This window comes from Carcharhinus amblyrhynchos, chromosome 13 (assembly GCF_965287045.1).
Source record: "Carcharhinus amblyrhynchos chromosome 13, sCarAmb.v2.hapA, whole genome shotgun sequence".
NCBI classification, from domain to species: Eukaryota; Metazoa; Chordata; class Chondrichthyes; order Carcharhiniformes; family Carcharhinidae; genus Carcharhinus; species Carcharhinus amblyrhynchos.
The window spans coordinates 16,474,571-16,546,659 of NC_137336.1; positions in this window are offsets into that span (position 1 = coordinate 16,474,571).

A 72,089-nucleotide genomic window follows, 5' to 3' on the forward strand; every position below is an offset into this window, starting at 1 on the left:
GTGTGTGTATGTGTGTACGCACATGTGTGTGTGTGTGTATGTGTGTGTACGCACGTCTGTGTATGTGTCTGTGTGTGTATGTGTGTATGCATGTGTGTGTGTGTGTATATGTGTGTACGCACATGTATGTGTGTGTGTGTCTGTGTGTGTATGTGTGTATGCATGTGTGTGTGTGTGTGTGTGTGTGTGTGTGTACGCACGTGTGTGTGTGTGTGTGTTTGTGTGTTTGTGTGTGCGCGCGTGCATCCAGGTCATCAACCTGTCTTAATGTTTTGCTTTTGCAGAAATAGTGTTTAACATTTTTAAGCCAATAGTAAATGTTAGACCACAGAGCTGCAACACATTTCATAATCAGTACCTGGACCTTTACCAGGGTATTAAATGTTAGTCTTGACTGAGTGGCCATTCACCTGAGGCAGAAAGTTGTGAATCTGTAGTGAAAACAAAGTACTGTGGATGCTGGAAATCTGAACTAAAAACAGAAAATGCTGGAAAGACTCAACAGCTCTGGAAGAAAGAAACAGAGTGAAATGGCCCTATTTTTACCATTTTGATTCTAAGTGCTGGGCAAACTTGAAACTGAGAGTGTTTCAGATCTGATTTTGAGACCCGTTCTCAGGTGTCCCCATGCGCACCCTGCCTGAAAATTTGCAGCTATTCCGAATCGCGCTGCACAAGCCTGTGGGCAGGGCTTAACCCGCCCAAAATCCTGCAGCTCTGATCGGCACCCCCAACTGCACATGTGCAAATAAGATGATAGAATGCAGCTCCCCGCCACATCTAACCTGGGCAGGATAATGCCTCCCCCTGGCCCCCACAGACATTGCCCCATCCTCACAACATTACTGACCCCCTTATCCTCCCACAGACCCACCACTCAGACCGATTGCGGGCCCCTCCACTCTTCCCCATTCACTGATCCCAGGCAGAGTGGCAGGGAACCCCTCCTTCCCCCCCACTGATCACAGGATGAGTGATAGTGGATCCCCCTTCCCCCCCTCTGACCTCAGGCAGACTGGCCACAGACCACCCCTTTCCCCCCCCCACTGCTCTCAGGCAGAATGGCAGTGCCCCCTCCCCCCCCATTCCCTCCCGCTGCTCTCAGGCAGAGCGGCAGTGGACCCCCCCCCCACCCCCCCCCCACTTCCCCCATGCTGATCAGAGGAAGTGTGGCAGTGGATCCCCCTTCCCCCACACTGATCACAGGTAGAGTGGCAGCGGATCCCCCTTCCCCCCACTGATCTCAGGCAGAGTGGCAGCAGACCCCCCTCCTCCCTCTCCCCCCCAGCGCCGCCCCCCACTAATCTCAAGCAGAGAGCCATCAGATGCTAGGCACTTACATCCTCACCAGCCAGAGCGCCCGAATTGGACTTTTGTGGAGCATGTCTGCTTCGTGCTGGTTCCGAATGGACGAATGTGGTGGTAAAGGGGGAAGTGCTGGTGAAGTTGGGCGTGTAGGCCATTGAGTCAATTTAAATGCATGCAAATACATTTAAATTGCCATTGTGACTGTTCAGGGCATGGTCCCAATCATGGCCATTTTCAGGCCTTGGTAAAGGTGCGGAGGCGGGTACAGATTATGTCACTCATTTCACACCTGACCTTACTAAGTTTTCGTGCCCAAAAATGGGCGCGTTGCGATGGTAAAATCGGGCCCAATGCTATGAGTTCATACGATTCTTCTTCAGAGAGAATGAGGGATAGAAATGTGATGGATTATTTGTCTCAGAGAGGAGAGAGCAGGTGGAGCAAAATAGAAGGTCAGGGATTGGTGAGAGCTCAAGGAAGACTTGACAAAGAAGTCATGGATACAAGGCAAAGGGAGTGTTAAAGACTAACAAAAGTTCTAATAGTGGTACAAAGGTAAGGCAGCAGAGTGTGTTAATAGCAAAATAAGAATCAAGTGCCCTCAGATTGGAAGCTCTAATTAATGCTCTTAAGTGGTCAATTGTTGGCCACTTAAAGGCCATTTCCCATCCAACTTCAATTATCAGGTTGGGGAGGAGGTCAAAAATGAAGATTTACCTCGAGATTGGGCTGTCACATCTATCAGAAGCTCCCTTAAGGTCCAGTGGCTTCTGGATGTCCATTCTCCACCCTCCCCCACCTCTCCCAACCTTCACAAGCCTTCCTAGGCCTTCACTACCCTCTTCGCTCTGGCACCCCTTGAAATTACCTGTGTCTCCGGTGCCCTAACAAGGTTAGCATTCAAGTTATCTCTGTATTCTGTGGCCTGAGAAATACACAAGAATCTTAGTCCCTCAGCACTTTAAATGGGGAGTTATCCCATCCCGCCTGCTACAGGAATTATAGCAGGCAGGGAGACCATGAAACAGTCTGTTGCCCTCAGAAGGGATTTTCTGGTTTCGGGGTGAGCACAGCCAGGAAACCTTGCCTTTAGAGTCTATATTAATAATCAAGTGTTAATGGTTGCTTATAATTATAAAAGTTATAAATACTTATGCTCCAAATCACATTTCCAACCCAATGTATCTATTACTTATTCTTTACTTGTCTCAGAATTAAGGCTGTCTACTGAATTAATCTGATTGGTTTCCAATATTATTGGTTTAGCTTTTATTCAAATGGCTTCCATCAATTTAAGCAGAAAATGCTTAAGGATGGATTAATTCAAACTACAAAATGATAGTCACACTAAAACTAGTGAGCTTGAAACTACCAACAGTTACTACAGGGATTATAGAGCTGCAATGTCTTCAGATTGGCCAGCAGTTCTCTGCATTAGGACATCATTTCACAGAAGGCTGTGGAGGCCAGGTCATTGAGCGTCTTTAAGACAGAGATAGATAGATTCTTGATTAATAAAGGGATCAGGGGTTATGGGGAAATGGAAGGATGAGAAAAATATCCGCCATGATTGAATGGTGGAGCAGACTTTATGGGCCAAGTGGCAGATTTCTGCTCCTATGTCTTATGGTTTTATCATCCTATGTGAGGGGCAGAATTCTTATGTGCAGCCTATCAATATGCTTTCAAACATGAAAAGATTGTGTGACACTCAGAATTGCCGAGAAATACCCTTCGGATGGCAGGAAGCAAGATCCCACCATCTGAAAAATTCAGGATAGTGATTTGTACCACGAAGAAATGATTCTTAGTTTGAGGAGAAGAAAAGATTGACCAAATTGACTTGAGTTGAAAGAACAAGGTGAGGAACCACCTATTGAAGCTAAAATAATATTTTATGCCAACATTGATAGGCAAATACCTCATCTCATACTAACTGAATCCGTAAGAAAGATCTTCTGGTAACAAAATTATACATCTATTGAGGAGAAACTCATTCATTTTATTCATTCATGGGATGTGGCTTTGATGACAAAATGAACAATTACCTTTAGTTGCCCTTGGTAAGGTGATGATAGTTCACCTCCTTCAATGCTGCAGTAGATACAGTGAAGGGACTGCACTGGGAGATGTTAAGTAGGGAATTCCAGGATTTTGACCCAGTGACAATGATTTTATTATGAAGAGCTCAGAGCAAATCTTCCCATGCGTGCCTCTAGTGCCCCAGGAAAGATCAATTAACTCAAAATAGACTGATGATTAAATCTGCAACCATCAAAGTTTATCACAACTCCATATAGATTTCCATTGCTGCTCAGAATCACAAGTAGGGTTTTCACTGAGTTGGGATGAGTCCGGAACCCTATAACAATGGCAAGCCTGATTTTGGGATTCCTGACTCTGTATCCAGGTTGTCTGATTTTTGGGTGTGTCTTTAAAGGATATGGGCTGGTTTCTGTCAAAAGCCCGCACCCTGGCTGGCTTCATTGTGGATGCAGGCCTGTCTTGCTCCTCTGCATCTTTCATGGGCACAGACCAGCCTTTTAAAGACATGTGACCCCACAGAGAAGTCATAAACCGAAGTCTGCAAGAAGAAACCTTTCAAAAGATCATTCCCATGGACCACATCTGCTGTTATACCCAGCCACTATGTCTTCTCATGCATCCAAACTGTACTTTTACACCCATTACTCATGGTTCCTTATTTCTTCCATGCCAAGTTCTGCCCTTTCATTCACCCTCAATAGTCCCTCAAGCCTCTCCATGCCTTGCTATGGCATTTCAATCCATTTTGAACAACTGTACATTCTCTTGAACCAACGTATAATATAAAGTATGTATCCTATGTACTCCACTGCTATATAACTTTTAGGAATGCTGCCAACCATGGGAAATAGGATAGTTATGGTCAAATGGCCTCAGAAATTTGATTAAGCATTTTGAAGGGGTAACCAAGAAGTTTGTTAACGGCAGCGCAGTCAATATTGTCTACATAGACTTTAGCAAAGTCTTTGACAAGGTACAGCATGGTAAGTTATTGCGTAAGGTTAAATCTTATGGGGTCCAGGGTGAGGTAGCCAATTGGATACAAAATTAGCTTGATGATAGAAGACAGAGCGTGGTTGCAGAGGGTTGTTTTTCAAACTGGAGGCCTGTGACCAGCTGTGTACCTCAGGGATCGATGCTGGGTCCAATGTTATTTGTCATTTACATTAATGATTTGAATGATAATTTAGGAGGCATGGTTAGTAAGTTTGCAGATAACACCAAGATTAGTGGCATGGTGGAAAGTGAAGAAGTTTATTTTGGATTGCAACAAGATCTTGGTCAATTGTGCTAATGGGCTGATGAATGTAACTTAGATAAATGCAAGGTGATGCATTTTGGCAGATTGAACCAAGGCGGGACTTACTCAGTTAATGGTAGGGCAACTGGGGAGAGTTACAGAACAAATAGATCTCGGGGTATAGGTTCATAGCTACTTGAAAGTGGAGCCACAGGTGGATAGGGTGGTGAAGAAGACATTTGGCATGCTTGGTTTCATTGGTTAGAACATTGCATCGAGGAGTTGAGATGGCTTGTTGAAATTGTACAAGACATTGGTAAGGCTACACGAGGAATATTGTGTACAGTTCTGGTCAGCCTATTATGGAGAGGATATTATTAAACTAGAAAGAGTGCAGAAAAGATTTACTAAGATGCTACCGGGACTTGAAGGTTTGAGTTATAAGGAGAGGCTGGATAGACTGACACTTCTTCTCTGGAGTGTCGTAGACTGAGGGATGATCTTATAGAGGTTTAGAAAATAATGAGGGGAATAGATAAGGTAGATAGTCAACATCTTTTCCCAAAAGTAGGGAAGTTTAAAACTAGAGGGAATAGGTTTAAGCTGAGAGGGAAGAGATACAAAAGGATCTAGGGAGCATTTCTTGGTGGTGAGTGTCTGGAATGAGCTGCCAGAGGTAGTTGTAGCAGTAGGGACAATGTTGTCTTTTAAAAAGCATTTAGACAGTTACATGGGTAAGATGGGTATAGAGGGATATGGGCCAAATGTGGCAATTGTGAATAGCTTAGTTGTAAAAACTGCGCAGCCTATTTAAGTTGTGCTGAAGGGCCTGTTTCCATGCTGTGAGCCTCTATAACTCTATGTTTCTAGTAAGAAAAGCATATGTTAGGATATTGCTGCAATGTTGTGTTGTCAGCGTTGTAACTGATTCAATATTTCCTGATATCTGATGCAAAGGACACTGAATCTGTCAAAATACTCTTACCAATATGATTGACTTCTCTTTCTGTTGCTTCTTTTCACAGCAATCCGATGTAGAAAAATTGGCTTTGACAAGGAAAGCATGATGTCAGCATATAATTTTATATACTTACTCGATGAATCAGTCCTGGATTTCTTATTTAACCTGTTTGACTTTACTGTAAAAGGGATAAAGCAAAAAATATTTGAAACTGAAGTGATCACTCTCCTGTATTTGGCCATTACTGACAACATTGTAGTGGGGCAACATCCTATTGGTTGGTGGTGTCATATACTGTGGTATCAGGGAGAGGATGGCCTAGTGGTATTATCACTATTAATCAAGAAACTCAGCTAATGTTCTGGGAAACTTGGTTCAAATCCTGTCACTGCAGATGGTAGAATTTGAATTCAATAAAAAATATCTGGATTGAGAATTTGCTGATGACCATGAAACCATTGTCAATTGTCGGAAAAACCCATCTTGTTCACTAATGTCATTTATGGAAGGAAATCTGCCATCCTTACCTGAACTAGCCTACATGTGACTCCAGAGCCACGACAATGTTATTAACTCTCAACTGTCCTCCGGCAACTAGGGATGGGCAATAAATGCTGGCCAGTAAAAAATCCACTGAGTTGGCCTGTTTCCCAAAGTGAAAGATTCATTGAACTGTAGATTGTATGATTGCAAATTTGGTCTAGATTACGCTGGAATAATTTGCCTCACAAAAAGTTGCTGCAGAAGGTTAGGGTGCACGGAGTTGGGGGTAAGGTGTTAGCGTGGATTGAGGATTGGTTATCTAACAGGAAGCAGAGAGTTGGAATCAATGGGTGCTTTTCTGGTTGACAGTTGGTGACTAGTGGGGTGCCGCAGAAATCGGTGTTGGGGCCTCAACTGTTTACCATTTACATAGATAATCTGGAGGACGGAGCTGAGTGTAGGGTAACAAAATTTGCTGATGACACGAAGATGAGTGGAAAAGCAAATTGCATGGAAGGTGCGGAAAGTCTGCAGAGATAGGCTGAGTGGGCAAGGACCTGGCAGATGGAGTGTAACGTTAGCAAATGTGAGGTTATCCACTTTGATAGAAATAATAGTAGGAGGTGTTATTATTTAAAGGGTAAAAAGCTGCAGCATTCTACGGTGCAGAGGGACCTGGGGGTCCTTGTGCACAAATCGCAAAAAGCCAGTCTGCAGGTGCAGCAGGTGATCAAGAAGGCGAATGGAATGTTGGCCTTTATAGCGAGGGGGATAGAATATAAAAGCAGGGAGGTCTTGCTACAACTGTACAGAGCACTGGTGAGACTGCAACTGGAGTACTGTGTGCAGTTTTGGTCCCCGCATTTGCGAAAGGATATATTGGCTTGGGAGGGAGTGCAGAGAAGGTTCACCAGGCTGATACTGGAGATGAGGGGATTAGCTTATGAAGAGAGATTGAATAGACTGGGTCTGTACTCGTTAGAGTTTAGAAGGCTGAGGGGGCATCATATAGAGACTTACAAGATAATGAAGGGGCTGGATAGGGTAGAAGTAGAGAGATTCTTCCCGCTTAGAAAGGATAGCAGAACTCGAGGGCACAGCTTCAAAATAAAGGGTGGTCAGTTTAGAACGGAGTTGAGGAGGAACTTCTTCACTCAAAGGGTGGTGAATCCCTGGAATTCACTGCCCATTGAAGTGGTGGAGGCTACCTTGTTGAATATATTTAAGTCACAGGCGGATAGATTTCTGATAGACAGGGGAATTAAGGGTTATGGGGGGAAAGCGGGAAAGTGGAACTGATCCACTTCAGATCAGCCATGATCTTATTGAATGGCGGGGCAGGCTCGAAGGGCTAGATGGCCTACTCCTGCTCCTATTTCTTATGTTCTTATGTAGTGGGTTAGAATAAAGCCACTGTTGCTCCCAAAGTTTGGATGATGGGCAGCCACTGTGTTCAAATTTTTGTTTGATTAAATTTAATTTTAGATCGTTTTTGAGGGTTAAAGGTGAATTTCAAGATGAAATCATTACATGATGACTTAAAATGTAACACTGATGGAACATGCCTTTATTAAAAGTACTTTACACTCAATTGTGTAAATCCCTGGAAATAGATTAAGCTTGAACTGTTCTACACTCTAGTATGCTACATTGTGTTTATGTGATAAATGAACAGTAATTAAACAATAGAATATCAGTTCAATAGGCCAAGCCTTGAGCTAAAGTAGGCAGAATTCAGGAAATTATGAGCGAGGAACTGGGTTTCTGGTACATGACTCTCAAAATAAATAAGTTGCCACTGGTAGATAGCTTCTCTCCCTCTACTTCAGCCCTGGATGAGACTTACAAGTTAAACAATACTTGCAGTTAAATATCACAAATACAGACTATATTAGATTTTTAGAAAGATATTTAATATTTCCCTTATCTCAGCAAATGTCCACACTCTGTTCCAAGCCATATGACATCAAAATATCCCAAATTGTTTCACAGCCAACTCAGTATTTTTGAGGTGTGGTGTCTCTTGGCACAGGAAGGATCAATGGCAACCAAGTTGCACACAGCAAATAAAAACAGGAAGTGCTGGGAAAACACGGCAGGTCCAGCAGCATCTGTAGAGTGGGAAAATCTGAGTTAATATTTTGAGTCCAATATGACTCTTTTTGGGTACTGAGGAGAGGTAGGGCGGTGATGTGCTTTATATTGTTGAAAAAGGAGAGGTCCAGGATAATTTAGAGGGCAGGAAAACTTTAAGACATAGATGCCATGGAGCACAAGGCAAAGGGAGTGGTGCCAACAGTATTAAAGACAAAAAATATTGGTCCAGAGCAGGTGTTAATAGTAGAATAAAGGTGTGCAAAAGCAAAAACATGACCAGGTACAAACTGGCTCTTCATTTCAAAATGGAGGGCAGAGTTCTTGGTATGTATGGTTGCTTACAACAACATCACACAAACAGCATTATGATAATAATAAGATAATTTCTTGTTAGTAATATTGGTTGAAGGATCAGGATAGAATCCTACATCAAAATAGTATGATGAGATGTTCATCTAAAAGGTGGCATCTCCAAAACAGCACTGCACCCTCTGTACTGCCGTGTAAAGGTGATCTGGTCTATTTGCTCAATTCTCCCAAGTGGGATATGAACGTACAACCTTCTGACTGTGATCAAAGTGTTACCCATCCAACCATGGTTGACACCACGACTGTTCCTTCACCGATGCGGGGTCAAATGCCTGAAGTTTTCTTCCTAACAGTATCATGAGTGTACCTACTGCAATGATTCAAGAAGCCAGCCCACCATCACCATTTCAAAGGCGATTAGGGATGGGCAAACAACCCTGGTCTAGCTAGAAATGCCCACACTCTGTGAAAAAATAAAAGATAATCTCTTTTTACGGGTACTAAATGAACCTATCATCATCTCAAGGGCAGGAACATAGATGACTAAATGCATTTGATGAATGGAAATGTATCAATGCGACAGGAGGAGGAATCTGAGTGCTTTCTCGATTATTTTGAGTTGTCGAAAGTCCAAAGGTAGATTTCAAAATGTTTGTATGAACCATAAGGCAGAACTGAGAAAATAGAGATCTAGTAAAGTAATAGCCCATGGATAGGGATTTCTAACTAGCTAATAAGATTTATAGATAGAATGCAGTCTTTCAGAGGACAAGAAAGCAGTAAGGAGTAAAATAATTATTGGGCAAGCTAACACAAACAGTTTAAACATATATGAATGCAGTAAGTGGATTAAAACAAGTAATTCTGATTTTAAAACATATATGCTGATATTTTAAATGCATTTCAAGGTAATGTATGCTTTAGTCAAGCAAAGGCATGGTGGTAAAAGTCAATAGTTTAAAGCCAAAGGTCTGGGAACAGGTTAGTCAATAAGCCTTATCAGGTGAAATTTGAATGAGGGGAATTATTATGCAACATTAATGAATAGATGCATTCACTGCCCAGACACGGCCAAGAATCGATATGCCCTTGGATGCAGAAACACATGTCAAATCAACTGGGCAGTGAATCAGTGGGAACATCTATTTTGACCTTGTGGCAGCATCTGCCATTACCAGGCATGTAGTTAGGGCCAAAAAGGGAGAGAATGTCACCATGCTATTAAGTATCTTATGGTTGGCTGAGGTATTTGACAGATGCCTCTATTGATGTACAACTGTTAAATGAAATTGATTTTAAGTTAATGAAAGGCGGAATTATTGATTATGAAAAAGTATAATTGATCTGTACTTGACTCTGTACTGCAGATCTTTCGGAGAGGTTCTGTTATTCTCTTTGGACTCTTTGGAAGTCTCCAGTTGGCTGTACAGTTGTATTGCTTTGTTTTATGTTTTATGTTAAATAAATTTTGTACATCTTTAAACAGAGATATTTGCCTTGTGAGTTTTGAATTGTCTTAGTTCAAGGCACAATTGGCCACCTTTTCAAATCTCCCCACAACATAGCTACATTGATAACCCCAACATTTAAAAATACTCTCTCTCCAACATTAAAGACCTTTATATCAAATTAATTATTCATATCATACATACATACTTTAGACATATAAATCACAACAATCACTCTGAAAATGAAAAAATAATAAGTTAACAAATCCAAAATGCAGAAAGAACTAATGAAATTAAGCATCAGTGAAATACAAAATTCTCCCAAACTAATGGACTAATACACAAAAGCAATCTCCTTCAATGAAAACAAGGTGTACCACAAAATGTATAAAACCAGCAGCAGTGTAAAGCTGTAAAAAAAACACCAACCAAAGTGTTATCGCACTTATTGCTTTTCACCAAGAAGCTGAACATTGATAACCAGATGTGCTCAAGGAAACTTGCATTTTATTCACATATTCTTCGGAAGAATTGGAAGTTTATCACCATTACAGCAGTGACTGCAATTCAAAAGCACTTTGGAGCATCTTGAAGTCGTGAAAGGTGTGACAACTTAGCTTCACCCAGGAATGATAACGAACAACTAATCTAGAGGCTTGGACTAATGATCTGAATGGGCTGAAGAAAGAAATCTGAATGCTCTTGGGAAAAATAATGAGTAAATAAACAAATTATCACAAAATACGTTCATTTACCTTGAGTACAGCTGACAATATGGATTGAGCTACACAGTTATGATGTCTCCACTGTGTGTCAGAGAGCAGCACTTTATACGGGTATAATATTCAATCCCTAGCAACTCCAGATAAGCTGCCTACTTCTGTTAACATCATATTGGTATCTGAAAGAATAAATTCCAATGATACAATCTTCATGAAGTCTTCAACATTGATTGCATCTTTTATAGTCCAATCAATGAAAATTCAGCAGTAGATCTTAATAATAGTTAGGATTAAAAGCAGCCACCTGTAAAAATCAATTGTAGATTTAAAAAGGTTCACTGATAAAATGCATTAAAAATTCCCTAAGGGTGAATAAATAGCATTGACATGAGTTGATACACAATTGACACTGCTCAGAAAGCATGGACTATCAGTAATAGTTTTTTTAACACAATGAAAATTGGAGGAATACCTTTTGAAATAGAATGTTACAAGTTAGCAAGACCTTACGTTTAGAAATTAGATCATGATCGTTTTTGGTTGCTCATGGAGGCGCAGTATGGTTCAATGCGGAAGGGAGATAGAAGCCAGGGGTCAGGGCCTTACAGGACTGGCAGCGATGGAGGTAGGAGAATTGAGAGCGTTGAATAGGTCCATTCATGTGGGGTCTAGAGGTATACTCATTCTCCACGTTCAGATAAATTACCTTCTTTGTTGCGGGGGTTAGCTTGAGCTGACTAAGGGCAAACCAATCTTAGAGTGGAGACTGATAGGCCAATCATTTGTACATGGAAAAGACCTAATGTTCCCTTCAGTCATGGGGAAAGGACATCTCTTGCTCTTCCTTACTCAATATGGCAAGTGGCATACATCTAGCCAGGAACGTGTGCTCCTTCCTGTCCACCATGTTGAGGCCTCAGTAACAGAGTGGGCCAACCTCTTGACCATTGTTGAAGAAATGTATAGAAAATACCATACCTGGCATTTCATGCAGATTCCGATTTAGAGTTTTCGGCAATTTGACATGTTATGATTAATATATAAATTGATTCATGTGAACAAGATATTCAGCAAATGTCGCAAGTTTTATCATGTTTTACAATGCTCCCATATTGGAAGCTGGAACTTATAAAAAAAATTATTAGTTGACAGGATATATGCATCACTGGCTCAGCCAGTGTTTATTGTGCATCCTTAAAATTACTCTTGAGAAGGTGATAGTGAGCTGTGCCCTTGAACTATTGTTATCTGGATATATAGATACACCCACAATGCTGTTATATAGAGAATTTCGGAATTTCCCAGTGACAGTGAAGGAATGGTGATATATTTCCAAGTCAGGATAATGAATGGCTTGGAGAACAATGTGAACGTGGTGTTGCCATGTGTCTGTTGCCTTTTTCCTTTTCGCAGATTTGGTGAGTTTCTGAAATGCATCTTGTAGATGGTGCATACTGCTGCAACTCTTTTTGTAATCAATGGTGAAGGGAGTGAATGTTTAATGTGGTGGGTGAGATGCCAATGAAGTAGGCATCTTTGTCCTGAACGGTTTTGAGCTTTTTGAGTGTTGTTGGAGCTGCACTGATCCAGTCAAGAGGATCACATTCCTGAATTGTGCCTTGTAAATGGTGGGTAGTCTTTGGCTATTTAAGAGGTGAGCTACTCACCAATGAACTCCCAGCCTCTGACCTGTTCCTGTTGCTCATCTCAGCTTTTGAGTTCAGCTATTTTGTCCAGGTTTTGACAAAGGCAGAAATGAGATTGGGAGCTGAGAGATCCTGGACGAATCCAAACTGAACATCAGTGAGCAGGTTATCGCTATGCAAGTGCCACTTGATGGATCTAACCCCTTACAACGGTGGCACAGTAGCACAGTAGCACAGTGAGGCGGCACCATAGCACAGTGGAGCGACATGGTAGCACGGTGGTTATCACTGCTGCTTTACAGCTCCAGGGACCTCGATTCCTGGCTTGAGTCACTGTCTGTGTGGAGTTTGCACATTCTCCTCGTGTCTGCATGGGTTTCCTCCGGGTGCTTTGATTTCCTCCCACAGTCCAAAGATGTGTGGGTTAGGTTGATTGGCCATGCTAAAATTGTCCTTAGTGTCCTGCGATGCGTAGGCTAGAGTGATTCGTGGATAAATATGTAGAAATATGAAAGGAGGGTCTGGGTGGGATTGTGGTCGGTTCAGACTCGATGGGCCGAATGACCTCTTTCTGTGCTGTAGGGTTTCTATGATTCTATGAACTGTAAGATGGAAAAACACATTGTGCTTTGCCAGGTATTGGTGTGGTAGAGCTTGGATTCCATCCAGGAGCAAGTTCCTGATGAATTGAGCTGAGCAGAGGCCAGGCACTTGCAATACTGGAGTAAAACACTGAGGTGGATGGGCGGAGTGGGTGCTGGAGAAGGAAGTTGAGAAACAAGTCAATCTCTCATGAATTTTACAGAGCAATATTGAGTGTAATGAGTGCACGGCTAGACACAAGAAGAGAAAATTACTTTCCTAGCTTCTCTCCCTCAGGGAATCATACATAGACCAAGATAAAGGAGTGGTGAAAATTGAACTTTTCTACTTAAAATAGCAAAACGGGATGCAGGCGAAAGACAAAGGATCTGGGAAAGAACGCCCCAGTACGTATAAGGTTTTTTTTTGCAAGAGTGAGTGGAATTACTCTGCCAGGGATAGATTCACAAGTGGCTATGTTGTTCAAGGTCATGATTAGAATGAACATACCTGTCTCGCGCAATAATTATTTTGACCATTTCATCGGAATTTATGAATATTTATGTCAAAGGTACATTTAAAGTTAACTTTTCCATTGACTTCTGAAGATGCATCTGGTCAGCAGAAGATTGCAACCATCTTCTTTTTACAAAAGCTTTTTAATGAAAGTAAACCCTCTTCCCAAAGCCTGCGCTTGTATTCGATTGAGCTAATTTTCATCAGCCCTTTTCCCAAGTGGAATAAAAAAAGCAGCCAAAGTGTTGAAAAGGGCGCAAATACTGTTCTTCATTCTGCTTCTGTAAAGCACTCCACTCGAACAATCTCCGTGGCTCTTTGCAATGTGTGCACCTGACCTGATCTGAGAGAGAGCAGAATTATAAATAATGTGCGATTAAATGGCAGAGGGCTTTTCGTTCATAGAATCATATATTCATAGAGTCCCTATAGTGTAAAAAGAGGCCATTCAGCCCATCAAGTCTGCACCAACCACAATCCGTCCCAGCCCCTATGCTCGTAACGCCATGTATTTACCTTGCTAGTCCCCCTGATACTAACTAGCAATTTAGCATGGCCAATCAACCTAACCAGCACATCTTTGGACTGTGGGAGGAAACTGGAGCACCCAAAGGAAACCCACACAGACTGGAGAGAGCATGCAAACTCCACACAGACAGTGACCCAACCTAGGAATCAAACCCAGGTCCCTGGTCTAAGCACGGTGTTTCATCTAAATCCGAAGGAAGTGCTGAAATAGATAGTCACTGAACATTAGAGTAGAACTCTTCCCATCTACATGATGTTGGGTAAGGTGTTTTTATATTTAATATACAGCCTTCAATGTTAAGCATGTTGTATTCTCTCACTGCCGGCTGCTTTTGGGAATACAAACTTGCTGATTCCCGTTTTTCCATGAGTAATTGAACTCTCCTTCTGCCTGGCTCGGATGTAGCACAATATTAGATTTCAGTGTGCCAGTGTCAACTTCTATACACATACAGAACACTCATAAAAGGGAATGATTCACATGATACATTAACTCTATGTGGATTCATAGAAACATAGGAACATAGAAACACAGAAGGTAGGATCAGGAGGAGGCCATTTGACCCTTTGAGCTGCTCCACCATACATTATAATCATGGTTGATCATCCAACTCAATAGCCTAATCCTGCTTTTCCCCCATAACCTTTGATGCTATTTGCCGCATGTGCTATATCCAGTCACCTCTCAAATACATTCAATATTTTGGCATCAACTACTTCCTGTGGTAGTGAATTCTACAGGCTCACCAGTCTTTGGGTGAAAAAATGTCTCCTCATCTCCGTCCTAAATGTTTTATCCTAATCCTCAGACTGTGACCCCTCGTTCTGGACTCCCCCGGTATCAGGAATATCCTCCCTGCATCTGTCCTGTCTAGTCCTGTTAGAATTTTTTTAAGTCTCTGTGAGATCCCCCTCATTTGTCTGAACTCCAGCGAAAACAACCCTAATCTAGTCAATCTCTCCTCATACATCAGTCCTACCATCCCCAGAATCAGCCTGGTAAACCTTCATTGCACTCCGTCAAGAGCAAGAACATCCTTCCTCAAAAAAGGAGACCAAAACTACACCTGAGCATGTACCAGACAAATGGAGTTAAAAGGGTTATTTATGTGCATATATGTGTATATGTGTGGCAGTTTCACATGTCAGTATCTGCTGTATGCGTACAGTACACATCAGATTAAAGTAATTCATAAGGTACCACACAGTTCTTGTGTGTTGCATGCATACATCTGTGAATTGGTTTTGTGGTGGTCAGCAAAAAAGCTTTAAATTCAGGTTAAAAATGACTCAAACACAGTGTGCAATAGGTGTCTTCAATGGCAACATCTTACTTAAGATATGGGATTGGTTTAGATTAGTGGGTTAGTGTTGTTTTTTTTTAAAAGCTGGTCGGCGCAACATCGTGGGCCGAAGGGCCTGTTCTGCGCTGTAATGTTCTATGTTCTATGTTCTAACATGGTAAGAGACTACAAATGAATCTCCTCCTATGAGAACCACCCATTTACTGACCCTGAATGTAAAAGCTGGTGGAGGAAGTTCCACTTGAAAGTCAAGACCTCAAATGTGGGGCATCCAGGATGCGCTGTTTAGTCTATTATCAATCATTCAGAGCAAAATTAGGTCTCATAGTGATTAAAGAATTCACTGGTAAAAATGAGGTGGCATTCTCAATGACTTCAATATTAAAGAACAAATGAGGCCAAGTCCCATTCAGCTGCTCAATTATATTTATGACCACTCTGATTTTACTGCCTTTACTTATCTAAGTGAGGATGGTTCCATGTTAAGGCACCCTCTCAATCCGTGCCCAGCCCCAGCAGTGACCAGCTCTCCCCATGGGGCTTCTGTGGCTTCAGAGCTGCCAACTCCACGACTGGGTCAGCAGCATCTTGTCCTTAATTTGATGGTGAGGTGGGAAGTGGCCAATTAAGAGGATACCGCTGGTCAAATTGTTGAGCTGGTGATGTTGCAAGCAGGTCGGTAAATTAGGCACCTACCAGTTCAGCTGAGAATTCAAGACCGTGGCACTGTGGTTAGCACTGCTGACTCACAGCACCAGGGACCCAGGTTCGAATCCCGGCTTGGGTCACTGTCTGTGTAGAGTTTGCACACTCTCCCCGTGTCTGTGCAGGTTTCCTCTGGATGCTCCAGTTTCCTCCCACAGTCCAAAGATTTGTGGATTAAGTGGATTGGTCATGCTAGATTACATCTTAATGTCAGGGGATTAGCTAGGGTAAATGCATGAGGTTATGGGGATAGGGTCTTGGTGGAATCGTGGTTGGTGCAGAATCAATGTGCCGAATGGCACCCTTCTGTACTATAGGATTCTGTGAACATATGACTGTTTTTGGTCCAGTAAGATTCTGCCCTGTATCTGTGGAGTGGATAATGTCTGCAAGGAGGGCATGTTAAAAAAAGAGACAGTTTCTGTTGCTGCCGTTACATTCATCCTAGCAACATCCACTTCTATGGCCAGGATTTTCCTGCCTCACCAACTGGTGGGAAATTCCAGTCCCGCCGAAAGTCAATGGACTGTTGTTTGCAGTCGCAGCCACCGACAAGGGGTCCTGCCAAGGTGGAGCTGGATAATCCCACCCTCTGGCAATTGAACTCAATTTAACATGGTCCGCCCTTGTAGTGAACAGCCTATTGTAACTCATGGGCACAGTTAATCTGTCCATCTTTACAAGGAGGGGATTTTGAATTCCCTGGGCTGCAAAGAATAGTTTGGTCAGAAATTGCACATCAGAGTCTTCCGCTCAATGTTTTAAATACATAGCATTCCAGTGGTTCCCCACTTGGAGGCTGGTCTGATTGACAGACTGCACCTCCAGCAAAATGGGCAGCAAGCCAGGAAAAGCTACAATAGCAAGCATTTCATCAAAAGTAATTCTTCAAATGCAGACAATAAAAATAGAACAAAACTTCCTCCAACTTATAAATCAAAGAAAGGGTTTAGTAAAGAAACATCATTACTCCAAACTTGGGGCCTTGTCCTGGGCCAATCCAAGCTCTCCACAATTCTAAACAGGTTCTTATTTATAGTGAATCAGCTGGTCAATTGATTATTATACCATTCTGTAATTGATTCCATGTTTTACTGGGTCAACTGACCCTTACATCTTGTTGCCATTGATCATATTACAGCAAGTACATCTGCATTGCGGCAGGGAGCATGGAGATAGTTGGAGATTAATGGGAGGATGGGAATGTGGGGAAGGCAGTGCATGAGGTGAACAAATTAAAATGGGGAAAGAAGTGATATATAGGAGGGGGTTTGATGGGATAGGTTGACCAGAAGGAAGAATAAATCGAAATGATGGGAGTTGATCAGGAAGAAGGGGATGTCAATCAGATGGGCTGCCAAGCCTGGAGAGGGTCTGGGGGTCTGGGCCAGCAAAAGATTGGAGGTCTCATGTAGGACTGAAGACCTCAGTGAGAGCAGTGGAGGTTACCAAGTACGTATCAAATCATGGAGGCTCCATCTGGATTCAGGAGGTAAGAGCGAACCTGGGATCCATCGAATCCCGTCATCGAGTAAGTTACCGAGTTGACAATACATTTGGGAATCCCGGTTGACAGCAAGTCGAAAACCTGAATATCAACGAGGATCACAGCATTACAAATTTACAACCTGCCTCCTGGAAGCATGTTGGTCACGAGGCCAATCTCTGACCTCAGAGAAAGCTGAGAATGGAAGTGAGTTGGAGGCAGATTTGGAAAACAGATTCCTGAGACTTGAACCCCATCCTCTCACCCAAATCCACCATCATTTTTTTTGGTTAATATTTCTACTGCTGTGTTCAGCCTGTTTGTATTGATGACATGACTCCCAAGAGAAATTATCTAGCACAGTGGTTTGATCTGATTTGATCTATTATTGTCACACGTATATTTCACAATATATAGTGAAAAATATTGTTTCTTGCGCTCTATACAGACAAAGCATATCATTGCCAGAATACATTGGAGAAGGAAAGGAGAGGGTGCAGAATTTAGTGTTACAGTCATAGCTAAGGTATGGAGAAAGATCAACTTATTATAAGATAGGTCCATTCAAAAATCTGATGGCAGCAGGGAAGAAGCTGTTCTTGTGTCAGTTGGTATATAATCTCAGACTTTTGTATCTTTTCCTGATGGAAGAAAGTAGAAGACAGAATGTCCGGGGTGAGTGAAGTCCCTGATAATGCTGGTTGCTGGGTGCATAAGGTTGACTTTCCAGCCCCTATTGCTGATTGATTCAATCAACAAGCACTAAGTGTCAGTGCTAATTGTCAAGTAACAGATTTCAATCAAGCATTAGTTCCATCCAGTGATGGAGCAGGATTCAAAGTAACTATTGAACACCCGCTTTGCAATTTAAAATAGCAAAGAAAGTTTTAGTCTCAGAGGTAATGGTATTTGAATATAATTTATATAATAAAACTAATATCAGTCATCGTTAATTTGTTGTAGCAAATCACAGCGTTATGATAATGCAGCCTAAGAAATTATCTTTGCTATTTTGGATATCAATCAAACCTACAAAAATCTTTGAATTGTAGTAATGATGAGTGATAGTGTTCGTTCTGTTGCTTGGTAACAGTGCAGGCAGCGGTCCGGTTGATTACAAGCGCTAATGACAATGATCTTGGCCATGTGAATGTTTCTCAGCTAATGAAGTGCAGGACTTAAGCTTGTACTGTGTGCACTAACTGAATGGTTACTCAAGAGGCTTAAGCTGAAGCAATGCCCTGGTGGCTTTTGATGTGATTAAGGAATACTATGGAATAATGTTTGATTTTTGTGGCCCTGTATTAGACCCAACTTGCACCTCTACAACTTCCCAAGTTACTACTATAATCCCAGATGGGATATGCTATGATGTGCCACTAACATCAGTCAGTCATGTGTTAGACTCTCACTGTCTCTCTCTCTCTAGAGAAATGCCTTGGACATCTTTCACTGGCATTCACATTTTTCCTCACATTATACCAGATTGCAAAATACAGTTAAGAGCTGGCGTTCCAAGTTTCCCTTCTGGGATTTGGAACACGGTAGTGTTTAACATCAGCTGTGCTCTTAACAACATGAACAAACTCTGAAAAATTTGAGCAATTCATGAGCTTTTGGCTAGCTTTTAGATAATGGCTACTCACCTCCAGCTACACATGGAACGGTAAAAACAGGCCTGCACCAATCAAAAATAACAATTACCTATTTGTAAGTAGAACACTTACACATACAGAACAGGGTGACCGGTGGGCAGTGCCAGGGTGCCAAACTGCACTGCCCAAGGGGCACTATCTCCCTGCACTTAACCTCCCAGGGAGCCTTCATGGTTTCTGGTTCTACCGGCGGGGTCACCATGACAGGTCCCCGCTGATGGAGACCACAGGTGATCTTCATAATGAGGACAGGATGCTTTATTCCTGTGTTCTCCACATACCCCTTGATGCTTTACGAATCTAAGGGCAAGATTTTCTGACCACACTCACCCCAAAACCAGAAAATGGACTCTTTGCATGTCCTGCTCCCTGTCCGCTATGATTCCTGGGTGGGAAAATTCCTTCCTAGAAATCTCTCTATTTCCTTTTAAATATACTCACTTACCTGGACTCCTCAACCTTGTGGAGAAGGGAACTTCACAGGTTCACCATCCTCTCAGTTCTGAATGACCTAGCCCCCATCCTGAGACGATGATCCCTTGTTCTAGACTCTCCCAGCTAGAGGAAACAACATCCCTGTGTCCAGTCTGTCCAACTCTGTCAACATTTTATACATTTTAATGAGATACACTCTTATTTTTTTAAACCCCAGTGAATACGGATCGAGTTGACACAATTTCTCCTCATACAACAATCTGCCACCCCAAGAATCAGTCTGGTTAACCTTTGCTGCACTCCCTCTATTGCAAATATATAGCTTCTTAGATAAGTAATCCAAAATAACAGATAATATTCCATCCAGATGTGGGCTTACCAAGGCTCTATGCAGTAAAACACCACTGTTCCTATACTCAAATCCTCTTGCAATGAAGGCCAGTATACCATTTGTCTTCTTAATTGCTGCTGTACCTGTATGCTTGCTTTCAGTGACTGGCGAATTCCAATGGGAAAGATTGGGCCCAATACATTGAGCACACACGTTACTTCTGTGCTACCAACATGGAAGGAGATGAAAAACAAAAAGGTGATGTTGTTAACATTATGTAAGGCCTTGACTTTTATTGTGATAAGCGATCTGACATATCTTTACAGTGGGGATGCAGGGAGAGATGGGGACCTGAGGAGGGAGGGATGTTATGATGGCTAATAGAACTCGATAGATCTCTCTAGGGGCTACATCAAGCTGCCTTATTGAGCAAGCAGAGACTCGCCCAATTGGAAGCACTCAGCTGGAGTTTTTAAACTCTACCTGATCTGGAGTTGTAGGTTCCAATGTAAAAACTACCTGACTGTTATCTATGAATATCTATAGGCACAGCCCTTTCCTTTGGTGCACAATAAAGTGTTTTGGTGATGGGAACATGTGTTTGGCTGCATTACTGCACTAACTGTTTATCAACAGTTTTCTGAAAATTTAAATAGATCACATCTCTGGTTCACCCTCATCTGCTCTGCTCATTATGCCCTCTAAAAAGTGCCAGTCCATTTGTGATGCATAACTTTCTTTTAAAAAATTCTTGTTGACTTTGTCTCGTGTAAATACTGGATAATGATGTGCCTAATGGACATTGTCCATTTTATGCTGCATCTTGCCCAAAGTCAAAATGTTAACACTTACACATTATGGCCTGTGGTGAAAAATAGAACTAAAAACAAATGCTGCCCAAATGAAAATCTCTGCTGGAAACAGGTCTTCAAATTCATTAATGTTAAACACACACTTTTTTTTCTTTTTTGCTGATTTCTTTTTTATATAGAACACTGCTAGTGACACACTGACAATGTGGAGTGAGCTTTGTGATTTCTAAGTTTTACCTATTAGTTGCAGTCGACAAAGGTTTGGAAGACTTAAGTACAGTGTTTTCCACAACTACCATGCTGCCATTCCAGCATTTATTATCCTGTCATAGTGTAGGATGGTGCAGCCTGTCCTGGCACTAATGAGAAGACATTTTATGATATGCTACAGAGAGGCACAGCTTCTGAAGGTACGCATAGACATTTATCTCTCTGCTGGAGGCAGGCTAGTTCACAAAGATACAATTGGACCGAATCCAGTCACACTTAATGGATCTGCAATAAATCACTTTGAAAGGTTTTGAGACACTTCTACCATTTTTCAGTGACTAAATTTGTTCGCAGCTTCTCTTTAAACATCACTGCAAGGATTTGAACAAGGACATTTAGGGTGGAATAAATTAAGTGTATTCTTTTAATTCCCAAACAATATTTGACTCTACCGTGGCTTACCTTTTGAGTGTCATTTTAAGTCCATTAGATGTGACAGCGCATCGCTGTGACCTGAGCAGAACTCCTTTGGTTTTGATTTAACAGGAGTGTGTGCTTTCTGCAAGTCCCTCTCTCAAAATCAGAATGCAAAAACGTATCTCACAGAAAGAGTTTATCCATGCAGAAACAATTTCACAGCAGTTGGTAAAGTGGTTATTTGATGTTTCACCTCCATGTGAGCAAACAGATGTAATTACCTTGTTACCATATTACTTTATCCCCTTCGTCTTCTCCTCGTGATTATCTTAATACCCAATATTGCTGTAGCTAAGACTAACCTGGGCTTGCATTTTGACTCACGCTTACTAGAAGTTACATATATTCATTCACAGAGGTCTGTCCACTGCAAACAAAAGGAGCATGTACAGGCAGTACATCTTTGTTGAATTAAACAGAAGTGTGGGAGATAATTGTTCCCTGGTACATTCTCCATGACAGTATTTCAACAAATTGGAGTCCACTTGCCAACTTGTCAACACCCTTTTCTCATGCAGCATACATTGCTGTTCCCTTTGAAGTTTGGCCTTCTCATGTCAGTCTTGGTGAGTGCAAGATGAAAAGCTTTGACAGCATGTTTCTCTTTTAGCAAGACTAACCTGGAAGTTAATTCCATTGTAATTTAAGTCTCTGTATTAAGGAACTGCTGTTCTCCTCTTTCCCAAGTCTCTTTAGCCTCTAATTGTTGATCTCATAACGATTGAAACTGTCTCATCTGTAATTGCAACCACTTTATTCTGTGGGTGTCGACAAATGAAGGCCCAAAACTTCTTGGATCGATATTTTTTCATACCAGACAATGTCCTAATACATTCATGTTATCTTGTCCCTGAGGCATAAACATTCTTCCTATTGTGTGAAGCATGATATTGAACGCTGAATTTTAATTGAAGTTTTATTGAGACTTTATATTAACTTCTCATTTGCGTTTATATAACACTTTATATTCTACAGGCAAAGTTTTTTGCACCCTTCCATGGTGCACCTTAGAGGTATACAGCATGGAAAACAGGCCCTTCAGTCCAACTTGTCCATGCTGCCCTTTTCTTTAAACCCCTAAGCTAATCCCAATTGCCTGCATCTGGCCCATGTCCCTTATACCCATCATACCCATGTAACCATCTATGTCTTGTGGTGGTGAAGCCAGTCCAATATTAACTAGCAGTGGGGACTTCAATTCCTGCCACTATCAAGGGGGCTTTCCAATTATTGCACCCTTCGATGCCTGCAGCAGGGTGGTTTGACTTCAGCAGGATTGGAAGATCCTGTTGGTATGAATAGCTGGAAAACCCTTGCTTATGAGTCTGAAACTAAATTGTCATGATGGAAGTGGCATCTATCAGATGGTTATACAGATCCCGAGAGAATTGGCCATGGGCACAGACTGAACCCAAAACTGTGCATAAGTTTAATGTAAGTCTTGAATTTATCTAGTGCCTTTCACAATCCTAGAATGTTCCTCTTTATGGTACTTAATGGGTGGCGTGGTGGCACTGTGATTTGCACTGCTGCCTCACAGTGCCAGGGACCTGGGCTCGATTCCCGGCTTGGGTCTCTGTCTATCCGGAGACAGCATGCTCTCACCGTGTCTGTGTGGGTTTCCTCCGGAGGCTCCGGCTTCCTCCCACAGTCCAAGAACATGCTGGTTAGGTGCATTGGTCATGTGAAAATCTCCCTCGGTGTACTCGAACAGGTGCCGGAGTATGGTGACTAGGGATTTTCACAATAACTTTATTGCAGTGTGAATGTAAACCCACATGTGACACAAATAAATAAACTTTAAACTTTATAAATATAGTCACTGTTGTAATGCAGGAAAAAAGGCAACCAATTTGTGCACAGAAAGCTCCCACAAACAATAATGAGATTATTTATACTGATTGAGGAATAAATATTGTCAGGATGCTAGGGATAACTCCCCTTCTTTTCTTTGAAATAGTGCCATGGAAAATTTCAGGTTCACCAGAGAAGGGGCATTAACATCTCATCTGAAAGATAGGACTTCTTACAGTCTAGCACTCACTCAGCACTGCACTGGATTGTCAACCTAGATTGTGATGCTTATTCCCTAGAGTAAGGGTTCAACTCACTTCTGATAGGCAAGTGTGCTATAGCTGGTGTGCAATTTAAAGCACAAACTACCCTTAGCTGGGCATTGCATGCTCCAAAATTGTCAACCTCACTCAAGGGGGTCAACAGGATGCCTATTGGAGTAAGTAACATAATGCCACAGAACTCCAGGGACATGACGGATATTGGTATTGGGATCACTAGTTAACACAATCAAGGCACTCTTTGTGAATTGTTGAAGTCATTATGGCGGGGCAGAACAGTGTCATGTTTACTTGCACTCTTCCTGACCCAAAATGTACTTTCCAAGTGGAAAAACTGCAGACAGTCTTCACCATAAGAGACATAAAAAAATTGAGTCGTAAAATAAAATGTGAAACACCACTTAAGAACAGAACATTGTATTCCTCCCTGAAGCACAGAAATTGGAACTTTAGGCACCGTGCAAGTTGTCATTTCAATGCCGATGCTGACATCAGGATCTGCAATTGCACAGTCACTGAAGCAGTTAGTCTATGTGGAAAGGGCGATGAAAGACCAACTAAAGAATGCTCAAGGCAGAGAATAACCTTTACAAGTTTCTCTTCAAATTCTGCATGAAGTGAAACTCTCCAAATAAATCCAGTGGGTTTAGAAATGCTGCGGAAGTTTGATTTGATTTAGTATTGTCACATGTATTTGTATTGGGGGAAAGGTATTGTTTCTTGCACACTATACAGACAAAGCATATCGTCCGTAGAGGAAAGGAGAAGGTGCAGAATGTAGTGTTACAGTCACGGCCAGGATGCAGAGAAAGATCAATTTAATATGAGATACGTCCATTCAAAAGTCTGCCCCAGATCAGAATTGTTTAAATTAGATTTTAATTAGGTAATTAGTTTTACTTGGAGAGTTTAAAATAGAATACAGCTTTAGAAGCATAGAATGAGAGTAAGTGATAGAATTCAAGGGTATGCTGGGCACAGCTTGTACAAAGTCCCCTCGTTCTGGCGCCATTTTGGCATTTTTTTTCGGAAGTGGCACTGAAACTGTCAAAAGTTGGAACTGCACAAAATTCATGTCAGGTTTATGGATTCCTGCCCTTGTTCATCAAATATGCTGCAATACTCTGGGTTTATATACAATCGACACAGTGAGATGATTTAAAACATCCAAGTCTGTTTTAATTATCAGTGCATCTGATATTAAAAGAGACAACCTAGATGGAGGAGCATATAAATTTCTGCCACCAGTTCCTGTGCCATAATTCTTCTATGCTCTGTTTATTTAATTCCTTATTTCTGGTCCCCTTCTCATCAGTGAGTTCTTCCCCAGGTGAAGTGGAGAGATTTTGTGTGTAGGCCTCCCTAACGATGGTGTGTTGCTTTTTGGGTTACCTACCTCTCCCTGTCATTAATGAAATTGTTGCAGCTCTAAACAGACTGTTGGAAGCAGAATCAAAAGTATCGCCGATATTTTAACAAGGAAAAAGAAAGTTAGAAAGTTTATTTATTAGTCAGAAGTAGGCTTACATTAACACTGCAATGAAGTTACTGTGAAAATTCCTGGGTCCCTGGCGCTGTGAGGCAGTAGTGCTAACTACTGTGCCATCGTGCTGCCCATACATTGGAATGCAAATATTCTGATAATTGGGACAATGTGCTAATTAACTCCCATCAGTTCACACAATGCAAATATAAAAGCAAAATGATGCAAAATATGGAACCTTTCCGGACAGAGATCTAGAGTGCGAATGGATTTTGAGTTATTTTAGTCCATGGAAAGGGCAGCATTTCACTGAATAAGAATGTTCTTCTCTTCTAGGACAATTTAGTCACGTATTAGATGGGATGCTCCTATTGTGGGACTCATGGTATTAGGTGGCTCTGGGTGCTGCCAACCAGAATCCCGGTTCCTGTGTTAGATTCTGTGCTTGCAATTTCATTAATTATGCAAAGCACACTTCTCTCCAAGTTCCCTGGCGAGCCAGTAGCTGACACATTCATGTGCCCTCAGCTGATGAGTTCAAAGCTCCCAGCGCCATGTTCAAACACCAATCCACCAGGCTCATATCACTCCAGCCCACCTATCTTCACCAGACCATGCAGGATATCAACAACCTACGGGGATAAAGGTTAGCAGCCTCAAGAAGAAGCCTGTTCCTCGATTCAACCACCTTTCCCCTGAGCCCATCACTTGCGAGGTGCGCATGGCCACTTGGATTTCAATCCACTGCCTCTGGAGTGTTCATCCACCCCCTTTCAGTCAACAATGTGGTATTCCATTGAACCTCCAGCTTATGTGCTGTTCATGCAGATGTATCCAGGCCCATCTTTCCTCTCCTTGGTCTTCCTTCCACCTTCCATTATTTGTCTTCTTCATCCACCTCCTTACCCCTCTGCCTACCATCATGAGTCCTTGTCCTTTCCACCCATTCCGCCTTGCACAGCCTTCCTTCTCCATTGTCTGCTTGTCTTCGACAAGACTGGCAATACCACTCCATCTCCGGTGGACATTTGTTGTGGTGGCCTTATGAATCCTGCAGCACAGTGCTGGGGTGATAATGATGGTGAGATATAGTCCATGGTTCCAGCAGCAGGGTGCTGTTAATGACATCCGCTTGGCATGGACATGGAGGGCAGAAACCAGTCTGCCCGGACAGTGTAGTAAACAGCACATCAGGAGCATTGCAGTGCTATGATAGATAGGCTTTGTAGTACTCATCTCACAGTAGCTTACCAAATGTCTTGCGCATGCCACGTTTTGGCAAATTGGTGATTTCCCGCTGGCATGATGCAAAATTAGATGGCTTGATAAGTAAAGTTTATTTATTAGTCACAAGTGGGCTTACATTTACACTGTAATGAAGTACTGTAAAAACCCCCTAGTCACCACACTTCTGTTTAGATGCACTGAGAGCATGGCCAATGTACCTAACCCACATATCTTTGGACTGTGGGAGGAAACTGGAGCACCCAGAGGAAACCCATGCAGGCACAGGTAGAATGTGCAAACTCCACACAGACAGTGACCCAAGCCAGGAATCCAACTCAGGTCCCTGGCGCTGTGAAGCAGCAGTGCAAACCACTGTGCCATTGTGCCACCCATAAGACACTGGCGAGCAACTGTTTTAATGACTATTCATTAGATGCAAATGGCTTTCACACCACTTGCCAATCCATCATTAACCCACCATTTGGAGAATTGCAATGTAATTTTACTGATGGGATTCTGACTTTTTGGCTCCTGCTTAATTCTCTGCACCCACCTGCCGCCACACCTGCCACAGGTGGGCTGGGTGAATTCTGCCCATTGTTGGGCCAGAGCTCAGTTCTGTAGAGTGATTGTACATGTGTTTGTGCTTACTAGTTCACATACAGTGAATACCAAACTCGCTTGCGACAGTAACAAGGTGATAGCCAAGCTTTTCCCACCAGAGGTCAGGAAGAAAAGCGAGGGAGTGGGTCAATGTGGGGCCATCTTCAGTTTGCTAGTGACAGCAGCACCGACATGGGTTTAAAATATTTCAACAAGCAAGGCAGCAAGCTAAAGTAATACCTTTAGTGTGTGTGTGTGTGTGTTAGTGATATGTACAGGGCTGCCAAAGAGGAAAACACTATTGAAATGGACGCCAAATCCTTTTGCAATTTTAACCAGTCTTCTTGTACATTATCATTCTCCTCACAGCCAAGAAGAGCACAGAATGACAGAAGGGTAACTGAGACAGAAAGCAATGGAAGGCTAATCAGAGCTGAAGCGAGAGGGTGATTTATTAGAATACAGTTTACGGATAGGTTATCAGGAAGGCCAAGTAGAAGGGTAATTAGAACAAAACGTATCGGAGAATTTTCAGAGTAACATGTCTGCTGTAATTTGTTCATTTATGGAAGAAGGGAAAGTATCTCACGATAGTAATAAGTACTTAGATAAAAAAAGATAAAAATTTTCAATCAGTATGGATATTTAATAATACAGCATAGATAGTAGAAAGGAAGGGAAAATATTCAATTGCTTCTTGGGCGAGGGTTTATATTCACTGAAGAATTAATTAAAAATGACAAATTCTTGAGGGTATCAAAACCATACAGATTATGTGACAGTGTACATTGTATGATGGAATTGCACTGTTATGCATTCTGTTTACCTGTGTGATGTTCTTTAATTCAGTCATTCAATCCAAGAAGATGAAGAGAAGCCAGATATGTAGACTTTTAGAACAAAATATTTAGATGCAGACAGTTACATTGCTCCTGATCCTCTGGCCCACAAGTAACCAACGTAAGGGTAAGAGTAACTCTTCTTAAAGTTTATTTGTTAGTGTCACAAGTAGGCTTACATTAACACTGCAATAAACTTACCGTGAAAATCCCCTACTTGTCAAACTCTGGCACCTGTTCAGGTACACTGAGGGAGAATTTAGCATGGCCAATCCACCAAACCAGCACATCTTTTGGACTGTGGGAGGAAAGTCACGCAAACTCAAAGGAAGCCCACGCAGACAAGGGGAGAATGTGTGTGGGCTCGCAACAGAGAGTGACCCAAGCTGGGATTCGAACCTGGGTCCCTGGCACTGTGAGGCAACAATGATGACCACTGGCCCTGACTCTTCCTCCTGACAGTTATAGCCTGGCAGAAGAGCTACAAGGGCTTAACGTTGGTGTTAATACTACTATCGGGCCAAATCTGAATGCTTAAAGCAGCATCCATAGAATCCCTACAGTGCAGAAAGAGGCAATTCATTCCATCAAGTCTGCACTGACTCTCTGAAAGAGCATCCCACCCAGGCCCTCCCATCCCCGTAACCCTATACATTTACCATGGCTAATCCACCTAACCTATACATCTTTGGAGTGTGGGAGAAAACTGGAGCACCTGAATAAAACACATGCAGGCGTGAGGAGAACGTGTAAACTCCACACAGTCACCCAAGGCCGGAATGGAACTGAGATCCCTGGCATTGTGAGGCATCTATGCTAACCACTGTGTCAACCTCAGCCTTATGATATTCCCTTATGTTACTTGCCAAGAAATCTGGGTTGTTATCAAAATGCATTGTGTGATCAGTGGAGTTGTATCGTTTGGGTATTTAGATGACTTGTTTGCTTCCCCATTTGCACTGTCCTTGGAATTACATTTCCCCCATCCCTACAAATTTTATGTATTTTAAGCCCTGCTATTACAAACCTGTTAGGACAGTCCCGTTACATATGCAATCTCTGCTATTAACCTTTAACAACAAAGAAGCTTTATCTTTGTTTCTGACAGATACTTTCTCCCACATTAACAAGAATTCCAGATAAGAAGTTATTTTTCTACTCACCGTAGGTTTGTAACAACGAGGATTATTTTTAATGCACTTATGTGTGAGATCAGCTCAGATACCCGAGCTGTAGTAATGGGTTTGTTCTTGGTTCACATGAGTGGATAGCATTTAGTGAAGGGGAATACTATACCGTTCGTAGACCTGGCTCAGAATTTTCAGTCGACCACAAGTACCTGTTTGCCTGTCATTTCCAATCAGATTCAGCAGCAGATGTTCATGCATCTTTAAACAACAACCATAATCGGTTTTGTTTGCTGGCATGAGTGTATGTTTGATGTGTGTAACTCAGTTAATGATCCAGGTCCTGTGGGAATAGTTCGAATCCTCAGCTGATTCCTTCATTCAGCTCACTCTCTGCAGGATTAAAAACTTGTGTTTTACCTAAATTGTTAAATTGATGGTTTGGAAAGAATCTTGCCCTTTTTTTTAATTCATTTGTGGGACATGGGTGTAGTTGTCTGGCCAGCATTTGTTGCCCATCCCCAGTTGCCCTATTTATTGACTACAACTCAGCCTTCAACACCATTATTCCGATGAAACTCATCTCCAAACTCTGTGGCCTGGGCCTCGGCTCCTCACTCTGTAACTGGATCCTGAACTTTCTAACTCACAGACCACAATCAGTAAGGATAGGCAACAACACCTCCCCTACAATCATCCTTAACATCAATGCCCAACAAGGCTGTGTTCTCGGCTCCCTGCTATACTCCTTATACATATTTGACTGCGTGGCCAAATTCCCCTCCAGCTCAATTTTCAAGTTTGCTGATGACACGACTGTAGTGAATCGGATCTCATGCAACGGTGCAGTGACAATAATCTCTCCCTCAATGTCAACAAAATGAAGGAGATTGCCATCGACTTCAGGAAGCATAGAGGAAAACATGCCCCTGACTACATCAATGGGGACAAAGTGGGAAGTGTTCTTCAAGTTTTTAGGTGTCCAGATCACCAACAACCTGACCCGGTCCCCTAATGCCAACACTATAGTTAAGAAAGCCCACCAATGCTTCTAACTTTTTAAGAAGACTAAGGAAATTTGGCATGTCAGCCACGACTCTTACCAACTTTTACATATGCACGATAAAAGCATTCTTTCTGGTTGTATCACAGCTTGGTATGACACCTGCTCTGCCCAAGACCATAAGAAAGTACAAAAGGTCGTGAATGTAGCCCAATCCATCACGCAAACCAGCCTCCCATCCACTGACTCTGTCTACACTTCCTGCTGCCTCAGCAAAGCAGCCAACAAAAGGACCCCACGCATCCTGGACATTCTCTCTGCCACCTTATTCCATTGGAAAAAAGATAGAAAAGTCTGAGATCATGTATCAACTAATTCAAGAACAGCTTCTTCCTTGCTGCCATCAGAGTTTTGAATGGACCTACCTTGCATTAAATTGATCTTTCTCCACACCCTAGCTCTGACTTTAGCACCTATCCAGATGATTGTTTGTCAAAGCTTTGACAAAGGGTCATCTGGACTCAAAATGTTAGCTCTTTTCTCTCCTTACAGATGTCCCATACCTGCTGAGATTTTCCAACATTTTCTCTTTTGGTTTCAGAGTCAACCACATTGCTGTGGCTCTGGAATTACATGTAGGCCAGGTAAGGATGACAGATTTCCTTCCCGAAAGGCCATTAGTGAACCAGATGGGTTTTTCAGACAATCAACAATGGTTTCATGGTAATCAGAAGATTCTTAATTCCAGATGTTTTTTATTGAATTCGAATTCCACCATCTGCTGGGTGTTCAGGAACCTGGGTCCTTGAACAATAGTTGGGTTTCTGAATTAATAGTCTAGCGATAGTACCACTAGGCCATCGTCTCCCTTGATTTACATGGGTCCACATTTTTAAAAAAATATTTTAAAACACCTACCCTTTAAATAGCAGGCTGCAAGTCTAGTTAAATATTAAAGAAATATTAAAGGATCGCATAATGTGGCAAAGTTCCATCTCGTCTTTCTGTGCCACCAGCTGGGGGCATTGCCTGTACAGAGCCTGCATGTTCCCCCCATGTCTGCGTGGGTTTCCTCCAGGTGCTCTGGTTTCCTCCCACAGTCCAAAAGACATGCTGGTTAGATGCATTGGTGTGCTAAATTCTCCCTCAGTGTACCCGAACAGGTGCCAGAGTGTGGCGGCTCAGGGATTATCATAGTAACTTCATAGTAGTGTTAATGTAAGCCTACTTGTGGCAACAATAAATAAAGATAAAGTATGTGTATGCGGCAATGTAATGGAGTAAAAGCTGAAAAGGTTATTTGTGATACTACAAAGCACATCTCGGGGGAGTAATGATTCCTGACTTTAAATAAGATGGATGGCTCTCATTGACACCTGTTCTATTTGTATTGTATCGGAGAATCTTGTAGTCAGAAGGCCTGTGCCAACTCTTTGAAAAAGCTACATAATTAATCCCACCTCCTCATTTATTCTCCAAAGACATCTATTTTCAAGCATATAAGCATTTTGAAAGCAACTTTTGAATCTGTTGACCATTATTCCTTTTCTAGGTAATGCATTCTGTATCATTCCATATCATAACTTTCTGCATTAAAAAATCTCCATTTGCCCCTTTAGCATCCATTTTTGTCAATTTATCTGTATCCTCAGGTTAACTGCCAACCAATCAGTGGAAACAGTTTCTTGCTAATTAACAATTGATTCTATTTCTGTGTGATGGATCAGTGACAAGTAGGGTTAGCAAGTTGCAGACTGGTAAGACAATCGGCTCAAACTTTGTGGGGAAATATTTGCTACAGGAAATGCATCAAGTCCTGGTGAGAGGAAGGTTACCATAAAAGTTCATTCTATTTCAGCTGTGATATTGTGTACATGCCACTGTAATGTAAAGGTGCACTAGTGTTAATGTGGGACTTGGAGAATGGCGCTGTCCACAGTATGTTGTGCAGAGCCACATGGTAATAGACTCAGATAGAACAGGCTGTAAGCCAGCCTGCATGGAGGAGCAGTTTCTAATTATTACACTACCTGGGATCTGAAAATAGATAAAGAGCAACAACAAACAGTTCATTTGGGCGACACGGTGGCACACTGTCTGAGTGCAGTTTGCACATTCTCCTTGAGTCTGCATGGGTTTCATCTGGGTGCTCCTGTTTCCTCCTAAAGTGCAAAGATGTGCGAGTTAGGTTGATTGACCTGCTAAATTGCCCCTTCGTATCAGGAGGACTAGAAGGATAAATACATGGGGTTAAGGGGTTAGGGTCTGGATGGGATTGTGGTCGGTGCAGACTTGATGGGCCAAATGGTCTCCTTCTGCACTGTAGACATTCTATAGATTCTGTGGAATTCATGTTTAAACATTCAAGTCTCAAGAGCTCCTCAATACGTAAGACACCACTGCAGCAGTGAGACATTGTAGTACAACATGTTTGGCAGAGATGGTCCAAATACCGTTATGCAGCACATTACTCAGGGTGATGTGAAAGGTGACATTTTAAACAATGAACCGAGAACAGTATCCCAAGATATGAGAAACTAAAAGCAGCAGCAAAGTAGAACAATGTGCAGAAAAATTAAAGTTGAAGAAACTCTTCTACAGTCTTGGAAGTTGAGGAATCCACCAATGAGTGGAAGTTCATTACAAGGCCCCTAAATGGCACAGAGTAAAAAACCCTGGTCATATGACCTGATCAAACATGCTCTGGGGTGCCACATTGTCACAGTGGTTAGCATTGCTCCTTCACAGTGCCAGGGACCCATGTTCAACTCCAACCTCCAGTGACTGTCTGTGTGGAGTTGACACATTCTCCCCATGTCTGTGTGGGTTTCCTTCATGCATTTTGGTTTCCTCCCACAGTCTAAAGATGTGAAGGTTAGGTTGATTGGTCATGCCAAATTGCCCCTTAGTAAATACATAGGGTTACGGGGATAAGGTCTGGTGGCATGCTTTTTTTCAGAGAGTCGATGCAGACTCGATGGGCTGAATGGCCTGCTTCTGCACTATCGGGATTCTAAGGAAGAAGACTAAAGAAATTTGGCATGTAAGCTATGACTCTAACCAAATTTTACTGGTGCACCATAGAAAACATTCTTTCTGGTTGTATCACAGCTTGGCATGACTCCTGTTCTGCCCAAAACCACAAGGAACTACAAAAGGTCGTGAATGTAGCGCAATCCATCATGCAAGCCAGCCCCCATCCATTGACTCTGTATACACCTCCCGCTGCTTTGGCAAAGCAGCCAGAATAATTAAGGACCCCACGCACGCCAGACATTGTCTCTTCCACCTTCTACCGACAGGAAACCGATACAAAATTCTGAAGTCACGTACCAACCAACTCAAGAACAGCTTCTTCCCTGCTGTTGTCAGACTTTTGAATGGACCTATCTTGCATTAAGTTGATCTTTCTCTACACCCTAGCTATAACACTAGCACTACATTCTGCACTCTCCCATTTCCTTCTCTATGAATGGAATGCTTTGTCTGGTATAGCGCACAAGAAGCAATATGTTAATTCAAGTGACAATAATAAATCAAATCAAAGCAATGATTCTATGACAAAGATGGGTGAAATGGAACACAGAAAATTGCAAGATCCTGAGTGGTGCTGTGTAAAAACTACTGGATTGTTCACACAATGGTGAACAAAAGCTACAAAAATTGCAGGACCCCTGCAATTTTCAAGCAAAAAAAGTGCCCTAATTGGACTACGAAACCCTTAAACCTCCCAAAGCCCAACATCAAAAGGACCTGAAGAGGTGAAAGAAAAAAACAGAAATAATCATCTAGAAAAGAGTTTTTAATATTTACAAAAAGGACCATGAGTGTTAGGTTCCCAAAAAAGCACAGGAAAATCACAGTAATAGAACTAATGTCAGGTAAAACTAAGATGAAATAAACGGTTGTTGCACTGACAGTCTTAAAAGAGTAAAAACATTTAAAGCTGTAACCACAGGAACAATAGACACCTAAGGATAGACAATTGGAAGAGACCCCAGGTACCAATAAGTTACTGGAGGCAACAAAAGACCTCACAGTGAGGTCAACTCCCAATAAAGTGCTGAGACAACAAGAGACTTCAGAGGGAGGGCAATGAAAGACCACAGAGAGGGGGAGACAGAAGGCCCAGACCGAGGCAGACAGAAGATCTTAGAGATTATATTCCAGTAAGCCAAGTAAACCAGCGCATGTGCTGAAAAATGACAGGATATATCAGAGCCAAAGAGACGAAATTCAAGTAAACTGCAAGATGGTTGTGGACCATGCCAATGCAATTAAATGCATGAGCCAAAGCGTTTAGCACAAAGAATAAAATGGCTGAGAAGCAGCCAAAAGATTTCAATATAGAATTTTTGAAAATGCTGATACACTACCCAAACTGCAACAGCAGATGGCAGTGCAGAGAGCATTGATGGCTGTGAATGAAGGAAAGCTATCTGAGGTAACTCGAAACAGGCAAAATGTGCAAGATCGTAAATTAAGCTGTTCCTCAGGAAAATGTTTGTATCAGAGCCAAGCTGGAGGATTTGGAGTGCAAGATTCAAGCTGAGTCAATGAGACAATGCATCGAAATCCAGGGTGAGTTGACATGAGGTCAATGACAAAATAAACAGCTGAGAGAACAATTGATGCAGGAGGAATGCGTGACATATTCAGCAGCATGAAGAAATGAAGAGCATCTTAAGCAGCAGAATGGAATCACGGCAGAAGAAACTGAATTCTGCTGAATTATCGGAAAACTCATGGTGAAGCAAGCGAGCTTCACAAAGAAAAGAAAAACCTATTGAAAAACCTTCACACCTACAAGAATCCCTAAGAGTAAAGCTACTTCAGTGGAAAATTGTGAAGAGAAGCAAAATTAATTAATTCTCACTCTGGGCAAACTAATGAACCAGTTTGCAGAGAAGGTTCCAGAGTGTTCCATATTCCAGAAGAAAGCCAAAAACTACAAGAAACAGCTTGAAGAGCTGAAGAAGGAGACATTGAAAGGAAAAGTCAAAAATAAGGGCCATAATGCACCCATTTTGAATCCACATGCCCACAACAGCAGGAAAATCGGAATGTTTCCCACAGGCATTAATAAGGGCTGTGAGGCGCAATTTGCCCAACTTAACCATTTAAATTTATGTACAGTGTGAAACACCCGCACCAGCCTGACTGTTTAGTGCCCATTTTTAAGGGTGACTAAACTCTACATTGACAGATAAGCCTCCCTCCGCCACCCACCTACCCCTCCCTCCCGTCCACAGCCACCCATCACGACAATGGAAATCGTGACCCCATGCTGACCACTGGCACACCATCAGGCCCTTATTACAGAGGAGCATCTTCACCACACCACAGAAAGAATGGTTCATCCCTCTCCTCCACCGCCAAACCAAGCAGACATGAAGGTGATCCAACCTCTCTCCCTAGCTGGAGGTCCCAGTGGCTTCCACACAAGACAGATGCTCTCAGATGGATACTTCCCCTTTCATGGGCCCAACAGGATCCCCTCATGTTGCACCTGAGGATCTCCCTCAGGACCCCCATTATTACCCCCCCTTGAAAAGCCCCAGTGCCAACCTTGCTCTGTCCCCTGAAAGTGAAGACCTGACCTGGTATCTTGTACACCAAAGAGGGGCCTCCAGATAGAAGTGCAGTGTTCATGTGGCCCTCTGACATGCCAGGCTGCAGAGGGAGGATCCCCCAAAGTGTCTTGTTTTGGTGGACTTCTCTTGAGGCAAGGGATTGACCTCAGCATTCTCGCCAAGGATGGGGGTCTAGTACCCAGACTGTTCCTTCTCACCCTGGGAAACCTGAACCTCACTCTCAGTAGGGTCATTTCAGGCATGTCTGTCAGCAAAATCTTCATTCTAATCTGCTCTGTGAGAAACATCATAATTTGTCATTGAGTACGATAAACAGGAGGTGGTGATTGTATGTATAACTTTTTGTAACATACTTATATGCATTGCAAAAAAATGTATCTTTTTATTGTCAACTGGTATTTCAACCAACCTAATAAAGTCATTAGTTTTTAATTTGGGCTTTGAGTGTTGTCTCATTATTTCTCATAATTCTCATATCAACCTACAGTATGACCTGTCAAGGATATAGCGTAATATTTAACACCAGAAAAAATCAGCAAAGCATTCTCTCACTAACTTAAAGCAATCATTTGTAATTATATTGTCTGCTATTTTAGTGTAAATGTTAACCTCTTTAATAAAGGCTGTTTGATGCTTTTATTGAAACGGCAAAGATACAGATTTCACACGAATGCATTAGGCATTCATCTGCTGGTGTTCTGTGAAAAAAAACCTTAAGATGCTTTTCTATATTAAAGTTCCTATAAATGCAATGGTAATATTCAAACAGTCCAAATTCAGGACAATGTCTCCTTGCTTCCTGGCGTAACATAACATCTGCACGCATCATGTGTTAATCATTTGCTATTGCAATGTAAACGACCGCCAGTGTGATCTAGAAATAGAACTGTGCAGCTAATACAACATTTAAAGTGCAACATTTATAATATTATGGTCAATTAATTATCCAGTTAAAAAAAATGACTTTATCAGTTGCCAAAGTGCTTTACAACCAATCCAGTACTGCTTCAAATCGAGCTATATCTTTTTCAAAAGCATACTTTATTGATAAATGTTGTAAAATACATTAGAAAACATTCCAAATTGGACGTTACAGAAAATGTGACAGAATCCAACTTTTCTCTATACAGATGTTGCACTCTGGGGCTGTCTCAATACAATTTCAATATTTTAATGTTCGCAATGCACGTTCCATGTGAGCCATGTGCCAGAACTTTACGACCCTACCTGCCACAGGAACTGAAGCAGGCGAGGGGTGAACAATGGAAATGTCCGTTGATGTCAGGTAGGATTTTATGGTTTTGGGATGAGCGAGGACTTAAATACCTGTCCATAGTGTCAAGGGGTGGAATTTTCCCATCCCGCCCACCAGCCATGGGAATCGTATTGGGTGGGACACAGACCATGAAAGCTCTGTTGACCTCAGGTGGGATTTTCTGGACTTGGGTCGAGTGTGGCCGACAAATCCTGTCCAAGATGTTGTACACAGTTTCTAGCTCCTCAGTGTACTGTAGCTAAAAGTCAATAACCTTTCCCTACTGTACCTCCATGGCAGCTATCCCAAGCTCTGGTACGTCGGCTTGGACCTTGGAACCTGTCAGTCTGCAACACTTTGCGCTCTTTGCGCTGGAACGTCAGCAGGTCTTGGGCAGATCAAAGGACACCTTCCACCAAGTTGACAATTCTCCAGCAGCAGCAGCTGATGATTGTCTGGGTGTGCGCCCCTGGGAACAGCCTGTAGAGCACAGGCTCCTGTGTCACAGAGCTGCTCAGGATGATCTAAAGCCACTTTATTTCTCTGCGGACCTTCTTTTCAAGGGCGCATGTCCACAAGAAAGTGGACAACGGGCTCATCCCTACCACAGCCACCTCAGGGGACAAAGAGCTGGGTGGGTGAGACTCAGGACATGTGGAAAGGCATAGGGCAATGCCAAGGGCACAAGGCCGAATGGGTGGTGGGGCCTCTGGTGGGGGTGTTGGGGGGGGGGAGGCGGAGATCAATGGGGGTCGGGGGCCCCGTTGCCAGTCTACAACATTCGACCGTGGGCAACCCTTTACACTAGAAGACCAGAACGTTTTGGGCAGACCTAACACTGTCTTTCACCAATTTGATGACCCTCTGCTGGTGTTTGTCTTGGTCTGCATCCCTCTGAAAAGCCCATAGCGCCATAGAACTGGGATTAACCAGGACAAAAAACACTATATCCTGACATCCTGATGGTCAAGATGTTTGTTCAAATAAATCTTTCCTTGGGGGATAAGTGGTACTGCACAATCCAACTACATGGAGAATTTTGTGACCAGATCCATCCTTAAAACACTTGGGGCAGGTGGAACCTCAGCACTTGGTGTTTGTTTGCCAAGGGATCTAGGCACAGTTTGATGCACCACATGCAAAGGTGACCATCAGGATGAGGGTGATGCTGAGCATGGTTGCTCCTTCTTATTCTGGAGGTTTGGACATTGCATGCCTGTGAATATGTTCAACCTCCAGACGAAGTGAAAGATGGCTTGGGTGGTGCCATAGTGTAGGAATGAGGGATGGGTCAGACCTGTGCGGTGTGCAGCAACATTGAGGCTGGGAATCTTCACCCCTGTTTTCAGCAGGCAGGAAAGCTGGTTGGGATGGAGAATTCAATGGGAGTCCCCAAACAGCATTCTCATTTTCACTGCTCCTGCCCCCACTCCCATCCCCAAGATGGAGGGGCCCATCGAGAATGCGCCGAATCTCTGACAGAGCATCTTACCCAGGCCCCTTCCCCCACTCTATCCCTGTAACCCTCGCACGTTTATCATGGTTAATCCACCTAACCAGTGGTGGCACAGTGGTTAGCACTGCTGCCTCACAGTGTCAGGGACCTGAGTTCAATTCCAGCCTTGGGTGACTGACTGCAGGGGGATTAACAGAGCAAATGTGTGGAGTTATGGGAATAGGGCCTGGGTGGGATTGTGGACGATATAGAATCGGTGGGCCGAATGGTCCCCTTCTGTACTAGAGGGATTCTAGCTTGCTCGTAATGGAATGGGGGCATCACATCCACACGCCAAGGTTTTTGTCTGACCGTGACCACTCGCTCCTCCCGGTTTCGAGTGCTACCCTAAGCTCTCAGAAGCCTATCCTCAGCATCTTCAGGCAGTCTGACCTGAAGGATACCTGATACCACTATTGTAATGCAGGAAACATGTTACTGGCTTGTGTACAGCAAAATTGCAGAGCAGAATGATCAGGAGCCATTGTTTTAATTATGTTAGCTGAGGTATGAATATTGGCCAGGACTGTGTACAACAAGAACCATTTGCTTCACAGCGGAATAATTAAATATACTTTCTACCACTCACTTTGCAGAAAGAAGAGTTTTGTTGAACTTCTTTTGTTATTCAGCGATTTGAATAATTTATACAGCTACAGGAGCTGCACCTAATTTCCTATTCCACTCAGACCCCAAACAATTCCAGTCAACGGTTATAAGAGCAATATATTTTCATAATTTCCTCAGGCCTGGTTAGAATCTCCATCTCGGTGAGAAATTGCCATTGCAAATAGAAATATGTTTAAAAATTAGCAGCACAGGAGGGAACAAAACGGAACATTTCTCTGGATCTGGCTGTGTGCCGACACTGAGGACATTAGAACAGTTGCAATATTTGAAAAGCTAAAGAGTCAGGGAGCTGAAAATTTAAATTGGCTACTGAATTTGGCATGAGATATTTTCCAAAATGTCATTTTTTAAGGGAGCATGAAAGTCTCAATCTCATTTCAAAAAGAAACAATTTTGAACCCCTCCACCAGTATTGCGATGCACTCTGATGGAGATGAAATGGGATTGTGCTCCAGTTCAGTATCAACGGAAGCACTGAGGATAGTTTGTCATATTTGCACTTTTATTGAAAGAAAAATGTGGCTGGGTGTATTATGAGGTTGGCAGAGGGTTGTGAGAGTTGGGGCAGTGTCGGGGGGGCTGTTGGGTGTGGGAGCAGTGTGGGGGGTTGGGGTGGGGACAGTATGGGGGCAGTATGGAGTGTTGGGGGCAGTATAGGGGGTTGGGGATAGGGGTCAGTGTGAGCGGTGTTGGGGGTAAGGGCAGTGTGGAGGGTGTTGGGAGGTAGGGGTAGTGTGGGGAGTGTTGAGGGTGGGAGCAGTGTGGGGATGTGAGGGGTGGGGGCAGTGTTGGGGGTGTTAGGGGGGTGGGGGAAGTGTGGGAGGGTTTAGGTGTAGGGGGTATGGGGTTGGAGGCAGTGTGAGGTTGTTGGGGGTGGGGCAATGTTGGGGCAGTCTTGGGGGTTGGGGTGAGGGCATTGTGGAGGAGTGTAGAGGGTAGGGGAAGTGTGGGGTTGTTTGGGGTTGGGGCAGTGTGGAGTATGTTGAATGTGAGGGTGTTGGGGGTGGGGGCAGCGTGGGGAACTTTGGTTTGGAGGCTGTGTGAATGGTTGAATGTGAGGATATTGGGGGTGGAGAGTGTTGGGGTGTGGGCAGTGTGGGGGGGTGTAGAGGGTAGGGGCAGTGTGGGGTTGTTCGGGGGGGGGCAATGTGGGGGTATGTTGAATGTGAGGGTGTTGGGGTGGGGGCATTGTGGGGAGTGTTGGGGTGGGGACAATGTGGAGGGTGTGGGGTGGGGACAATGTGGAGGGTGTGGGGGTGGGAGCAGTGTGGAGGGTGTGGGTGTGGGGGTGGAGGCAGTGTGGGGCAGTGTGGGGGGGGTGTTGGGAGTGGGAGCGGTGTGGAGGGTGTGGGGGTGGAGGCAGTGTGGGGCAGTGTGGGGGGGGGTGTTGGGAGTGGGAGCGGTGTGGGTGTGTGGGGAGTGTAGGTGGGTGTTAGAGGTGAAGAGTGTTGGGATGCAGGCAATGTGGGAGACGTTGGGTGTGGGGGCAGTGGGGACGTGTGGGAGTGAGGGCATTTTGGGCTGTTGGGGGTGGAGGCAATGTGTAGGGGATTGGGCATGCAGGAAGTGTGGGGGTGTTAGGGGTAGGGGCAGTGTGGGGGGTTTTGGGAGTGGGGGCAGTGTGTTGGGGTTGGGAGTGATGACAGTGTGAGGATTGTTGGGGTATGGGCAGTGTGGAGGCATGGGGATGGAGGCAGTGTGGGGGCATGCAGGACAGGGTCAGTGTTGGGGGTGGGGGCAATGTGGGGGTTGTTGGGGATGGGGTGGTGTGGGAGTGCATTGGGGGTTGGGGCAGTTTGGGGGGATGTTGAGTGTAGGGACAGTGTGGGGCGTGTTGGGGTGGGGGCAGTGTGGAGGTTGGGGGCAGTGTGGAGGTTGTTGCGGGTAGTGGCAGTGTGGGCTGTTGGGGTGTGCGTAGTGTGGGGGGTGTGGGAGGTGGGAGTAGTGTAGGAAATGTGGGGTTGGGGGCAGTGTAGGGGGTAGGGGCTGTGTGGGGAAGTGTGGGGTGTGTGGGCAGTGTGAGGGTGTGGGCATGGGGCCAGTGTGGGAAGGGTATTGGGGTAGGGGCAGTGTCGGGGGTGGGGGCAGTGTGGGTGTTGTTGGGGATGGGGTGGTGTGGGGGGGAGTTTAGGTAGTGGGGGCAGTGTTGGGGTGTTGGAAGTAGGGGTAGTGTGGTTGCTTTTGGAGGAGGGGCAGTGTGGGGGAGGTTGAGGCTATGGGCAGTATGGGGGAGTGTTAGGGGTGGGGGCAGTCTGGGGGCTATTGGGGGTAGGAGAGTGTGGGGGATGTTGGGGGTAGGCAGTGTTGGGGTGTGGGGATGGAGGCAGTGTGGTGGGTAGGGGCAATGTGGGGGAGTTTTGGGGCTCGGGACCATGTGGAGGAGTTTTGGGTATAGAAGCAGTGTGGGGAGTGTTGGGCGTGGGGGCAGTGTGGAGGATGTAGGGGATTGGACAGTGGGGGGGGTGTTGGGTGTAGGGGTAGTATGGTGGGGTGTTGGGGGTGGGGGCCGTGTGAGGGGTGTGTGGGGTGGGGGCAGTATAGGGAGTAGGAGCAGTGTGGAGGGTGTGGGTGGTGGGGGCAGTGTGGGGTTTGTTGGGGGTGTGGGTAGTGTGGGGGGAGTGTGTTCGGGTGGGGGCTGTATGTGGGGTAGTGTGTGTGGGGTAGTGTGTGTGTGGGACAGTGTGTGGGGCAGTTCATGGGGTAGTGTGTGGGGGTGTTAGAGCAGTGACCAATCTATTACCAACTTTCTGCAGCCCCGCTGGACGTGAATTTTTCTATTTGATTTGGATGGTTTCTGTGGGTTTGTCCAATTGTATCTGATAATAATTTGCTAATTCAGCTCATGTATTGATTAACAGAGGACTAATGTTGGGAGGATTTTGGGGGATTGGTACTGAAATCTCAGTTAATGCCTTGTAACTCCAAAAGCACAAAAAATACAACTATCACATTAACCCAGTGATGATAAAGTTTTATGTTTTGGCAGAATAAAGGGTGTTTTGAAATAAAACTTGGAGGGGTTGCTTTGATCTGGTAGCTCATGTCTTCCTTAGATAAAGGTGACATAAGACTGAAAGATTCTGTTTGGTTGAACCTTGTTGATGTTTTGAGGAATAAATTCAGTCAGCCATTCTTCACAGATCATTCAGCACCTGCTGTGTTCTCATAAACCCCAGCGCTGGTATGTCTGACCAAGTGAATGCTTCCAGCCAAAGGTGATCCGCAAGGTGCTTGAAGGAGCAGGGGAAGAGGGAAGTGGGCAGCAAGGTTCATTTTCAAATTCAAATTTAACCATCGGCCATGGTGAGATTCAAACCTGGAACCTGAGGTTTGTGATCCACCAGTTCAGTGATCTGTACCATTCAGCTACAGATGGGCAGGAAGGGGTATGTGGGGTGAATGTTGATGGCCAGGAACGGGTGGTTGGTATTTTTCTTGCAGGAGACGACCATCACCTGGCATTTCTGTGGGTGGAATGGAAAGGAGGGAATGTTGATATTCTGAATGATTAAATCAGATTCTCTGATGGGATCTTTTATTAAACTTAACTTTAACTTTAACCAATCCAAAAATGTGTGAGTTAGATTTTGGGGCCATGCTAAATTGCCCCTTTAGTCAGGGGGATTAGCAAATGTGTGAGGTTACGGGAACAGGGCCTGAGTGGGGATGTAGTTAGTGCAGAACCAATGGGCCAAAAGGCTTCCTTCTGTGCTGTAGAGATTCTATGAACTATGACTTAAACTACCCACAAGTGTAATGGAACACTAATTGGCCAGCTTTATTTATGTGAGGTTCCCTAATTCAATTAATACTTGCGTGGCCATTTATTAGAGATGTACATCATTCCTTACGAGAAACCCTGCCTCTGTGTAATATAGTAGAATTCCACAGCAATACACTACTACTACAAACAATTCCACCATAGGACCCTTAAAACTACTCTTCCTCTTTCAGCATAAATAATTGCCAAATGTTCCACTCCATAATTACCGCTGTGTTCGCAAAGCGTGGAACTGAACAGCATTAAAAAGATACAGTTTCTTGAAAATGCAATATAGCTCATAGCCCTGTTAGTTGGAAAAACAAAGACTGTTCCAATTTACGTTCAAAGAGAAACTTCACCCATTGTGGAGTGATATCAAAAGACAGTTTGTTCCCCCAGCTGACACTTATCCAGTCAGAATTTTTTTCATGTTAATGGTGAAGCCTTGTAAAATCTCAGAGTAATTGTTTCTGCGTTATGGATGTGCTGTGTTGCTCTTTGAAACGTAACAAATCATGCCATTGATCCTGTAACTGTGCCTCGATAACGCCAACAATTGGTAGTTTTGAATCTGAAAACAAAAAAACTGTGGCAATTAGTGCTTACTTGCATAATTTAATTGAAGCATATATTTCTGTAAAATCATGAGCTCCGATTAATTTTGCCAGGAGAATTTGTAACTGTCTTTGGAGAGAAGTATTGCATTCTTCCTGGAACAACTCTCCCCATGATATATTACTCAGTTTACATAAAAGCCTCGTATGGGTGAAAGTTGCATTTGGCTGCAAGTGATGTTGCAAACAAAGAAAATTAAAACCATCATTAATCTGCCATTGCAATTGAGCATGGGGAATAAACAAAGCTGGACACTGAATTTATCAGGTAGGATAATATGTTAAAAAAAAGATAGAAGACATTTGTCTTGCCAATATTTTTCTTATTGGATTTATGGTGGGGTGGGATGGGGTCGGGGGGGGTGGGGGAGTGAGATTGCAAAGTTTTGCTCAGCAGTGCTCATATTTTCAGGGCTAGGGTTGCAAAATTGGCTCCCTGACACATGTGCACTTCTGGCATGGCCTGCACTGGTTGTCCGTTTGATAGGGGCATCAGTGTGATCATTAAGAGAGTGCACTGGAAGTGTTCACAGCACGCAGATCCTGACTGTAGTCAGTGCTTCATGCTGATTTGACACCAGCACTGCTATTTCTGACCTGAATTTTCCAACTAAAACCCTCCCAATCTCATACAGTTGAAAGAGGTCATTCAACAGTTCTTCTCCCCCGCCCTCCTTTTAGTGTTTTTCTCTTCTGATGAAGGAGTGATTTAGATGTATTTCTTTCAGTTTCATGCACTGTATTCGCTGTTCACAATGTGAGCTCCTCTACACCGGGGAGACTAAACACAGAAGTGGAGATGCCGGCGTTGGACTGGGGTAAACTACCTGTCCTGGCAGGAGACAATACACATCTCTTTAACCTGTGTTTAACCCTCTTTCACTCACATTGTCTTTATCTTTAAGACTTGATTACCTGTAAAGACTCGCATTCCAACCATTATTTTGTAAATTGAGTTTGTGTCTTTATATGGCCTGTTTGTGAACACAACCCCCACTTACCTGAAGAAGGGGCAGCGCTCCGAAAGCTAATGGCTTTTGCTACCAAATAAACCTGTTGGACTTTAACCTGGTGTTGTGAGATTTCTTACTGAGACAAAACGCAGACAGAGCGATCACTTTGTGAAACACCTTGTTCTGTCCACAAGCATGAGCCTCTGATGGCCTGCCTGGTTACTTCTTCATCTTGCCCTCACACTAACATTTTTAAAATATTCTTTAATTGGATGTGGGCATCATTGGCAAGACCACCATTTGTTGTCCATCCCTAATTGCCCTGGCTAGCCCACTTCAGAGGACAGTTGACATTTAAGAGTCATCTATATTCCTGTGCCTTTGCAGTTACATGTAGGCCAGACTGGGTTAAGGACGGCAGATTTCTTTCCCTAAAGGACATTAGTGAACCAGATAGGAGGTATATTTCTGGTGCTGGAATTCCACATGGTGTGAGCAGCCATGTCTTTCAAGGGGAACCAGTGTCATTAGGGTAGATGTAGAGTTGAGGCACTTGGAACTATCTCAGGTTGTGTGAGTTATACTGGCTTCCTGGGAATCTCCCACACACATGGAGGATCATGTTCCAGTGCTTGCAGACAGTTTAAATGTTGAGGGAGTGGATGACTTCCTGTCAATGAATATATTGGGGTTGCTCTGAGGGACACTTGATGGCCTCATGTGTGAATCAATGACTCCCTGGTCCTGAGGGAATCCTGCCAAAGTACAGAATTCAATTGCCCTCTTGGCCTGATTTCTTTCATCAGTGGAAAATTACCTTCCCTACCTTCAGGAAGAAATTAGATATAGCTCTTGGGGCTAAAAGGATCGAGGGATATGGGAGAAGGGAGGAATTAGGATATTGAATTTGATGATCAGCCATGATCAAAATGAATGGCTGAGCAGCCTTGAAGACCGAATGGCCTCCTCCTCCTTCTAGTTTCTATGTTTCTCCTCACAAGTCAGGCACCTCTCACCTGCTTAATGCAGCGAAGAGCTGTTGACTGGTGGATCTGTAGTAGCTGTCCCTTTAAGGGGGCGTGTTCTGGGACAGTCATTGACCTGATCGCCCAATGGGGAGCAAGCGCAGAGATCTTGGTGCAGAATATGGGTTTTTGCAGCCAGAAAGATCCTGGAGTTGGAAGTACATTGTGGAAGCACTCTGAATATATTATCCGCTTGTAAATGAACCATTATCGTTCATTGTGCTAACTGGTGATTGCCAATCCTTATAACTCTGATAGGATCCCACAACTATTTCCAGAAGTTTCCCGGAATGAGCAAAAACATTGAGTGCTGCAGCCACTTCACCACCACAGGCAATAGGTGACCATGACAGTCCTGTTGCCTCAAATTCTTTTCCAGAATTCTACAAAGGCCAGTAACTAGCTGTCTTCACAGTGTTGTCTTTGGTTATCCAACCTCCAAATGAAGCCAAATCTTTGCCTATACACTCTTGGAGAACCATCTCCTTCAGTTTTTGATTGACTTATGTGCTCCCCTCATCCGTATCCCACCTCAGCATCACATCACTGCAGCTCCTCGGCCGTCTCCATGTCACTGATGCAGACTCTCTCCCTCTTCCATTCTTTTACTGAGCAAAGGAGTCTAACTCTAAGGCACAGCACCGATTTCCCCTGGAGCCTTCATGGCGCAATGATTCTGACCTTCCGCTTACATTGCTTGAACTCACAGTCAGGGACCTGGGAGACACTAAGTATGGTCTTCTGCACTGATATTCCAAGTCAGCAAGTCTTTTAAAGGTCCCTGTCTCCCAACTTCTGCCCTGGGCTTTTGTGCTGTAAATGCAGCAGAACTGAAAGGCTATTAGTTTCGGTCAACAGTCAACTCTTGCCTCCTTCGAGTTGACAAGCCACTGCAGCTTGGTGGGACCTGTGGAACCCACTGACAATTCTAAATGCAGTGGAACTGCGTCTTCAATAGACAGATTGACAGGTCCAACTGGGTGCCCACTATCGGCCTGCATAGTCTCAAATCTTCCGTTTGTCCAATGCTGGGGATTTGGCTGGTGTTGGATAGACATTGGGCACAGTGGTTAGCACTGCTGTCTCAGACCGTCAGGGACCCGAGTTTGATTCCCAGCTTGGGTGACTATCTGTGTGGATTCTGCATGTTCTCCTCATGTTTATATGGGTTTCCTCCTGGTGCTTCAGTTTCTTCGCACAATCTGAAAGATGTGCTGATTAGGTGCATTGAACATGCTAAATGCTCCCTCAGTGTACCCGAACAGGCGCCGGAGTGTGGCGACTAGGGGATTATCACAGTAACTTCATTGCACTGTTAATGTAAGCCTACTTGTGACACTAATAAATAAACTTTAAACTTTAAATGTACTCTTCCCAGCCCTCCTGCCTCCCACCCTGTCACCTTAGGCCCTGCAAAATTCTGCCCCAGCTGTAATAAAGACAGACCTGTGACTGCTGCCTTTGTAGTAGTAAGTAGTAAGTCTATCTTACATACTTACAGTTTCCTCAAAGTTATAAAACACGGGTTACTTTGTTTTGAAATTGCTTGCTGATTTAGATTAATAGACTGAAGTTGAAGGAGAAGGCACCTGATTTAAGTGAGTAGTCTGAATATAAAATGCTTTTATTCTGAGGTGCTTCATTAAAAGGCTCTATTTGAAAAGCTTCTCTGCCAAACTCAAGATACGTATGTTCCCTGTAGAAAATAACCAAAAGAATATAATCCATTGAAGTGTGAGTGACCCCAGCTTCCTCTGTTCCACCAAGCACTACTCGCAGTCTGACCAAGTACTTGTTTTAATCTGATTCTTAATGGAAAAGAAACAAAGAAACCGCTTTTCACAACCTTCAACATCTCTCGACAGGCAACAAAGATCTTTTGAAATGTAGTGACTATTGTGATGTGGAAAATAAAGCATCCTTACCTCATCTAACCACAGCAATATGGTTGGCACTTTGTCAATGTTCTCGGGCCAAGAAAGCCACTCACTTCAAGGGCAATTGGGGATGGGCAATAAATGCTGACACTCAGATCCCATGAATGAATAAAATAAAGAATTTTCACACTTTGACCTATAGTCACAGTATTTATATAGCCAGCCCAGTTCAGTTTCTGTTAAATGGGTAACCCCCAGAATGTTGATAGTGGAGGATTCAGTGATGGTAAAATCATTGCATGTCAAGAGACAATGGTTAGATTATTTCTCATTGGAGATGGTCACTGCCTTGCACTTATGTTTCACAAATATTGTAGTCCAAGGTTGAATATTGCCCAAGTTCTGATGCATATGGAAACAGACTGTTTCAGTATTTGAAAGTTGTGAATGCTGCTGAACATTGCACAGTCATTAGCAGACATCCCCACTTCTAACCTTATGATGGAAGGAAGTTTGTTGCTGAAGCAACTGAAGATTGTTGGGCCTAGGGATCACCCTGAGGTACTCCTGCAGCAATGTCTCAGCACTGAGCTGACTGAACTCCAAAAATCACAACCGTCTTCTTCTAATTCTCCCCTGATTCTCATCAATTCCAGTTTTGCTAGTGCTCTTGTTATTGTACTCGGTTAAATACAGCCTTGATATTAAGGGCAGTCACTTCCACCTCACCACCTTTGTCACCTCACATCTTTTGTCCATGCTGAGACCAAGATTATAATAAGGTAAGGAATTGAGTCATTCCAACCGAGCCCAAATTGACTGTCCATGAGCAGGTTATTGCTAAGCAAGTGCTGCTTGATAGCACTTTTGATGACATCTTCCATCACTTTACTGATGATTGAGAATAGACAGATAGGGCAGTAATTGGCTGGGTTAGATTTGTCCTGCTTTTTGTGTACAGGACATACCTGGGCAACTTCCCACATTGCTGGCTAGATGCCAGTGTTGTAGCTGTCCTGGAACAGCTTGGCTAGCAGAGCAGCGAATTCTGGGGCACAAGTCTTCAATATTATTACAAGAATATTGTCAGGGCCCATAGTCTTTGAAGTAACCAGTGTTTTCAACCACATTGAATTGGCTGAAAACTAGCATCTGTGATGCTGGGGTCCTCCAGAGGAGGCTGCGATGAATCATCCATTCAGTACTTCTGGCTGAAGATGATTGCAAATCTTTCAGCCTTGATTTTATTATTTATTCAACAAATTTGGATTTCATTGGCTAGACCAGTATTTATTGTCCATTCCTAAATACCCTTGAGAAGGTGATGGTGAGATGCCTTCTTGAGTTGCTGCAGTTCATGTAGTGTAGATACACCCACAGTGCTGTTAGTGAGGGAGTTCCTGGATTTTGACCCAGTGACAGTGAAGGAACAGTGACATATTTCCAAGTAAGGATGGTGAGTAGCTTGGAGGGGAAGTTAGTGTTGGTGCCCCCCTGTATCTGCTGCCCTTGTTCTTGGCAGTATTCATGGGTTTGTAAGGTGCAATGCACCTGTAGATGGTAGACCAGTGGTGGGCAACCAACAGCCGGGGGGACAGATGTGGCTCATCAGGTTTCTGAGTGCGGCCCACGAGACATTTTGTTGACTATTGCCCATGCACAGTGTTTCCACATTCTGCTGTATCCATGTAGTTTTTTTTCCTGTTAGTATGAGTGTAGTGATACGCACGTAAAACAAAGGCAAGTGGTAAGGTGTGTGTTGACTACACTCGACAGTGACTGTGAGAGCTTTGCTCTCCCTCCAAGATTTGTGCTCTCCAAAGTGTAAATATTTCTTTAGTTTTTATCTTTTGAAGTTGATGACTGTTCTATTAATATATAAATTACTTTCTACAACTAAGCCCATTCATTAGCCTAGATTGCCCATCACTGCTTCACTGGTGGAAGGAGTGAATGTTTGTGGAAGAGTTATCAGTCAGATGAGCTGCTTTGCCCTGGATGGTGTCAAGGTCCTTGAATGTTATTGGAACTGCACTCATCCAGGCAAGTGGGGAGTATTCCATCACACTCCTGACTTGTGCCATGTAGCTTGTGGACAGGACATGGGGAGTCATGAGGTGAATTATTTGCCACAGAATTGCTAACTTCAGACCTGGCTGGTCCAGTTAAGTTTCTGGTCAATGGTCACTCTCAGGATGTTGATATTTTGCACTGATGAGCTGGGATCCCCCATCATTGAGGGTGAGGATATTTGTGGAGAATCCACCACAATTTGTCATTTAATTTTCTTGGATGTGACAGGGCCGTATACCTTAGATCTGGTCTGTTGATTGTGAGATTGCTTTGTTTTGTCCATCATGTGTGGCTTCCACTGTTTTAACATGTAAGTAATCTGATGCGATGATTCTATATGGCTGGACAATTAAACTGAGTCATGGACTGCCCTGATCAAAATGCAATGCAGAATGTTGATCAGGTTAGCATTAGGATACCATGAGTGGGTTTTGTTGTCTCTTGATAGAACAACGGGTCTCCCAAAGACATTCGGAGCACCAATTCACCAAACAGTGGCATAATGGCACTGCTACCTCATAGTGCCGGGGACCTTGGTTTGATTCCTGGCTTGGGCCACTGTCTGTGTGGAGTTTGTATGTTCTCCCCATGTCCACCTGGGTTTTCTCCATGTGCTCCTCTTTCCTCCCACAGTCTAAAAGATGGGCTGGTTAGGTGCATTGGCCCGAACAGGCGCCGGAGTGTGGCGACTAGGAGAATTTCACAGTAAGTTCATTGCAGCGTTAATGTAAGTTTTACTTGTGACTGATAAATAAACTTCTACTTAAAAAATACAATGCCTTAGGCGTGATGCAGCAGTTACGAAAAGAGACTTGAGATTTCATAGAAAGATTTCTATGGGAGAAGAGTTGGCTAAAAAGAGCATTTAATAAAACAGGATGTCGACAAGAGTTCATTTACTCAGGTTGGGAAGTCAGTGTTAAAAGGTGATCAATTTAAAATTGTTACTTTAGAGAGTGTGGAGGAATGCAAGAAGAGATTTCTCTCCGCAGAAGGTTAATGGAGCACAGAATTCTTTGCTGAAACATGGATCATTGCGTCTTTTGAGGAAAACGTGGATAAATAGTTGAAGCTGAGAAAGATACAATGCCACAAGACAGCAGTGGGATTAAATCGCTCCAGCAAAGATCTGGCACGGGGAAAAATGAGCTGAAAGAGCATTTTCTGCGCAGTAAACCTCGATGATTTTTTTTGCCTGTCTTCTATGGTATGACAATTGTTGTAATTGGTTTCTTTCCTTCCTTGGATATTCTCTCCTGAGGCACTGATTTTATCGATGGTTCCACTTCATAAACAGTGATTACCCTTCAATACCTTGTCCAAAAAGCCATTTTTTACTGGGCTGAACAATGAGCTTCGCAGCTATTTGGCTATTGTGGAATCAAAGCTGACCCTAACCCAATCCTCATTCAATATCCACGTGTGTTACTTTTCAACAAAAACCACTGGAAAATGGTCAGCATTAGTAACTATTTCTGAAGGTTTTTTTAAGAGTTTATTTATTAGTCACAAGTAAGGCTTACATTAACACTGCAATGAAGTTACTGTGAAATTTCTCTAGTTGCCAAACTCCTGTGTCTGTTCAGGTCATTGTACCCAACCAGCTCATCTTTCAGACTGTGAGAGGAAACTGGAGCACCTGAAGGAAACCCATGCAAACTCTACACAGACAGTGACTCAAGTCAGTGTCACAGTCCAAAGACGTGCGGGTTAGATGAACTGGCCATGCAAAATTGCCCCTTAGTAGCTAGGATAAATGAATGGGATTATGGGGATAGAGACAGGGTGGGATTGTGGTTGGTGCAGACTCAATGGGCCGAATGGACTCCTCTGTACCTGGTATTCTATGATTCTATGAATCGTACCCAGGTCCCTGGCACTGTGAGTTAGTAGTGCTAACCACTATGCCACTGTGCAGCACCCACTCCAGTGTATTCCCTCCCCACTCCAGAGTATTTTTTTCTTATTAATTTATTTGGCAGCACGGTGGCACAGTGGGTAACAGTGATGCCTCCCAGTGCCAGGAAGTCAGGTTCAGTTCTGGCCTTGGGTGACTGCCTGTGTGGGTTTTGATGTTATCCCAGTGTCTTTGTGGGTTTCCTCCGGGTGCTCCGGTTTCCGTTCACAGTCCAAAGATGTGCAGGTTAGGTTGATTGGCCATGCTAAATTGCCCCTTAATGTCAGGGGGATTAGCATGGTAAATAGGTGGGGTCATGGATTAGGGGCTGGGTGGGATTGTTGATGGTGCAGACTCAATGGGCCAAGTGGTTCTCTTCTGCACTGTAGGGATTTTATGATTCTATGATTCATGGGATGTAGACATTGCTGGTTAAGGCAGCATTTATTGTCCATTCCTCATTGCCCTTGAGATGATGGTGGTGAGCCACCTTCTTGAACCACGACACCCATGTGGTGTAGGTACAGTGCTGTTATGTGGAGATACCAGTGTTGGACGAGGGTGGACATGGTGAGTGGTCACGTGACACCAGGTTATAGTCCAACAGGTTTATTTGAAATCACAAGCTTTCAGAGCTCTGCTCCTTTGTCACCTGAAGTTTTATAAGGAAGAAAGTTCCAGAATTTTAACCCAACTCACTAAGCCATGATGGGTTGCTTGAAAGTGAACTTGCAGGTCATGGTGTTGCCATGCTAAATTGCCCCTTAGTGTCCCTGAATGTGTAGGTTGGAGTGATTAGCAAAGTAAATGTGTGGGGTTGTGGGGATAGAATCATAGAATCCCACAGAAGGAGACCATTCGGCCCATCGAGTCTGCACCGACCACAATCTCACCCATAACCCCATGCATTTATCCTAGCTAGTCCCCCTGACACTAAGGGGCAATTTAGCATGGCCGATCCACTCATCCCGCACATCTTTGGACTGTGGGAGGAAATCAGAACAGCTGGAGGAAACCCACGCAGACATGGGGAGAATGTGCAAACTGCACACAGACAGTGACCCAAGCCTGGAATCAAACCCGGGTCCCTGGCACTGTGAGGCAGCAGTGCTAACCACTGTGCCACCATGCTGTTCTGGGCCTGGGATGGGATTGCTGTCGGTGCAAACTCAGTGGGCCGAATGGCTTCCTAGAGCACTATAGGGTTTCTAAGATTCTATGATTCTCTCTGATGTCCTTGTCCTTCTCAATGTGAGTGGTGACCTTGGCTGCATAAACAGAAATTAGCCAGACCAGGGAGTCAGACGTTAAGGCTCACAGGAACTCAGTCCTACATTCAGTTATGTGCATGTAGCAACTGAGCCAGCAGGGCAGCTGTCATATATTAGCTTCAGCATAATCACTAATAGATGCATCAGAATTTGAAAGTTCTTGGAACAGGTCCAAGACGCCCTGGCATTGGGCTCAGGACTTCAGATCCTTTGCTTTGAGCAAGAGAAAGATTGCTGAGGTAAGTGAGCTTTACTGAACTTGTCGAGATGTTTAATTTCAACCACAGTTTCCAATCATTTCAGGAATCTATCAGAAGGAAGAGCTTAATGTATCGGAATCCTTAATGTATTTCTGCATTACTGCACCTACTGGAGGAGCTGAATACCAATCAGGTCAGGCATCAGAATGTATTGCTTTATTCCAGAGTATATTTCAATTTGTAACGGTCTTAATGCAGCTACTAATTTTATATAATGATGAAGCTCAAGTTCCATTTTATTTGTCACTGCTGGGGATTGGCTGCTGCTCAAGGACACTGTTAGGCTGTAATGAGGAAAGGCTTCCTCTAGCCTCGATGTATTAAAATTGTAAATGTTGTGAGAATGTTATTGTAGAAAAGCTGATATGTTTTCGATGGAATAGCAAACATCAGAAATCGTGCAATTGTGACATTTCCCCTCGTGGTGAAATCTAGAAAGAGGGGCCACAGTCTCAGCATGAGGGGGTCTCCTACTTAAAACAGAGGTGGGGAGGAATTCCCTCTTTCAGAGGGTCATTTAGTGTTTGGAAATTTCCTCCACGGTAAGTAGTGTAAACTGTGACGTTGAGCAGAGTTTTACACTCCCCCAGGTGGGTTCTGAGATGGGGGAGGGGGAAGGGGAGGGGGAAACTGCATGGACAGCATTCTTTCCGGGTTCCCACCCTGTCCTGCACTGGACACGATTTGACAGATGGGTGGGGACAGGGGTGGGAAACGTGGGAAACTCACCCTTTCATCTTAATGGCTACTTAGGGGCCTTTTCCTGCCCAGCCTCAATTTTTAGGCTGGTGGATGTGGGTCAGAACAAGGAGGGAGATAGAAAAAGGAACAATTCTCTGACCAGAGCAGAAAGGGGAAGGGGTGCCTCAATCTAAAGGTCCCTTTAGATTTTGGGCGCCCTCTCCTCCGGGACCTGCGACTCCGGCCTTCCCTCTGCCCCAGCCTAATGCCCAATGATGTGGAGATGCCAGCGTTGGACTGCGGTAAACACAGTAAGGAGTCTCACAACACCAGGTTAAAGTCCAGCAGGTTTATTTGGTAGTAAATGCCACTAGCTTTCAGGTAGCTTTAAACCATTAGACATTAAGATGCTGACAGAACTACCAGCAATGAGCTTAATGACTTTAGTAAAGGCTTATAAGCTAACAAAAAAGAAGTTTACACATACATGAAATACAGTAAGAGATTTAAATATGTGATTATGATTTTAAAAACACACGTGCTGATATTTTGAATGTATTAATAAATTTTTTAAAATTATTGTTCACTTTAGCCAAAAGCAGATTGCTGCAAAGCATCACAGTGAAGGGCATTAGGACAAAGACATATTCTAATGGAAGACTGAAACCTTGGAAATATGCAAGGCTCCATCAACAGAGTTTCTAACGGTAAGAACATTCTCGACACTTAATCGAACTTCATGAATAGGGCTTATTCACTGTCTAGATAAGATGGATGCATGCCCGGATGCAGGATCATGCATTAGTCTGACTTGACAGTGACCTGGAGGGAAATTTGTGGGACTGTTAACTTTGAATTAAGTGGCCAGGCATCTATTGCTAAAGGATACAGAATGTCGAGTTAACCCAAATGGGAAGATACATCGGATTTTATAGACAAATTAACTACCATTATGCCCAGAGTGTAAGATATGATTGGCTAAAGTATATGACAGGTATTATTGGTGATTTATATATACTGAAGATGATTGATTTAAAGCTAATGAAAGGCGGGTATAATTGCTAAGAAGATCTGCAATTGGTCTGTTTGAATTGTATATGTTAGAATACATTGGAGAGGTCTAGCTGCCCCATCTCGGGAGCTGGCCCGACTCTTTGATGGTATCTCCTCGAGGCCACTGCTCAAAATAAAGATTATGTCTTTAAACTTTAGCTTTGTGAGTCTTGTATCGTCTGAAATTTCTGATGGTACTCAGCCACTTTGAAGCCCCACTAACAGCCTTCAATAATACATAAAGATTCAAGGGAAGATACCCTCCCTCCCCAGGTATTTTGAATGTGGAAAAGAATTCTACAACTAATATGTGATTTGAAATGTTGTTTTAATAGACTTTGAACACAGGAATTAGAAGCAGGAGTAGGCTCTTTAGCCCCTTGAGCCTACACTGCTATTCAATAGGTCTTGGCTAATTGTAGCCTTAACTCCACTTTCCTCCCTGCCCCCATAATCCTTGACTAAATTTAAAACCTCTTTAAGACTTGAGTACATTAATTTTACTTAACTCCACTGCTGGCTGGGGAAGAGCATTTTAAACATCAATGACTCTCTGAGAGAAGAAATTCTTCCTCATCCTAGCACCTGTGATGTTTTCAGCAATGTTCACGTGGTTCAGTGGTTATCACACCTGCCTCCGAATCAGAAAGTCTTCTTATATAGAAAGGTTGCAGGTTGCTTTAAGAGCTGATCACATGATTTCATGGTGATGTCATCAGGGTGTTTGCAGAGGCTGCTGTTTTCCTTTCAGTACGTATGCTGTGCAGAGAATATCTTCAAGAATAACCCTGTTGTTATTTTGAATCCACATATGCAAACCTTTTGTTTTTATTAAAATCCACAATCTTTACCATAGTAAAGACATTACAGAAAATTCTGAGTTTAAGGCCCACTGTAGTACTTGAGGGTATAGCCCAGGTTGATACTTGAGGGAGTGCTGAAATGTTGTAAGCCCTGCTTTTTGGATGAAATACTTTCTCATGTAAAAGGGGGAGGCAATGGCCTAGTGGTATTATCGCGAGACTATTAATCCAGAAACTCAGCTCATGTTCTGGCAACCCAAGTTTAAATCCTAGCAGTGGGATGGTAGAATTTGAATTCAATAAAAAAAATCAATAAAATTTAAATTTTAAAAATCTAGAATTAAGAATCTACTGATAACTATGAAACATTTGATTTGATTTATTATTGTCACCTGTATTAACATACAGTGAAAAGTATTGTTTCTTGTGTGCTATACTGACAAAACATACCATTCATAGAGAAGGAAATGAGAGAGTGCAGAATGTAATGTTACAGTCAAAGCTAGGATGTAGACAAAGATCAACTTAATGCAAGGTAAGTCCATTCAGAAGTTTGACAGCAGCAGGGAAGAAGCTGTTCTTGAGGTTGGTAGGTGACTTCAGACATTTGTATCTTTTTCCTGAAGGAAGAAGATGGAAGAGAGAACGTCTGGGATGAGTGGGATTCTTAATTATACTGGCTGCTTTGCTGAAGCAGCGGGAAGTGTAGACAGGGTCAATGGACGGGAGGCTGGTTTGTGTGATGGATTGGGCCTCATTCATGACCCTTTGTAGTTCCTTGCGGTCTTGGTCAGAGCAGGAGCCATACTTAGCTGTGATACAACCAGAAAGAATGCTTCCTATGGTGCATCTGTAAAAGTTGGTGAGAGTCGTAGCTGACATGCCAAATTTCCTTAGTCTTCTGAGAAAGTAGAGGCGTTGATGGGCTTTTTTAATAGTAGTATCAGCATGGGGGAGGAGGAAGGACAGGTTGTTGGTGATCTGGACTCCTAAAAACCTGAAGCCCTTTCTACTTTCTCTCCGTTGATGTAGACAGGGGCATGTTCTCCTTTACGCTTCCTGAAGTCGATGACAATCTCCTTCGTATTTTTGACGTTGAAGGAGAGATTATTGTTGCTGCACCAGTTCATCAGATTCTCTATCTCATTCCTGTACTCTGTCTTGTCATTGTTTGCCATCCAATCCACTACGGTGGTGTCGTCTGCAAACTTGAAAATCGAATTGGAGGGGAATTTGGAGATGTATAAGGAGTATAGTAGGGGGCCGAGAACAGAGCCTTGTGGGGCACTGGTGTTGGGGATGATCGTGGAGGAGGTGTTGTTGCCCTACTGATTGTGGTCTGTAAATTAGGAAGTTCAGGATCTAGTTACAGAGGGAGGTGCCGAGGCCCAGGCCACAGAGTTTGGAGATGAGTTTTGTGGGAATGATAGTATTGAAGGCTGAGCTGTAGTCAATAAGTAGGAGTCTGACATAAGTGTCCTTGTTATCTGGGTGTTCCAAGGTTGAGTGCAGGACCAGGGAAATGGCGTCTACTGTGGACCTGTTGAGGCAGTAGACAAACTGTAGTTGTAGATTATTGGAAAATCCTTTCTGGTTTACAAATGTCTTTTAGGTAAGGAAATCTGCTGTTCTTACTTGGCCTAGCCTGCACATGACACCAGAGCCACAGCAATGTGGTTGACCCTCAACTGCCCTCTAAAATGGCTGAACAAGCCTCTCAGTTGTACCAATGAATATGAAGCCTTCCTACCAGCATTGTGGGTCAACCCACAGCAGAGTTTCAAGAAGGTAGCTCATCATCACCTTCTCAAGGGTAACTTGGGATGGGCAATAAATGCTGGCCGGCTTTGGATGCCCATATCCCATGAATGAATTAAAAAAGGTCACTATTTCAAAAAAGTGGCAGGGGAATCCTCCCTCACACTTTGGCCAATCTCTCAATCAACATCACCAAAACAGACGATCTGACGGAAAAAGAAAAAAAAACAGACGATCTGATCCTTATCACATTCCTGTTTGTGGGACCTTGCTGTGCACAAATTAGCTAATGTGGTCTTTCATTCTAATAGCGACTATATGTATTAAGTCCTTAGAGGCAGAAGTCCCTTCACCAAAAACCCTTTATTTACAAGTCTAACAACAGCATTCAGAGTGCTTTCAGTTAGCAGTCTACACTAGGAGTCCCAGGGGAACTGACTGGCTAAGTACAAAGCAAGAGGCTTCCTGATTGGGCCATCAATTTGGCCCTTCTTCAGAGAGTTCATATTGTAACAGGCCCACCTCAACAGCCTGATTAAATTCGTTGCTCTACACTTCAAAACTCCTTCATTGGCTCCAACGTGATTTGAATCATCCTGATGTCATGAAATGCTCTATATAAATAGAAGTCTTTTTCTTCTCCCTTTAATCTGTAAGTGAGCTGGGGAAAATGCCAATAAATCCTGAAACCAGCTGCTGTTTGGCTAATGGTATAAAATCCACCTTGTGCCTCAGAGCCTTGGTTTTTCTGACTAACAGTATGAAAGCCATTTTCTATATAGCTCCGGCTGTTTGCATTCCAAAACAATGTCATATGCCCCTGAAGCTTGGGATTTATTTCACAAACTGACACATTCTCTGTAGTAATGTCAACCCTGAATAACACAGTATCAGTAGGCCCTGATTGCCTTGTTTTTTTTCCCCAAATAGATGCAGCATATCAATTCAACCTTGTATTTCAGTCTTAAGAAATCTTCCCCAGATTCATGGTAAAGTGATTGAGGTATCCATGTGTTGAATTCTGATCGATAAATATTATTGTTTAAAGTTGGGCCGAATTTGAAATAGCTATTTATTTAGTGGTGTCACAAGTAGGCTTACATTAACACTGCAATGAAGTTACTGTGAAAATCCGTGAATCACTGTGGCACCAGTCCGGGTGCACTGATGGAGAATTTAACACGGCCAATGCACCTAACCAACACAACTTTCAGACTGTGGGAAGAAACTAGAGAAAACCCACGTAGACATAGGGAGAACGTGCAGACTCCACACAGACGGTGACCCAAGCCGTGAATTGAATCCGCATCCCTGGCACTGTGAGGCAGCTGTGCTAACCACTGTGCCACCATATTAAATGTCGATTCAAAGTCAGAGCTGAGCACAAGAAGCTTGTAGATTCAGAGAGCGGGATTTTATGGCCTTGCCTGTCACTAGGAATGTCTGGTCCCGTCGAAAGCCAGCGGGCCCCAGCCACAGTGGGGCAATGGTTACAACACAAAGCTCGTTGGGTGGGATTTTTCAGTCGTGCCCCCTCCAAGGCCAGCAATTCCCATCCAAGATCAACAGACCTTTGCGTGGTTGCTTCCACACGCTACGATTCCCATGGCAGGCGGGAAGGGAAATTTTGTGTCCAAGACGGGTCTTTGTTGGAACTAGTCACTCGTCCTGTTCCCTGTAGCCCTGCAAATCTTTTCCATTCAAGTTCCCATCAAATTGCCTTTTGAAACTCATGATTGGATCTCCCTCCCCCACATTCCCATCCAGCACAAAGATCAGGGGGTTCACTCCAGCTAATGGATATATAAGAGACAGGAGCTGGAGCAGGCTGCTCGCCATTCAGCAAGATTATGGCTGATCTTCTGCCATAACTCCACCTTCCTGCACCATCCACAAATCTCTTAATTCCCTTAGTCCCCAAAAATCTACCCACCTCTGTTTGAATATCATCATGCTTTCTGCAAGTTGATGCTGATCAAGGAACCAGCTGAACTCCAGCTTCGCAGAATGAAGATTCAGTCCCTAAATCACAAGGCCAAACATTAGCCTCAGGCATCTTGTAGAAGAAACAAAGAACCTATGTTTATACTATGTCTGTGACAACCTTAGGACATCCATAATCCCTCAATGCCATGCAGTACTCTTTGAGATGTAGTCATTGAAACACATCCAATTTTTACACTATAAGGTCCTTCTCACTAACAATCATGAGATAATGACCATGACATCTATTTTTGTGATGTTGATTGAGGAATAAATTTTGGCCCAGACAAATAAACAAATCTCGCATGGTATTGCTGTAGGCCAAGTGTAATAATTACAAAGAACAAAGAAAATTACAGCATAGGAACAAGCTGTTTTGCCATGCAAGCCTGCATCGATCATGCTGCCCGATTGAACTAAAACCCCTTACCCATCTGGAGACCTTATCCCTCTATTTCCGTCCTATTCGTGGATTTGTCAAGATGCCCCTTAAAGTCACTATTGTATCTGCTTCCGCTACCTCCCCCTGCAGCGAGTTTCAGGCACCCACCACCCTCTGTGTAAAAAATTTGCCTTTGCTTTAAACCTTGCCCCTCACATCTTAAACTTATGCCCCTGAGTAATTGACTTTTCCACCCTGGGAAAAAGCTTCTGATTATTCATTCTGTCCATGCCCCTCATAATCTTTTAGACTTCTATCAGGTCGCCTCTCAACCTCTGTCGTTTCAGAGAGAAGAAACTACATTTCTCCAACCTCTCCTCATCGCTAATGCCCTCCATTACCAGTCTTTTAGATGGTAAATCTTTTGTGTGGTTCTAGGGTATACAACTAATGGTTGTACAATGGTTTTATTCTGTAATTGTATGGGCTGTGGCATCACTCACTAGGCCAGCATTCATTTCCCATCCCTGATTGTCCTTCAGAAGATAGCGGTGAGCTGCCTTCCTGAACCACTGCAGTCAAGAGGTGTAGGTACACCCACTGTGCTGTTAGGGAGAGTGTTCAAGGATTTTGACCCAATGACAATGATGGAATGACGCTATATTTCCAAGTCAGGATGGTGGCTTGGATGGTGTTCCCGATGCATTTGCTGCCCTTGTCTTTCTAGATGGTAGTGATTATGCACTTGGAAGTTGCTGCCTATGAAATTCTGGTGAGTTCCTGTTGTGCACGGTAATGGTAGATAATATTGACTGCTGCCATTTGTCCTGGATGGTGACAAGCATCTTGAGTGTCGCTGGAGCTGCACTCATTCAGGCAAGTGGAGAGTATTCCATCAAACTCCTGGCCTGTGCCTATTTTGCAAAAATAATCACGCCTTCGTTCCCGGGTGTCCGAGAACAAGTAATTATAGAACATAGAACATAGAACACTACAGCACAAACAGGCCCTTCGGCCCACAAGTTGCGCCGACCACATCACCTACCAACCTACAGACCTATCTATAACCCTCAATCTCATTAAACCCCATATACTCATCCAGAAGTCTTTTAAAAGACCCCAGCGAGTTCGCCTCCACCACCACTGACGGCAGCCGATTCCATTCACTCACCACCCTCTGAGTGAAAAACTTACCCCTAACATCACTTCTGAACCTCCCTCCCCGCACCTTAAATCTGTGTCCTCTCGTAGCGACCATTTCAAACCGGGGAAATAGCCTCTGAGAGTCCACCCTATCTATTCCTCTCAACATTTTGTAAACTTCTATCAGGTCGCCTCTCAACCTTCGTCTCTCCAGGGAAAAGAGTCCCAGCTCCCTCAACCTAACTTCATAAGGCATGCCTCCCAGTCCAGGCAACATCCTTGTAAATCTCCTCTGCACCCTTTCAATAGCTTCTACATCTTTCCTATAGTGAGGCGACCAGAACTGCGCACAATACTCCAAATGAGGCCTGACAAGGGTCTTATAAAGTTCCAGCATTACCTCCCGACTCCTAAACTCAATCCCTCGATTAATGAAGGCCAGTACACCATACGCCTTCTTGACCACCTCCTCCACCTGCGAGGCCGATTTAAGAGTCCTGTGGACCCGGACCCCAAGATCCTTCTGCTCCTCAACACTACTCAGACTTCTGCCCTTAATAGTGTACTCGTTCATCCCGTTGGTTCTGCCAAAATGGACGACAACACATTTATCCGCGTTGAAGTCCATCTGCCACTTCTCCGCCCAGTCCTGCATCCTATCTATGTCCTGCTGCAACTTTTGCCATCCTTCCAGATCATCCACAACACCACCGACCTTCGTGTCATCAGCGAACTTACTTACCCATCCCTCCACTTCCTCATCCAGGTCATTTATGAAAATGACAAACAACAAGGGTCCCAGAACAGATCCTTGAGGCACTCCGCTGGTGACTGACCTCCATTCAGAAAAAGCCCCATCCACAACCACTCTCTGCCTTCTGCAGGCAAGCCAGTTCTGGATCCACAAGGCCAAAGGCCCTTGGATCCCATGCCCTCTCACCTTCTCAAGAAGTCTTGCATGGGGGACCTTATCAAACGCCTTGCTGAAGTCCATGTACACTACGTCCACGGCACTTCCTTCGTCAATGTGTTCAGTCACATTATCGAAGAACTCAACTAGGCTTGTAAGGCACGACCTGCCCTTGACAAATCCATGCTGACTATTCCTGATCATGTCAAACCTCTCCAAATGTTCGTAAATCTTGTCCCTCAGAAGCCTCTCCATCAGCTTACCAACCACTGAGGTCAGACTCACCGGTCGGTAATTTCCCGGGCTATCTCTGTTCCCTTTCTTAAAAATAGGAACTACATCCGCAATCCTCCAATCCTCTGGAACCTCTCCCGTCTCCATTGACGACGCAAAGATCATCGCCAGGGGCTCTGCAATCTCTTCCCTCGCCTCCCACAGTATCCTGGGGTACATCCCATCTGGTCCCGGCGACTTATCTACCTTGATAGAATTCAAAAGTTCCAACACATCCTCCTCCTTAATATTCACGTACTCAATCCTTTCCATCTGCTGCAAATCCATAACAAAATCTCCCAGATCGGCTTCCACCGTGAATACTGAGGCGAAGTACTCGTTAAGCACCTCCGCCATTTCTTCTGGTTCCACACAAACCTTTCCCCCCTCACCTTTTATCGGTCCTATCCCTTCTCTTCTTATCCTTTTACCTTTCACATATTTATAGAAGGCCTTGGGATTCTCCTTAATCTTACTCGCCAAGGTCTTCTCATGACCCCTTCTGGCTCTCCTAATTTCCCTTTTAAGTTCCCTCCTACAGTCCTTATACTCCTCAAGATCTTTAACATCTCCTAATTCCCTGAACCTCTTGTACACCTTCCTTTTCTTCCTGACTAGGTTCAACACATCCTTTGTGCACCACGGTTCCCTCGACCCACCAAAACCCCCTCGTCTCATCGGAACGTTGTCATTCAGAGCATGAGTGTTTCTGTGCGAGGAGAGGAAGTGAGGCCCAGAGTTTGTGCGGGGAGGGGTGTATAGCGTGTTGAGAAAGCGTCCAGGTGGAGAGGGAACACCTTTTAGGGGGAATGGGGTTTGGAGTGGGGTGGGGTGGGGTGGGGGGAGGGAACTTCCCGATGTTGAATGGGAGAATTTATATTTAAGCAAACATGACAATAAATTACGATAGGTGGCAAACTGGAAACATAGTAATTAACCGGATAATCCTGTTTCTTGCTAATGGCTGGGTGATGTATGTTGATCAGGATTAGGAGAACTCCTTGCTGCCTTTTTCCTCAAATACTGAAAAGGCAACTTTAATTTTGCCTAAGGAGACAGATGGGGACTCGGTCTAATATCCCATTCAAGACCGCATCTCAACATATGGAGCACTTCCTCATTACTACACAAAATTGTTTGTTGATTATGTGCTTAGTTTGCAGTGAAGATTGAACCCAAACCTTTCCACCTCAGCTCCTGGAACTTTCCAGGATGATTTGTGAGAGGTGAAGGTGAGCGGGGAAAGAATTGCTTGCTTCACTTTTGATCTGTTTCACACTGACGAGGCTGCACTGAAGCCTCTACTTGGGGACACTTGCTGACAGGAGATGTTTCCTTTTTTTTATACTTAGACATGTTCAGGCTGGCTTAAATCCAGGGGGAAGAAAGAATCTGCTGTTTCCAGCATCGTTTGTTATGCAATCTCAGACTGTTTCACCGCTGTTAAAGATAGATTCTCCATCAGCACTTGGCATTGCTACTTTTCGTGACTGGCAAGCTGTTCAATTTATTTATTAGTGTCACAAGTAGGGTCACATTAACACTGCAATGAAGTTACTGTGAAAATCCCCTAGTCGCCAGACTCCGGTGCTTGTTCGGATACACTGAGAGAGAATTTAGCATGGCCAATGCACCTAACTAGCACGTCTTTTGTACTGTGGGAGGAAACCAGAGCATCTGGAGGAAACCCATGCAGGCACGGGTAGAACGTGCTTGGTGTACAAGTTCCACCTGGTTAGTTAATTACCAATCCCCAATGAGCTTGTATTCAGCGAGCCCTACAGGGAGGTCAGTCAGTGATTCCCCATGCAAGCCATGGGGGTTACCACTCTCAACTTTCAAGGTATGGGCTAGAATTCTTCAGCTGCTCACAGCTCACCACTGACGCCAGCAATAAAGGAGAATTTGGCACTCAGCCAAATCTCCATTCACCGCAGCGAGACGGGAGAATCCCAGCTCCCAAGTTGGAGAATCAGCCCATGATTTTAATTCAATGTGGATCATTTGAAATTGACTTTAAAAAGTGGACAGTGCACTGTAAAGATGGTGTCAAGGGTCTTGTGACCTTTTTATGATTTATGTACAAACAAAGCATTAACCCACGTCCCTGGGAAGTTTTTAAAATGTAAATAACCGTGAGTGGTCTCCCTTGAAAAGACATTCAAAATGCGAAACCACTTGTAAGTTTATACCTCCTATTTACCAAAATTCAAAATCAATAGTCCCCCCCAGAGTCAATGCCTGGGAGTTCTTGTAAAAGTGAAGTTTATTTATTTGTCACAAGTAAGGCTTACATTAACACTGCAATTAAGTTACTGTGAAATTCCCCTAGTCACACTGTCCGGTGCATGTTTGAGTCAATGCACCTAGTAAAAAGTCTCACAACACCAGGTTAAAGTCCAACCATGGACTTTAACCTGGTGTTGTGAGAGTTTTTATTGTGTTTACTCCAATCCATCACCGGCATCTCCACATCATCAGTGCTCCTAACCAGTATATCTTTCAGAATGTGGGAGGAAATCGAAACACCCAGAGGAAACCCATACAGACACGGGGAGAATGTGAAAACTCCACAGCGATCCAAGCCAGGAATTGAACCCAGGTCCCTGTGAAGCAGCAGTGCTAACCATGTACTGCACAACAAAGGGAAGAGAGGATGGAGTAACCAATTTATCACAGGTGGGTGTGAACTGCCACCATTTATCACCCATTGTGTAGCAATAGCTTCTAACTCAAATCCTTTTTGTGGACAATAGATACATTGATCATGTGATCACCCAACTGGAACTGACTTTAGATGCTGAATATTGTTACTCCAGGAACCAGCTGAAAACACAGCAGTCTGGAAACCAACAGGCTAGAAGAGGAACCATTTATCTAACATTTATCCTGGGGGAGGCACTGACAAAGTGGTATTATCCAAAGACACGGGATAATGCTTTGGGAACCAAGGTTCAATAAAAAAATGTCTGGATTTAAAAAGTCAAATGACTATCCTTTATCGATTATCATAAAACTCATCTGGTTCACCAGAGTCCTTTAGGGAAGGGAATCTGACATCCTTCCCTTGTTCCATCTACATGTGACTCTAGATCTACAGCAAAGTGGTTGACTCCTAAATGCTCTCTGGAACAGTCCAAAAACCCATTCAATCCAAGGCAAAATAGGGATGGGCAATAAATGCCGACCCCCACCATTGACCATTCCCCAGTGACTCCTACATCCCATGAATGGATTAGAAAAATAAAAGCAATTAACTGAGGCAGTGAGAAAGGGAATAATTTGTTTATGTTTCCAAGAATTCATCTCAATGATCCCCAAAACCATAGTATTAAAGACTTGAGAACCATCGCTCAAATCTGTGAGTGATTGTGAGTTTGGGGTAGAATTTCCACAGAGTGACAATTAGAGTTGATACGTCACTCTGCTTCGTGTTTCCTACCTTCGAATACAGGCAATCCTTTCTTACCCAATCTTCTGATTCAGAGAGAACTGTATAAGGCAATATACTCCTGAGGCCTTTCATCAAGGGCTCCACAGTCGGAATTAAGAAAGCCACACCCTCTTTTTGACACACTACTTGCTGCCATGAAGTGTGTGAGTTTAAATGTCCAGCCACTTTCAGGACAGATAGGTTTAGAAGGTAAGTGGGTAGCATTGGGATACATTGGGTGGAGAATGGTTTTCAGGTTGTCAGAGGGAATGGTCAATGGTGGGGGTCAGTCAGCATGGAGGGTGGTTGATTCATCGAGCAGAGGGATTGGGTGCTCAGTGTGGGGATTGGGCTGTTAGTTGGGAGAGTCAGGTGTTTGCGGGAGTCTGGTATTCAGGGAGAAGTCAGTGGTGGGCTGGTCAGCCGGGTGGTTGGGTGCCTGGGGGAGATGTGATGGTCAAAGGGGGTTACAGATGTTTAGGACAGTGGAGGAGGAGGGAGTGTAGGCTGTGGGTTAGGATTTGGGGCCAGTCCCATGAGGTATCAGCAATCTCCCAAGAATCTAAATTCCTCCCTTCTGCCCAATCTCTCCAGCCACTCACTTACCTGCTCTATCCTCCTATTTCTAAACTCAGTTGCACATGATAACGGGAGTCATCATGTGATTACTAATATTGAGCTCTTGCTTGCTGCTTTTCTACATAGCTTCCTAAATTCTGACTGCAGGACCACATCATTCTTTCTACCTATGTTGTTGGCACCAATCTGGGCCAGGACTGCTGGCTATCCACCCTCCTATCTTCAGGGTGCTCTTCAGCCATTCACTGACATCCTTGACCCTGGTGCCAGAGAGGCAGCATCCCAGCCTAGATTAACATCTGCAGATGCAGAAGTGCCTGTCTCTCTCCTCCTAGCCATTGAAGAGCAGCAAAGGTTATGGGAATGTTAACGGAGGAGTTGAAATGATGAAGCACAATGAGAGAGTGAACTAGGAGGAACAGTTTCCAAAAACAGGAAGATCACAAACAAGATGTCACAGATTTAAAATGTCAGGCAAAAGAATGGTAGAGATGAGGAGAATGTATTTGATATAATGAGTTCTGGAATGTAGAACATAGAACATAGAACATAGAACACTACAGCACAAACAGGCCCTTCGGCCCACAAGTTGCGCCGATCACATCAACACCTATCTATAACCCCCAATCCCATAAAACCTCATATACTCATCCAGAAGTCTTTTAAAAGACCCCAGCGAGTTCGCCTCTACCACCACTGACGGCAGCCGATTCCATTCACTCACCACCCTCTGAGTGAAAAACTTACCCCTAACATCACTTCTGTACTTTCCTCCCCGCACCTTAAACCTGTGTCCTCTCGTAGCGACCATTTCAACCCGGGGAAATAGCATAGAACATAGAACATAGAACATTACAGCGCAGAATAGGCCCTTCGGCCCACGATGTTGCGCCGACCAGTTAAAAAAAAACAACAATGACCCACTAACCTAAACCAATCCCTTTTCGTCCATAAACCTGTCCACAGACCTCTTAAACGCCCCCAAACTAGGCGCATTTACAACTGCAGCAGGCAGGGCATTCCAATCCCTCACCACCCTCTGGGTAAAGAACCTACCCCTGACATCTGTCCTATAACTACCCCCCCTTAGTTTAAAGCCATGCCCCCTCGTGCTAGATTTTTCCATCAGAGGAAAAAGGCTATCACTATCCACCCTATCTAAACCTCTTATCATCTTATATGTTTCAATAAGATCCCCTCTTAGCCGCCTTCTTTCCAGCGAAAACAACCCCAAATCCCTCAGCCTCTCCTCATAGGATCTCCCCTCCATACCAGGCAACATCCTGGTAAACCTCCTCTGCACCCTCTCCAAAGCCTCCACATCCTTCCTGTAATGTGGGGACCAGAACTGCACACAATACTCCAAGTGCGGCCGCACCAGAGTTGTGTACAGTTGCAACATAACGCTACAACTCCTAAATTCAATCCCCCTACCAATAAACGCCAAGACACTGTATGCCTTCTTAACAACCTTATCTACTTGATTCCCAACTTTCAGGGATCTATGTACACATACACCTAGATCCCTCTGCTCCTCCACACTATTCAAAGTCTTCCCGTTAGCCCTATACTCAACACATCTGTTATTCCTACCAAAGTGAATTACCTCACATTTCTCTGCCTCTGAGAATCCACCCTATCTATTCCTCTCAACATCTTATAAACCTCTATCAGGTCGCCTCTCAACCTACGTCTCTCCAGGGAAAAGAGACCCAGTTCCCTCAACCTAACTTCATAAGGCATGCCTCCCAGTCCAGGCAACATCCTTGTAAATCTCCTCTGTACCCTTTCAATAGCTTCTACATCTTTCCTATAGTGAGGCGACCAGAACTGCACACAGTACTCCAAATGAGGCCTGACAAGGGTCTTATAAAGTTGCAGCATTACCTCCCGACTCCTAAACTCAATCCCTCGATTTATGAAGGCCAGTACACCATACGCCTTCTTGACCACCTCTTCCACCTGCAAGGCCGATTTAAGAGTCCTGTGGACCCGGACCCCAAGATCCTTCTGCTCCTCAACACTACCAAGACTCCTGCCCTTGATAGTGTACTCGTTCATCCCGTTGGTTCTGCCAAAATGGACGACTACGCATTTATCCGCGTTGAAGTCCATCTGCCACTTCTCCGCCCAGTCCTGCATCCTATTTATGTCCTGCTGCAACTTTTGCCATCCTTCCAGACCATCCACAACACCACCGACCTTCGTGTCATCAGCGAACTTACTTACCCATCCTTCCACTTCCTCATCCAGGTCATTTATGAAAATGACAAACAGCAAGGGTCCTAGAACAGATCCCTGGGGCACTCCACTGGTGACTGACCTCCATTCAGAAAAAGACCCATCCACAACCACTCTCTGCCTTCTGCAGGCAAGCCAGTTCTGGATCCACAAGGCCAAAGACCCTCGGATCCCATGCCCTCTCACCTTCTCAAGAAGTCTTGCATGGGGGACCTTATCAAACGCCTTGCTGAAGTCCATGTACACCACGTCCACGGCACTTCCTTCGTCAATGTGTTCAGTCACATTATCGAAGAATAATACTTGAATGTACTTGAATACAAGAATGTACTTGAGAAGGTAGTGAAAAGGTAGTGAGAACAAGTTCAATAGGAACTTTCAAAGAGTTATTGTATAAATCAAAGAGTAATTGTATAAATCGCTGGAAGGGAGAATATGCAGTGCTATTGGGAGCAAGACTAATTGGTTAGTTCTTTCACAAAGCCAGTATAAACAGGATTGACTGAGTGACCTTCTTCTCAGCAATATGTTAACCAATGCACTACCATAGGAAAGTAAACAAATTGGGCTTTTAAAAATTTTTATTTTACGTGATGTGAGCTGGGCCAGCATTTATTGTTCATCTCCAACTGCCCTCCACTTCAGAAGACACTTGAAAGTCAACCACATTGTTGTGATTCTGGAATCACATAAAGACCAGATCAGAGAAGGACAGCAGATTTCCTTCCCTAAAGGACATCAGTGAACCACTTGGGTTTTTTCTGACGATCAACAATGGTTTCATGGTCATCAGTAGACTTTTAATTCCAGATTTTCATTGTATTCAAATTCCACTATCCACCACGGTGGAATTATGAACCCAAGTCCCCAGATCTTGATCTGGGTCTCTGGATTACTAGCCCAGTGACAATACCATAGTGCCACTCCCTCCCCAGTAACAAATAACATCTTTTGAAAATGTTTTGACCCCATGCAGATTCCCTTTAAGAGTCAGTTCTCTTCTTCAAAAATGCCGATGCTGATTCCTGGTTTTGTGTGTCCGCGTGCATGTGTTGCGGCAGAACAGCATTCCAAACAGCTTGGAAAATAGCTGGCTTCATAGCTTCTTACCAAGATGTCTACATTTGAGGTGGCAAGGTGGCACAGTGGTTCCCACTATTGCCTCACAGGGAGCCGGGTTCGATTCCTGGCTCAGGTCACTGTTTGTGTGGCATTTGCACATCCTCCCCTTGTTCATGTGGGTTTCCTCCGGGCACTCCAGTTTCCTCCCATAGTTTGAAAGATGCATTGATTAGGTGTATTGGCCATGCTAAATTTTCCCTCAGTGTACTTGAACAGACACCGGAGTGTGATTATTAGGGGATTTTCACAGTAACTTCATTGCAGTGTTAACGTAAGCCTACTTGTGGCAATAATAACTAAACCGAAGAGCTTAATTTTTTTAGATGCCATCGCTTTGCTGAATGAATGTACAGTGCTGGGCTATTCAAGGATCAGGCTATTGATGTTCAGGGTAGTAAACTGTATAAATTATAATGCAGTTCTTTTCTTACTCATTTTCTGAAAGAGCTTCATCGATCAATATTACTCAAGGTCTGCAATAGCCAGTTTTAACCTGATGCCTGCAGCTGGAACTGTAAGTCACTACGCTGTAAAGGAAAATATTGACCAAGGATCACATTGACTAATTAAAAAAGGATTCACGGAATAGTGTTGCTTCTTTAATTAGTGCAGTTGCTGCAATACAATTCAGTCAACTGCACATCTTGGCTCCTCTCAAAGTCTAATTACATTGTTAGGTATCTGTATATTTGAGTTCTCGGCTGATGTTAAAATTTTATGGTGGTACAAGTTTTTAGCCTGGGCCTTAGCTCACGTTTTAACACTTATTTAGCATTGTTTTGAAAATTGTTTTGTTGCAGATTTGTAACTGTAACTCTTCAATACTTCCTGAATCAGCATGTATTAGAAGCACTTTCATGCCGAATCGTAGAACGATTACAGCACAGAAAGAGGCCACTCGGTCCATCAGGTTTGAGCTGGCTAAAAAAAATGAGCCACCCAGCCTAATCCTACTTTCCAGCCTTTGGTCAGCAACTCTGCAGGTCTCGGTATTTCAGATGCATATCCAGGTCCCTTTTAAAAGAATTGAGGGTTCGTGCCTCTGCTACCATTTCAGATAGCCAGTTCCAGACCCCACAACCCTCTGGGTGACAAACATTTTCCTCATCTCCCCTCTAACCACCTTCCCAATCCCTTTAAATCTATGCCCCTTAGTCACTGACTGTGATGATAAAGTAAATACTTATCCACTCTGTCCAGGTCCCTCACAATTTTGTATATCTCAGTGAAATCCCTCCTCTCAGCCTCCTCTGTTCAACACCAGCCTGTTCAATCTTTCCTTATACCTGCAATTCTCCAGTCCTGGCAACATCCTTGTAAATCTCCTCTGAATCCTCCTGAATGCTTTGGGTCTAACAACATTAAAGCACATTACATACAAATTCTCCAAAGCATCGTTATAATAATTTCTGCATATATTTTCCACTTATTCCCAGGAACAAGGTGGGTAGTTTGTGAGGATACAAGAAAAAGTTCATCAATCAATGGGAATTCCCTCCTTTGTGGGGACAATCACCTACCTACCACAACCATGCCAAGAGATTTTAACTCCAGAGACTTTTGTGTGAACTGGTCTCCCACCCATATCAGGTAAGAAGCGTTAGCTGAGTCGCAGCAGCAGGAAACCTGAAGTGTTATTATCCGAGTGATATAATATGGGATCTTCAGATGTCTGAATGATGAGCTCTTAAGTCTGATACGTTTATGAATGTTTAAACTGTTTAATTACTCACAGAGCACAGATATTGCCATGCATGTTGCGGTTTCTCCCATGCAGGCTGCTTCCACAGTTTACCCTCTGAACCTTTTACCATGTGACTCTATATGTCCTACCATGGGTGATGCGATTTTCCAGTCCTGTTGCTCTGCTGATCACCTTTACACTACAATGGCAATATAGCGCATAACACAATGTCCCCCTTTCTCATGGCACATAATATAATGTTCCTTTTCCTCCCTTCCAATGGAGTATAACTACCATCTTTACTTGCTGCCCCTTCTCCCCCAGCTTGAGTCTTTATAAATTCAGATGGTTTAAGGTCTTGACAGTTCTTCCACATCTTGTTCTGTCAGTAATGGTAGTAGTATTCTACGTTTCTGGTATGGTTATCTCCATTTGATACATTTGCAGGCACCTTTTGCAATGTGTTTCTCTTTGTGAATAACTCATCTACTTTTTTCAGACACTGTGCCGGAATTTTACCATCCTGCCCAGCACGGGAATTGCAGCGGGTGAGGGCGGACCATGGAAAGGTCCGTTGACCTCGGGTGGGATTTTAGGGTTTCAGACAAGCAAGGCTGTAAAATCCTGTCCCGTGAGTTTGTTCCATTCCTTCTGAAAGTGCACTCCATTTGTCCCTACAGTAGACTCGAATTTTTTTCCCCCGATGTCTACCACGTTCTCACAAAATGTATACGGTTCACAAATGGAATCCTCCATTTCCACTTGCTCCACAATCTCAGCCAAATACATGTGTGCGGTTTTATTCCCAAACTGTTTTGCAAACTTATGCACCTTTTCATTCGGCTCAGTGGCTCTCAGTGTGCCTGAAACATCCAGTGATTTCTCTTCTTCTAGTCCTTTATGCTTCAGAGCCGGATTTACAGTTTCCAATCTGATTTCTGCCTTTTATTTCTCTCTGATCAGTTTGTAAAGTTCTAAAGCTTTTCCTTTCAACGTCTCCTCTTTGCCATTCAACTGTTTCTTCAGTTTGTTTCTTGTAGCTTTTGCCTTTCTCCTGGGATATGGAACCTTGCTGAACCTTCTCTGCCAACTGTTTCATCAGTTTGTTCTAAGTGAGAATAAATTAATTTTGCTCCTCTTCATAATTTTGGGCAGCGTGGTGGCAGAGTGGTTAGCACTGTGGCCTCACAGCGCAAGGGACCCGGGTTCAATTCTGACTGGAGTTTGCACACTCTGCCTGAGTCTGTGTGGGTTTCCCCCGGATGCTCCGGTTTTCTCCCACAGTCCAGAGTTGTGAAGGTTAGGTTAATTGGCTATGCTAAATTGCCCCTAGTGTCAGGGGGATTAGCAAGGTAAATATGAGGGGTTACGGGAATAAGGCCTGGTGGGATTGTGGTCAGTGCAGACTCAATAGGCCAAATGGCCTACTTCCGCAATGTAGGGGTTCTATGATTCTACCAATTTTCCAGTGGAATAAACTTTAGCCTGAGCAATTCTTGTAGGTGTGAAGGTCCTTCAACAGATTTTTCCTTTTCTTGTGAAGCTCGCTTGTGTCAACTTGAGTTTTCCTTTAATTCAGCAGAGTCTCCATGGATTTATTCAGCTGTGTTTCCATTCCGCTGTTTAAAAATCTCTTTATTTCTTCATGTTGCTGAATAGTCGCACATCTCTTTTGTGTT